This window comes from Aspergillus mulundensis (assembly GCF_003369625.1).
Source record: "Aspergillus mulundensis strain DSM 5745 chromosome Unknown scaffold_2, whole genome shotgun sequence".
NCBI classification, from domain to species: domain Eukaryota; kingdom Fungi; phylum Ascomycota; class Eurotiomycetes; order Eurotiales; family Aspergillaceae; genus Aspergillus; species Aspergillus mulundensis.
In genome coordinates, this window is record NW_020797890.1 from 1919728 (window position 1) to 1990000 (window position 70273).

At 38.3% G+C, this 70273-nt stretch overlaps 15 protein-coding genes across 15 annotated transcripts; 5 read left to right on the forward strand and 10 right to left on the reverse strand.

Annotated features, from left to right (window-relative positions):
* Nucleotides 1-6669: 6669 nt before the first annotated feature.
* On the reverse strand, nucleotides 6670-9639 carry DSM5745_03284 (PWI domain-containing protein; the record flags this gene model as incomplete). The annotated part of the gene is made up of 8 exons (XM_026745300.1): nucleotides 6670-6906; nucleotides 7026-7187; nucleotides 7223-7509; nucleotides 7804-7924; nucleotides 8038-9084; nucleotides 9137-9301; nucleotides 9369-9459; nucleotides 9536-9639. 8 exons carry the CDS (start codon nucleotides 9637-9639, stop codon nucleotides 6670-6672), a joined length of 2214 nt encoding a protein of 737 aa, XP_026606166.1.
* A 267-nt stretch (nucleotides 9640-9906) lies between these two features.
* On the reverse strand, nucleotides 9907-10280 carry DSM5745_03285 (uncharacterized protein; the record flags this gene model as incomplete). The annotated part of the gene is made up of 2 exons (XM_026745301.1): nucleotides 9907-10149; nucleotides 10233-10280. The coding sequence occupies 2 exons, from the start codon at nucleotides 10278-10280 to the stop codon at nucleotides 9907-9909; spliced, it is 291 nt and encodes a 96-aa protein (XP_026606167.1).
* Nucleotides 10281-10708: 428 nt separating this feature from the next.
* On the forward strand, nucleotides 10709-11525 carry DSM5745_03286 (fumarylacetoacetate hydrolase family protein; the record flags this gene model as incomplete). Its single annotated transcript, XM_026745302.1, has 3 exons — nucleotides 10709-10767; nucleotides 10825-11036; nucleotides 11098-11525. 3 exons carry the CDS (start codon nucleotides 10709-10711, stop codon nucleotides 11523-11525), a joined length of 699 nt encoding a protein of 232 aa, XP_026606168.1.
* A 159-nt stretch (nucleotides 11526-11684) lies between these two features.
* Nucleotides 11685-13234, reverse strand: DSM5745_03287 (uncharacterized protein; the record flags this gene model as incomplete). The annotated part of the gene is made up of 2 exons (XM_026745303.1): nucleotides 11685-12328; nucleotides 12394-13234. 2 exons carry the CDS (start codon nucleotides 13232-13234, stop codon nucleotides 11685-11687), a joined length of 1485 nt encoding a protein of 494 aa, XP_026606169.1.
* A 770-nt stretch (nucleotides 13235-14004) lies between these two features.
* On the reverse strand, nucleotides 14005-15517 carry tif1 (putative eukaryotic translation initiation factor 4; the record flags this gene model as incomplete). The annotated part of the gene is made up of 5 exons (XM_026745304.1): nucleotides 14005-14658; nucleotides 14708-15066; nucleotides 15123-15191; nucleotides 15256-15330; nucleotides 15478-15517. The coding sequence occupies 5 exons, from the start codon at nucleotides 15515-15517 to the stop codon at nucleotides 14005-14007; spliced, it is 1197 nt and encodes a 398-aa protein (XP_026606170.1).
* A 667-nt stretch (nucleotides 15518-16184) lies between these two features.
* Nucleotides 16185-17739, forward strand: DSM5745_03289 (putative F-box and JmjC domain protein; the record flags this gene model as incomplete). Its single annotated transcript, XM_026745305.1, has 2 exons — nucleotides 16185-16471; nucleotides 16545-17739. The coding sequence occupies 2 exons, from the start codon at nucleotides 16185-16187 to the stop codon at nucleotides 17737-17739; spliced, it is 1482 nt and encodes a 493-aa protein (XP_026606171.1).
* Nucleotides 17740-32181: 14442 nt separating this feature from the next.
* DSM5745_03290 (uncharacterized protein) lies at nucleotides 32182-32799 on the forward strand (the record flags this gene model as incomplete). Its single annotated transcript, XM_026745306.1, has 1 exon — nucleotides 32182-32799. The coding sequence occupies one exon, from the start codon at nucleotides 32182-32184 to the stop codon at nucleotides 32797-32799; it is 618 nt and encodes a 205-aa protein (XP_026606172.1).
* A 657-nt stretch (nucleotides 32800-33456) lies between these two features.
* ams1 (alpha-mannosidase) lies at nucleotides 33457-36954 on the reverse strand (the record flags this gene model as incomplete). Its single annotated transcript, XM_026745307.1, has 4 exons — nucleotides 33457-34114; nucleotides 34164-36138; nucleotides 36186-36694; nucleotides 36809-36954. The coding sequence occupies 4 exons, from the start codon at nucleotides 36952-36954 to the stop codon at nucleotides 33457-33459; spliced, it is 3288 nt and encodes a 1095-aa protein (XP_026606173.1).
* Nucleotides 36955-38024: 1070 nt separating this feature from the next.
* On the reverse strand, nucleotides 38025-38537 carry DSM5745_03292 (uncharacterized protein; the record flags this gene model as incomplete). Its single annotated transcript, XM_026745308.1, has 1 exon — nucleotides 38025-38537. The coding sequence occupies one exon, from the start codon at nucleotides 38535-38537 to the stop codon at nucleotides 38025-38027; it is 513 nt and encodes a 170-aa protein (XP_026606174.1).
* A 641-nt stretch (nucleotides 38538-39178) lies between these two features.
* DSM5745_03293 (uncharacterized protein) lies at nucleotides 39179-40879 on the forward strand (the record flags this gene model as incomplete). The annotated part of the gene is made up of 1 exon (XM_026745309.1): nucleotides 39179-40879. The coding sequence occupies one exon, from the start codon at nucleotides 39179-39181 to the stop codon at nucleotides 40877-40879; it is 1701 nt and encodes a 566-aa protein (XP_026606175.1).
* A 2103-nt stretch (nucleotides 40880-42982) lies between these two features.
* On the forward strand, nucleotides 42983-44494 carry DSM5745_03294 (uncharacterized protein; the record flags this gene model as incomplete). Its single annotated transcript, XM_026745310.1, has 1 exon — nucleotides 42983-44494. One exon carries the CDS (start codon nucleotides 42983-42985, stop codon nucleotides 44492-44494), a length of 1512 nt encoding a protein of 503 aa, XP_026606176.1.
* Nucleotides 44495-47015: 2521 nt separating this feature from the next.
* On the reverse strand, nucleotides 47016-48271 carry DSM5745_03295 (NUDIX hydrolase; the record flags this gene model as incomplete). Its single annotated transcript, XM_026745311.1, has 5 exons — nucleotides 47016-47317; nucleotides 47390-47806; nucleotides 47864-47890; nucleotides 48011-48167; nucleotides 48245-48271. 5 exons carry the CDS (start codon nucleotides 48269-48271, stop codon nucleotides 47016-47018), a joined length of 930 nt encoding a protein of 309 aa, XP_026606177.1.
* Nucleotides 48272-48873: 602 nt separating this feature from the next.
* On the reverse strand, nucleotides 48874-50628 carry DSM5745_03296 (MRS7 family protein; the record flags this gene model as incomplete). Its single annotated transcript, XM_026745312.1, has 3 exons — nucleotides 48874-49914; nucleotides 49960-50483; nucleotides 50562-50628. 3 exons carry the CDS (start codon nucleotides 50626-50628, stop codon nucleotides 48874-48876), a joined length of 1632 nt encoding a protein of 543 aa, XP_026606178.1.
* Nucleotides 50629-51386: 758 nt separating this feature from the next.
* DSM5745_03297 (uncharacterized protein) lies at nucleotides 51387-52367 on the reverse strand (the record flags this gene model as incomplete). The annotated part of the gene is made up of 1 exon (XM_026745313.1): nucleotides 51387-52367. The coding sequence occupies one exon, from the start codon at nucleotides 52365-52367 to the stop codon at nucleotides 51387-51389; it is 981 nt and encodes a 326-aa protein (XP_026606179.1).
* Nucleotides 52368-53277: 910 nt separating this feature from the next.
* DSM5745_03298 (glycerophosphocholine acyltransferase) lies at nucleotides 53278-54860 on the reverse strand (the record flags this gene model as incomplete). The annotated part of the gene is made up of 2 exons (XM_026745314.1): nucleotides 53278-54001; nucleotides 54052-54860. 2 exons carry the CDS (start codon nucleotides 54858-54860, stop codon nucleotides 53278-53280), a joined length of 1533 nt encoding a protein of 510 aa, XP_026606180.1.
* Nucleotides 54861-70273: the final 15413 nt, after the last annotated feature.

A 70273-nucleotide genomic window follows, 5' to 3' on the forward strand; every position in this document is an offset into this window, starting at 1 on the left:
TTTACTATTTACCTTGCGCAGGACTATAATAATACTTATATAATAAAAATTATTTTTATATTTATAGTAAATTTTACGCATAAAGTTAGGATTAATATAAACTTTTAAGTATCCTAGTTAAACTAAAGTAGTATTTAAAAATAAATATTTTATTAATATATTTAGGTTAAGATTTTTTATAATTACCTCCGCACTATTTTTTGGTAATTAAAAAAGGGTATTAGTAACTAAGTTAGTTTTTCCAGGCTAGTAATATATAAGTAAATTAAATTACTATAAATACTATAATATATAAATTAAGTAAAAATTTAAGCCTTTAGTAGCTTATAATTAAAGTAACATTTTTTTAAATATTTTAGTTATTATAAAGTAATTAAAATAAATAATTATAGGTAAGTAACACGAAGCAAACTTTATAAAATAATATATTTTTTTACTACCTAAACTAGGTATAAAATCTTAATTTTTATTAGCTAGTAATTAAACTCTACTAGCATTAAGCCTTAACTAAAAAATAAGACTAGCTTAATAATTAACCTTAGTAAAGGCTTAGTAAGGTTTATATATATAAATAAGTTTTTAATATAATATATTATTACTTTATATCCGTTTACAACAGCATTTAAATTAATATAAAAATATTTAAATAAATTATAATATATAAAAAATTTAAAATAAGTAAATTTAGCCTAAAGTTTTTAATAGGCTTTAATTTTTAAAAATATAGGGTTGGAGACTAAGGTCTTAACCACCTATTATTTTTAAAAATATTTTATAAAAAAAAAACCTTTTAAAAGTTATACTTTGCGCTCCTGCAAAGGCGTGATTATAAAGGTATATTAAAAAATATAATAGTATAAATACCTAGTTATACTAAAATATATTTTTAGTTAATAAAAAGTATTAAAAAATTAAAAACACTATATTACCACGATTTTTTTTTTATTTATTATAAGTTTTAAAGTGTTTACATGTTATCCAAGTAACTAAATACTTAAATAAATAAAAAAACTCTTTTTTAAGTCTAGACTAAGGTTCAGGTCTTGCAGTTACTAAAATACCTAGTATAGGTAAATTAAATATTTATTTAGTGTTTTTAATATAATAATAATATTATTTATATAGCACTAATAAAAATCCCTAAATTTAGTAAAAAAAAGGTTTATCTGCTGTTAAACAAAGGCAATAAAATTAACATATTTTATAATAGTAATATTAAAATATTCTTAACCTTAATAGCTTATAACTACTAAATAACAGCGGTAATCTAGCCGCACTAGCCACTAATAAAAACAGGCTTTTATATTAATAACTAAAATAAAATATTTTTTTTAAGTATATTTAGGATCTTAGTCTGCTCCGGTACGGGATATAAATTAAGTTTTAAAATAATATTTAAATATTTAATATTTATAACCACGCGGCCTTTATAAATAATTTTACTATTTTTTATTATATTTTTTTAAATTATAAAAATAGGATAGGTACTTAAAGTATGCTTTTTTACTTACTTTAGCTTGCTATTAGCATAAAGTTTATTAAATATTTTATTTACTAGGTTTTTATTTTTTTAACCCAGGTAATAAACCTTTGGTTTTAGTATTTATAATTTTTATTTTTTAACTAATAGTATACTTATTTACTAGTCCTTTAAAATAAATACCATGTTTTTATTTAAAAAGTTTTTTTAAATATAATAATTTTTTATAAGGCAGGAGATCCTTTTTATAACCTTTAAAATTTTATAAATAAAAATCCTGTTTTATAAAATAGTAGTTTAAAGGTTTTTAGGTATTTTTAAAAAAAATAAATATAAAGGTGGCTTAAAAGGTAGCAGCTTAGTAGGTAAGTAATTTTTTAAAAATTTATATAAAAACTAGGATTACTTACTTTTTTAAAAATTAATAACTTATATAATTAAAGTCTAGGTGGCGGGATTAAATCCTACTAAATAAATATTTTTATTATTAATTTATACTATTATAAAAAAGTCCGTGTTTAAAAAATAACCTAATCTTGTTTAATGGCTAATAATAATAATTTAAGAAAACTAGTTTTTAATCTTAATTTAAAAAAAAAAAAGTTAATTAACTAAGTAAATAGCGTGTAGCTTAGTTAGTTGCTTAGTTTAAAAAAAAAAATTTTATTAGGGGGAAGTGGCTTTTTTACTATTATTAATAAATAACCTTTATAATAAGGTTATAAAGTTATATAACTAGCAAAGTATATAAGTATTAAATATACTTTATTAGGTTTTGCCTAAATTTAAAAAAAAAAACTTTAAATTTTAATAAGCATGCACTTGCCTTTTTTAGGTTTAAAAATTAATTTTAAAACCTTTTAAACCTAGCGTGTTGTTACTAATAAGTAACTTAGTTAATAAGTTTTTAATAATATAAGTAATTATTAAGATTTTACTAAGTATTAACTAGCCGTTAACTTAGCCCAGTAGGTAGGTATTAAAAAATATAACTTTATTAGCTTAATATAATAAATTAATACCTAATACTAATATATACTTTGCTAGTTTTAAAAACAAGCCTAAATTTTATATAACCTGGTAATTAATTAGGGTTTTAGTGCATTTAGTATTTAGGTAAACCTTATTTATTTTTACCTTTAAGTTAATGCCTAACAAGACTATTAAGTATTACCATAATTAATATAAATAATCATGTGTATTAGGCTTAACTAATATTTTTAATTTTATAATAAGTAAAACTTTAGTATTTACTAGTAAAATAACCAAATAATTTTACCCCTTATATATTTTAAGATAGATAAATAAAGTATTTTAAGAGTTAAATTCTTTATTATATTTATAATATATAGCTATTACTATACTAGCTAGCATACGGAGACGTGCACCATAAGTTTCCGCGTGTGGCTGTTCCAGGTCACGTGACTTGTAGCCAATGACGAGCCACGCTCAAAACCACTGGATGACCTGATTGGCTACAAGTCACGTGACTTTTGTGTCACCTATGCGGAAACTTTTGGTGCACGTCTCCGTAGCATGGTTTTTATTAGTATTTAAAAAATTTAAGTTTTTTAAGTTTTCCAAGCTTTTTATTTTAATATATTTTTTTAGGTACTAATTCTTAAATAGCTTTTTAAAATAAGTTATTAATAAAAAAGGTGCTGCTATTAGGTTACTGTAGTAAGCAAATAATAAAGTTAGGGTTTTAGTATAAAAAGCATAAGCTACTATTATAAGTAGCGGTATTTTAATATAAAAAGCATAAAACCTAAAGTTTAAAACTTGGGTATAAAAAGCTCCTATATATAAATTAATATAATATACTTATAATTAAAAAAAAGGGGAAATAGCCTAAATAAAAAAAGTTTTATACTAATTTTAAGGCTATTTACTAGGTCCTTGCTACTAGCATTAATTATTATAGTTTTTTTAATTTTTATTTTTATTATTTTTATTTTTTGCTAAATACTCACGTCTAAATCCCTAAGTAACTTAGTTAAAAATAGGTATATTTTATAATTTTTATTAATAAGCAGGTGGCCGAGGTATTATTTATAGTAATAAAGGTAAAAATTAAAGTAATTAAAGTAGTTAAATATAGTTTAATTATACCTAGTATACTTATATATATAGCTAGGGTTATATTTTTTAAAAATACTAGTTAGCTTAATAAAAACTATAATAAGGTTTTTTGGGTTTTAGCCTATTTTTTTACTTATTATTTTAGGCTTTAATAATGTTTCTTTAAATACTAAATTTAAAGTTAAGGGTTTTTAAGAAATCTACCATAGTTATATAATATATTAATTTATTAATTTTTTAGTATAGCATGCTATTTAATTTACTTTATACTAGGGTTAGTTAATTAAATATATTATTAATATTTACTAATTTTACATTTCTTAAAAATTTTTATATAAATAAATAAGGGGTTTTCCCGGCTTAGATATTTATAAAGCTATAACTTATTTTTTAAAAATAAGTTATTACCTTAACTAGTTAAAGCTTAAATTATTTAATAAGCTTGGTAACCTATTTTTATTTTAAGGGGAAATTTTATAGCTCTTGTTTATTTACTTAAAATAACTTAGTAGTATATTATTTTAAAGTAGCGCCTTTTAAATAACTATAAATATTAATTTTAATAACCGCTTTTTTTTTTAAAAATTACTATATTAAGAATATAGTTTATAAAGATATATATATTTTTATAAAAGGTTTTTAACCCGCGCTTTTTTATTAATAAATTTTTATTATTAATTTTATTAGGCTAAAAGTAGCTAATATCCTTTATTTTTTAATAATATTTTTTTAGTATAGCTTTAGCGGGCTAAGGCTTTTTTTTTAAGGGACTAGTTTTAGTTTATTAGCTAGTAAAATAAATCCACCTTTTCCACGCCCGCGCCCCCTTTTTATATTTTTTTAGTTTTAGTAAAAAAAATTTAATAGTTTTAGTTCTAGATCCTGTCTTTAAGGCGCTTGTGGATATAGCCTTTTAAAATAGGGTTTTAGTTATTAAACTAGGCTTAAAACTTTATATATATTTTTAAGGTTTTATTTATATGTATTCTTTAGTTCCTGTGTCCTATTAATTTAATTATTTTTTTAGAAATTTTTAAAGTTCTTTTTTAAAGATTTTTTAAAGGCGGCTTGCTTATTATTAATAATTTTTAAATAGCTATTTAATTCCTGTTATAAAATTAATTTAAAGTCTTTATTTTATTAAAGACCGGGATTAAAAGGCTAATTTGCCTGTTAAAAACTAGGATTAAGAGGTTTGGGGTTAAAAGATTGCTAATTTACTTATTATAGGCCAGAGTTAAGAGGTTGCTAATTTGCCTATTATAGGCCGGAGTTAAAAGGTTACTAATTTACCTATTATAAGCTAAAGTTAAAAGGTTATTAAGAATCTAAATTTATTTATAAATTTATATTGCGGATTTAAGGACTAACATTAATATTAATATTAATATTAATTATATTATTCTTTTTTATAATTAGTAAGACAAGGGGATGCCTAGGTTTAGTAATTAGCTTTATAAAATACCTAGGTTTAGTAATTAGCTTTATAAAACGCCTAGGTTTAGTAATTAGCTTTATTACTATTTATTTTAAATAATATTATAGGTAATAGCTAGTAATTAGTTAAGTTTATTAGCTTGCTAGTTTATAAGCTATTAAAGTGTTTAGTTATTACTTAATAAGTTTAGTTAAAAATATAAATAAGCTAGTAGTTTATTAAGGGGCAAATAAGCTAGGCTAAAAAATAATAACTAAAAAAGTAAATAAACCTATAAATAGCCCGGAAAATAAAAAAATATCCACGGCAAAGGCAAAAATTAATATAAAATATTTATTAATATTAAAGTTAATTAGCTAGCTAGCTTTATTAGCAAGTGGTTATATAACTATTAAAATTTAATTATTAATTATAAAGGTTTATTCCTGCCTAGTTAGTTTTAAACTAAAGGCTAGTTTTAAACTAATAATATTATTAGTATATATTAGTAAGTTTACCTGTGTATAGCTTAAAGGTTACTTTAGCTTTAATAAAAATAAATTTATAAGCGCGGGGTATATAATTTTTTAAGCTTTTTATTTATTAACTTATGTATTTTCTATTTTTTAACCAAGAGATAGTAAATTTTTTATAACCTAGTAAAAAACTAACTAGTTAATATTCCATGCCGGGGGGTAAGCATACTAAGTAAAAAATAAAATAATTATATAATATATTATAAAGTTAATAAAAAATATTATCTCCTAATTAAACTCTCTCGTGAATTACTATTTAACCTGCTAAAAAACCTTTAACTAGTGGGCTAATATTACCAAGGCATTGTTTTATTTAGTTTAAGCCCCCTTTATATTATCTAGGATTATTAATTAAAAGGCCAAGAAAATAAATCTTTATTAAGGCGTTAAAAGTTAAAGAATTATTAAGAATTAAGGGAATAAATTATTAAGTCCGTTAGTTGGTTGTAAGGTAATAAGGTTCTTAAAAAAAAAGGCTATTGGCCAACTGCTAAATATAAATAAGTTCTAAAAGTTTAAAAGTTTAATAATCTTTTAATAAACAAGTAAAGAATAAAGTTATAAAAAGAATTAAGAAAGTAAATTTATTAAATTTATTAGTTAGTTAGAAGCGGGAAAGAGGTTTTTAAAAAGAAGAATAAAAAACAAATACTAGCTAATTAATATATAAATAATCTTTTAAAGCTTAGGAGTTTGGTTAATTATTTAGCTTAATAAAAGATAACTAAACAAATAAGTAAATAATAATATAAATAAATAGTAGTAAAGGTTTAAAAAAAGTGCTGCCAGGCCTCCCGGGCGCCAAGAATTGCTTAATTAGTGCCTTTTGGCCTAATCTTAATTAAAATGCCTAATTAAAATATTAAGTTATTTACTTAACTGGTTATGTCCTAGGACATGCTACTATTATTATTAGTAGGTAATTTAAAAAAGGATTTATTAATTTATTAATAATTCTCTGAAGGCTAACTACGTTCTTGATGAAGGAAAGGGGTCAGGGCGGTGCCCGACGGCAATATTGGATGCCGTCGGGGTGGCCGACCTTGACAACCTGTAAAACTCTTTATCCATCCCTAAAATATCTAGTTTAATATACTAAGCAATACAAGAGACTTCTACATACAGTAACTATTCATTCCTTTTAGTAGGGCTATCTATCTAGGAAGAGCGCGGAGACGGTCCGACGCTGGCCAGGCCTTTTGTTCTGATCTCCGTTTTGCTTTGCTTTGCTCGGCGGCTTGTGCCCTGTGACTGCCTCCGTGCTTGCCTGCCTCCATGAGGCCAGACTTGATAAAGTAATAATGTAGCACTGCACGGAGTAGTACTCCGTAAGGGCCCAATTTCCCAATTTTTGAGTGTGAACAGTGCACACTACTACCCTGGCCTAGGGTCTTCAAATCCCAAGTAAATGAACACCGAACTCAAAATAAACTTGGGTGCAGCACCCTGGTCCGAGTCGAAAGTCTTGACTCTGGGTTGATTAATTTATATTGCGAGCCCCTGAATAGACCCTGGTCGGCCGTTGTAAGGTCGAGCAACTACTCCGTACATATAGCCCTGGCGACGGCGTGCTCCAGCCTCCGTGGGCGGCACAAGCGCGGTCTAAACTCGCCCAGGCGGTCTCCGAACTGGGGAAGGAGTGCGTGGCTAACGGTCGCGGGGCCATGTTAGACTAGACCAGCGTAACGGCGAGGCTATCTACTGGACTATTGGTCTCTGGAATTGGGATGTGCGAACGACGGTGTCAAACTCAAAGGTAGAGCTCTCCCCAGTCCGTATGTTCTCCATGCTCATCTCCGCGCTCCAAAGCCCCGGGTCTAACGTTGCTCGCGCCGGGACTATTGATCTCCCTCGGACCTTGGGACTGGGTAGGGTTGGCGTCTGGAAGGCCGCAGCCGAAGGAGCCGAGAAAGGAGGATAGTACTCCTGGCGGTTGGGGACTGGTCTGGCCCTGGCCTCGTGGAGTTCGGAACCTGAAGTATACGATTTACGACCTGCGGAGTATGTACGGAGTACGGATGCGAGTACGGATGGTACATCGCTTGAACGGCGTGCTCCGTACATTATGGCATATTGACGAATAACTCCATTATGCCGGCCCCTGGCTGCGCTCCCCGAGTCGGACAGAGTATATGGTGCCAGAGGAGGATTCAGTAGGAAACGATATGAAATGGTTTCAAATAAATGGTTTTGGATTCGTGAAACCGTCCTGATGGGGACAGGATAGGACATTATGGATGTGTGTATATTTTAGATGCCTCAGCTCGCTGGAGACTCCGAGTTGCTACCTACCTTGTCGTTCGAAGTGGCTCCGTTTCGACGCATGGCCACAAGTCTCTCGCGGAGGATTCTCTCTCGTAGCTCGGTGCTGGAGATGCGTGCTGGAGCTCGTGGTCTATGGTTGGTGCGCTATGAACGGTGTTAGCATTGCTCACTAAACCGACTGACCATGTCGGATGACCATGTTTGGACAGGGGTACATGACTGGGATACCTTTCTATATATAAAAATCATTCACCCACCTCTTTAGCAGGACTCTTTAAGTTCTCAGTCTCGGGAGGCGGGGACTTTGACTTGCGGGGCGCAACATCGTCTTGATCAGCCATTCTCTGTCGTTTCCCAGTATGGACGGATACAGAAGAGGTGTTGCGCCGTCGTCGCGCGATGGGAGCATATCTCTGAATGGAGCGGCGTCGCTTTCTGTCTCCGCGGCTGCGGCTGCGGCTACGAGAGTCACGACGTCTCGGGCTAATACTCCTGCTGGAAGAACGCCCCCGGCTCCGGCTCCGGCTACGGCTGCGGCTGCGGCTCTCGCTTCGAGTCGAGTACCGGCGCCTACGGTCCCCGCCGCGATCTCTGCTGCGACTCAAACGGCGATCGTCACGGGTTCTGTGGCCCTTTGCAATATTAGCCGTCAATTCTCTCTTGTCATCTCGTGCATAAGGCGACGATCTGCGCCGGCCGGGCTTCCTGTCGCGGCTCCGCGATCGAGACCTGGATCTTGAGACAGACGGATCCCTTCGCCTGCGTCGGTCTCGGGGTGGGGGCGAGCGCGATGGGCTTGAAGAAACGGATCTTTGCTTTCGGTCTCTTCTGGGAGTACGTGAGCGTGAGGAATCACTGCGGGATTTGGATCTTGCTCGATCACCGTAATCAGGACTGCGTCTCCTCTGCCTCCGGCGGTTTCGGTCGGGTGAAACGGGATCACTAACTGATCGACGACGTCTGTTGCGGTCATGGCGGCGCCTGGGCGGCGGCGGCGATCGGGAAGATGACACAGATCGTGAGCGTGAGCGTGAGCGACTAGGTGACCTAGAAGGCCGACGGCCTCTGCGAGGACCGGAGGGGACGTACGAATCGAACTCTCGCCTCGGAGGCTGGTCCCGAAAGCGCTCACGCCTTGGTGGTGACCGACGTCGCTCAAAGTCCCGGCCAACAAATCCGCCTCTTCTTCCACCCCTGCCTCTGTCTGAGCGTTCTCTGCGTCTTATCTCCTCGATCTCCCGTTCCCGCGTGCGCTCCTGCTCCTTCTTCTTCCGAGCCTCTTCCGCTGCCTTTTCTGCTTCAATCTGCCGGATGAAAGTAAGCAAGAGACAGTATCGTTCGGTAAGGTAGGCACACCTTCTCTTGAATAAGCTCCAGCTTCTTCGCCTCTAGAAGCTCCTTGGCGACACCCTGAGGATTCTGCTGCGCGCTTAAGCACAACGACCATAGTTCCTTGCAAAATTTGGCAGTATCTTTGTCCAGGAATCCCGTAAGCTGGATTTGTAGCGATTTGATATCGGGCTAGATGAGGCGCAACTGTCAGCGGGTTTCATGAATTAGGACCGCGGAAAGTAGACTCGAGACATACAAACCGAGAACCTTCCAACAGGTTGAAACATAGCTCGATCACGACATCATCTTCATTTCCTAGAATTTCAGAGATCTTTCCCGCAATCCACCTGACGGAAAAGAGAGACTCGATTAGCAAACGGACATTTCTTCAGCGAAACCAGGCGAGGCTTCCGCGAGACTCACTTTTTCATGACCTCGATGTTCACCTTGGTCATATCCACCTTTTGGTTGAATTCTGGCGGGAATTTAGTCTGCCGTAACAGCTTCGCATCGACACGGGTCGCCATCTTGACGTATGAATTCTGAGAGGCGTGGTTGAGTTACGGAGGTGTAAATCGAGGGCGAGACACTGCAATGTGAAGAGTTGCGCTGCTGGTCCGTGCTGCTCGCTGCATCGGAGGCCGGAGCATGGTTCGACCGACGGGCCTCAATATGTCCTAATTAGGAAATAGAAGTTTGCGTCGTTAGAGGTCATTTAATTAATCATCAGAAGCTCGCTGTGAAGAAACATAATACACAGTAGCAGCTCTAGCTGCCAACTTGCTCACAGAAGATCAACTCGACGAGGTGGCTGCCAGTTCTCGCAGCACCCGGTTTACTTCCTCCCTTCCACGGCGCAGCTGATCATCTACTCTACCATCCTTGTGGATTGCCTTCATCTCATAGTGCAGCTCTACGAGCTCAGATGCAGCGCGGAGCTGGTCGTTCGTCGCCTCTGCCCGTATAGGGTTCGGCGTTGCCTCCGAAGGTGTTAGCCTTTCGTTCACAGTGACAAGGTTGAGCGCATCGTTATAGTCCTGTCGAGACAAGATCAGCGTTGCCCTTGGAACGAATATTTACTCAGGAAGTCGGCTTGGTGCACCCTGGGTGGTAAACATACACAAGCACGGAGGGATGTTAGATCAGACAAGATCTCTGCGACTTTCATGATGCTCGGAGTTCAGCTGCTTCTCCAACTCTATGGAGATTGGAGTCTCTGCGATAGATCCCCACAATACACTCGGATCTTTATCCGGCGTCTTTGCGCAACCGGGTCGATTGCTGTGATCGTTGAGATGAGGCCTGGAAGTCTTGAGAGTTTATGCAAATGCCAGAGAGTACATTTGACCTAGGATGCGATCATTTAATGGCCAAGGATCTTTATGAAGAGTCCATCGATGATAAGATAATGCACTGATGTGGTCATAGTGAGGATGGAGTGTTGGAGAAGGATAACTCCGAATGTCGCTCGGCTCTTCCGTGTTCCCCACAATCTTCGGCCAGCCTTCCGCTATATCGCCTTATATACGCGCTGGAATCTTCCCTCAAATATTCCAATTTAGTCACACCCCTCCTCTTACACACACATTCAGCATAATGGCAGCTTCAATAAGAAACAATTGCCGCAAGGTCATCTGCATCGGCCGCAACTATGCGTGCGCATAAGCCCTTCCAGTCCGCACCCTCGGCCCAAACTAACCCCGAGATCGCAGCGACCACATCACGGAGCTTAACAACACCAAGCCAAAGCAGCCCTTCTTCTTCCTGAAGCCGACCTCCTCGATCCTTTGCCCCGGCGAGGGCCCCGTTCTGCGCCCCAAGGGGACAAACCTACACTATGAGGTGGAGCTGGCTCTGGTAATGGGCAAGCGAGTCCGCGACCTCGACCCCAACGATGACAAGGGCGCGCTGGACGCTATCCACAGTCAGTCGCGCGCACCCCTTGTGATGATTACTGCGGCTAATTGGTTTTTGCTATGCACTAGGCTACCTCCTCGCCATCGACATGACCGCGCGCAACGTCCAAGACGAAGCAAAGAAGAAGGGCCTCCCCTGGACCATCGCGAAGGGTTTCGACACCTTCCTCCCCGTCTCGCAGGAAATCCTGAAGTCGCAGATCCCCGACCCGCACAATGCGTTCCTCCGGCTAAGCGTGAACAACCAGCAGCGCCAGGCTGATTCCTCGGGGCTGATGCTGTACCGCATCCCGCGGTTGCTGGCGGAGATCTCGCGCGTGATGACGCTGGAGAAGGGCGATCTGGTGCTGACGGGAACGCCGAAGGGTGTTGGGGAGGTGAAGAGCGGCGACGTGATGAAGGCGTCGATCGAGGTTGATGGGAAGGAGATCGAGGAGGGAAGGATTGAGGTTGAGGTGCAGGATCGCGAGGGCAGGTATGAATACCGGGAGACTTAGAGGCTGAGATGTACATATGTTTGTGAGTGATACAGTGCACATATATTGAATGAATAGATTTCTTGATCCAATATTGCTAGCTTCGCATCTGGATCAGCAAATGGGGTATGTATCGTTCGCGCTCTCTATCTACAATGCTTCTATGCGAGCCATTCAGAATCATGTCATGAGCTGCTCGTCTTCCTCGTCAACCGGAACAATAGGTATAGATCGTCTCGGCCTATTCTCCTTGCGAAAGCCAAACGGTCCACGACCCAAGCCCTCAGAGTCTCGTTTCACCGGAGTGCGCATCACATCCTCATCGACCTGTTCCTCATCCTTCTGGTCCTGCCCGAGTTTGGCGATTTCAGCCTCCATAAATGACAACACATTGCTCCATGAAACCCCAGCGCGACGGGTATGCTCCTTTAAGCGCTTCTTCAGACCCTCATCCTTCAACCCAGCCATGAAAGCGGGGATATAAGTCCCATCCGGTATCGTGAAACGGGGTCGTTTCCTAAGAGAAACCGCATATTGAAGGTACGCGCCCAGCGACCGACCATCCTGGATAAGCGATGCGAGTGTTTCCTGCACGTCAAGGACTTTTTTCGAAGGACTAGCAGTGACACCGCCTCGCTTGGGGGTACAAGATGCGTCAAGATCGGTCAGTGAGCCCCAGGTCGTTTCTGACGTAGTCCGGTCTAAGGCTTTGTCCCGAGTTGAGTGGCGCGATGCTGGGGTTGGCATTGAATCCGGGATGCGCATTTCTTGGTCACCGTCCTGGTCAGTTTGGGTTCGGACTAGCCGTGGTTTTGTGCTTGTTGCTGCTCGTTGTGAGTAGGGTTAGTAGATGCCTGTTCACCTGAGTACGACAAGATCAAAGTCTTACCTCTAGAATCTCTATCCGCAGCCAAGGTCTTCATAGACATCCAGTTCTGGGACTTAGCCGCCTGCTTCTCCAGCAGAGAAACCCCGTTTTCAAGCAGGCGGACCCGTCCCGTCAAGTCACCATTCTCACACTGAGTCCTTTCAAGTGTCTGCGCGAGACCCGTGAGATCCTGCTTCAATTGCGCTTTCTCCGTCTCCAAGACATCGCATTTCCCAGCAATTTCGCCAATCTGCACCTTCAGCTCCGCATTCTCAGTTCGAGTCTGGTCGAATTGCTGAAGGACATCCATGACTTTCGTGTTCAGCGGCACATTCGTCTGCTCGGAGAGGCCGAAGTTCTCATCAGCCCGAGTAATCTCTTGCTTCAGCGCAGCGTTCTCCTTCTCAAGCGCGCCGAGCCTCTGACGGGTTTCACCGATCCCAACTCTCAACGTCCCATTCTCGGCTTGTAGCGCATTGATCTTGTCGGACGTCTCAGTGACGGTAGCCGTCAATTCGCGATTTGCCTGTTCAAGTTTGCGAACCTGCTCGATGATTTCCTCGTAACGCTCGTCGTTGTCTTCCCCGCTATCTCTCCCGCTATGCGCCTCTAGGGCCCCGATCTTGGCGTCGGACTCGCGAATGTTTGTAATGAGTTGTTCCTTATCTAGCTTTTGTTGTTTCTCTAGCTGCTCGATGTGCTCAGCCTGAAGGTCAATGCTCTGTCTAAGGTGATCAATAGTGGCCATGGCCGAGGTGAGGAAGGAATTGAGTTCGTTCATTTTCTTGTTGAGTTGAATGTTTTCTTGGCGGAGTTGAGTGGCCCAGAGGAGAGAGGAAGGGGAATCAACGGCAGGATCCATGTTAAAGGTCAGAATCAGAGGTATTTTCGGGAATCAGTGACTGCAGGGAGACCTAGGTGGGGAAGGTCCCAGTGAATGCTGTGTTTGCAGTTGTGTTTGTTGAGGTGGGAAGTTGCGTCTCTGTAGGCATGGCTGAGCGGTTGGGTTAATCTAGTGACAGGTCGCGGGTGGAGGATTGGGTTGATATGCGGGGACGAGGAAGGGCAATCCTGCAAGCCCAGAAGCTCTTGTACGAGATCTACTTGGCCTGTCCTACAGATATAGTGAGGTGCCAGGTGCTAGAACTTAACCAAACGGAATGGCATTTACCTCTTGTCTATTGTGCTCCATACTTTAAGAAACCATCCCAGATCCATACACGTATCGGGTATTCATCCTCCCAATCACTCGGAGGACAAACACCTCCATGAGCAATACAATGTTTTTGCTCGCTTTCGGTCGAGCAGCATAGGAAAAGGGACGAAGGAAAAGAGGTTGAAAGAAATCCCAGAAGAGACAATCATGAATTACAGCATAAAAAATCGCACAAACATGTCGCATCTCCATAAGCATAGCAGAAACAAAGGAAACCATGAAACAGTAGTCGACTGTCGCCGCTACTGCTAACACATAAAATGCTGGAGACACAGAAAGCCACTTTTAAGGGATCCTCCTTTACCAAGAGAAGCTGCAACGATCAAAAACAAGTCTTTTTCCCACCGCAACTCGCCCTTGGAGCGGCAATCGTAACCCGCATCGAAGACATTAGGTGGCTCGGAAAATCAGGGAGTTTAGATGAGGTCAGCAACGTTCATGGGCATCTCCTCGATCTGGGTGCTGTAGAACTGCTCAATCTCGCGCATCATACGGACATCGTCGGCGGTGACGAAGTTGATGGCAACACCCTTACGACCGAAACGACCACCACGACCGATACGGTGAATGTAGTTCTCACGGTTGGCGGGGAGATCGTAGTTGATGACCAGGGAAACCTGCTGGACATCGATACCACGGGCCAGAAGGTCAGTGGCAATGAGGACACGGGAAGAGCCGGAGCGGAACTCCTTCATGATAACATCACGTTGGCCCTGCTCCATGTCACCGTGCATGGCGGAGACAGTGAAGTCACGAGCAGTGAGCTTGTCGGTGAGCCAGTCGACCTTGCGGCGGGTGTTACAGAAGATGACGGCCTGGGTGATGGTGACAGTCTCGTAGAGATCGGAGAGGGTGTCGAGCTTCCACTCCTCCTTCTCAACAGCAATGTAGAACTGCTTGATACCTTCGAGGGTAAGTTCCTGCTTCTTGACCAGGATACGGACTGGGTCACGCATGAACTTGGTGGTGACCTCGAGGACGTCCTGGGGCATGGTGGCGGAGAGCAGGACAACCTGGGTGGACTGGGGAAGGAGCTGGAAGATGTCGTAGATTTGCTCGGTGAAACCACGCTGCATAGGTCAGTATTTATCGCTCACGGCTAGGAGTCAGGCAACATACAGAAAGCATCTCATCGGCCTCGTCGAGGATGAACATCTTCATCTGGTCGGTCTTGAGGACACGACGCTGGATCATGTCGTGGATACGGCCGGGGGTACCGACAACGATCTGGGGGCCCTCACGGAGAGCGTTCATGTCGTCACGGACAGCGGTACCACCAATGCAGGCGTGGCACTGGATGTTCATGAAGTCACCAATGGCGATGACGACCTTCTGGATCTGCTGGGCCAATTCACGGGTAGGAGCGACAATCAGAGCCTGGCAAGCCTTGACGTTGGGGTCGAGCTTCTGCAGAGCGGAGATGGAGAAAGTAGCGGTCTTTCCAGTACCGGACTGGGCCTGAGCGATGACATCGTTGCCTGAAGCAAGTTATTAGCGCTGTGTTGAGCCACTTTGCGCTGATTTCTGGACTTACCCTTGACGATGGGCAGGATGGCACGCTGCTGGATAGCAGAGGGACGCTCGAAACCGTAGGCGTAGACACCTGGAAGCCGAAAACTGTCAGAAAATCTCCCCACTTTCTTATATTGGGGAACATCAGCACGTACCGCGAAGCAGCTCGGGCTTCAACTCCATGGAGTCGAAAGAGTCGGTGATCTCATCGTAGTTGGACTCGATCTGGCCTGAAGAGAGTTGTTAGCGTAAACCGCTGCCTTCACCGTTTAACCGCCGTGGGTAGTGCAAGAATTTTCTGTCCCGCTGCCCTTCCAGATCACGAAGAAAATCCTTGCCATAACACGAGACGAAACGGAGGGTGATGTAGAACATACTGTCGGGGATCTCCTCGAGACCCTTGTCGTTGGAAGCCATATTTGCGGTTGGTATAGGGGTGATCACAGCAACGGACTGTGATCGAACGAAGACGGTGGGGGTTTGGGAGTTGAAGGGTTTGTTCCTTAGCGACGAAGCGGCCCGGTGGGGTTTTGCTGTCGCTGAAAATCTCAGTCAAAAAGACTCGTCGGATGAGCGTTGATGACTAGAACCACAGGCCTCCGGAATAGAGACTGACAGGAACTAGTAGTAATGATAGATGTTGTAAAAGTTAAGACTTGAGAAGTGGGAGAAGAGAGAAAAAAAGTTGGAAGAAGTGGTGGATCTTCTGGTGGTGGGAAAAATCGATTATTCTGGATGGGGGAAAGCGAACTTTTCTCTGCTCGCAAATCTTACTGGCTGTGACGGCCAAGCGTCGGTCTTGTATGGCTAAATTACCCTTGCCGCCTGAACTTTCGTACGATTTTTCTGCCCAACAAGCCACAACCGCCTTCCCCTTTTAGTCATGCCCACCTTCTTTTCTACGCAGAATATAGAATTTCTGGAGAGTTGACTTTTGGGTTGTTTGAACTAGATTTGCTTGAGCCGCCCATTGGATGGCCGTTATTTCGCCTCTTGAGTCACCCTGTTCTTATCGTTGACTCATCGGGCAACATTTGCCGCTGAGACGCTTACAAACGGGCAAACATCCGACACTTGAAGCGAAATGCCAGACATAACCACCCTGGATAGTCATCGCGATACAGTCGACGAGTCAGCCGCACGTGATGCGATCCCAGGACACCCTTTAGGCGTTAAGCCCAGTGGCAATGCCCTCTTCGCCGCTGAGAACCTGCGAAGCGCGATTGGCACGCTCGGCTTGGTACCCGACGAGCTGATCCTGATACTATTGGAGTTCCTGGACTGCCGCAGCCTCCTGCAGTTGGGCCAGACATGCAAGGCATTCGCTGCCTTTACCAGGACAGAGGATCTATGGAAGACGCTCTTCATCCGGTAAGCATGGCTAGCTTTGAGTTCGGAGCTACATATTGCATGGCATTGAACTGTAATCGCTAAAGTTTGCTAGGTCTCCTCCTGCAATGTTTACTTGGAGAGGAACATGGCGTGCCACGTACCTGAACTTACCGCAGTCCAAAGTCGCTTCCCTAGACTGCTCGAGCCTGTTCTCAGACGCCCTACACCGCCCATTCTACTGCGCGCACATTTCGCTGGAGCCATTTGCATCCAACATTCCAGCTCGGAACCAAATCACCCGGCTACCAAACCTATCTGCGGAAGAATTCCAGGAGGAATGGTCTGATACTCCCTTTATCTTGACGGAGCCTGTGAAGGAATGGCCTGTATACCATCAATGGTCGGTCGAGACACTACTGCCAAAGCATGGAGAGACCCTCTTCCGAGCAGAGGCAGTCGACTGGCCTTTTCGGACATACGTGGATTACATGAAGAACAACTCGGACGAAAGCCCTCTATATCTCTTTGACAAGGAATTTGTCTCCAAGATGGGTCTTAAGGTCGGCCCGCCAAACGAGGAACCAGGGACGGCTTACTGGCCACCACCGTGCTTCGGCGAGGACTTCTTTTCGGTGTTGGGCAATGATAGACCGGACAGACAATGGCTTATTATCGGACCTAAACGTTCCGGAAGTACTTTCCACAAGGATCCCAATGCGACCAGCGCGTGGAACGCGGTCATCCGTGGCTCCAAGTACTGGATCATGTTCCCATCGTCATCAAAGCTCCCTCCCCCGCCCGGCGTCTACGTCTCGGAGGACCAAAGCGAAGTGACCTCTCCATTGAGTATCGCGGAGTGGCTGCTGGGTTTCCATGCCGAGGCTCGCCGTACACAAGGCTGCATTGAGGGAATCTGCGCGGAAGGAGAGATCCTCCATGTACCCTCTGGATGGTGGCATCTGGTTGTCAATCTGGAACCTGCCATCGCGCTTACGCAGAACTTCATTCCACGTGCACACTTGACTGCCGCTCTGGACTTCCTTTCCAACAAAGCAGACCAGGTCTCCGGGTTCCGGAAGGACGTGAGCAACCCATACGAACGTTTCGTGGCCAAAATGCAAGCATCCCACCCAGAATCACTCCAAAGTGCTCTAGATGAGCTAAAGAAGAAGGCCGAGGGCAGAAAGCGCAAATGGGACGAGATTGTCCACGGGAAACCGGACACAAATGATGCTAACACTGAGTCCGGGACCGGTGGATTCAGCTTCGGATTTGGTGGCGATGATAGTGACGCAGAAATTCCATGAACGAAGTCTTCGGATTATCAATGCAGTGCTATCTACGCTTGCGTCCGCGTACTTGCGTCCGCGTACAGAAATGTCGGAACCAGAAAGCATCCCATGCAGAGGTATCAATGACAAGCAACCGACTTCGTCGCAGACATGTTCTCCCCAAAGGCCAGATAACCGACGAACGCCCCAGCAGCGACGGCAAGCATAACGAAACCATTATAAGTCATAAACAGAAGCCTACACGGTTAAGCGGGCGGTCAAAGAGATGAGAGGTGACGCGAACTTACATGATGAAGAAGCTATAAAACACCTGCACGCCATAGAGCGCAGCCATGGTGATCTTTCCCCTCCGCTCGACAGCCCTCCTGTTATCACTACCTACAAGTAGCGGTGAGCTTGAGTTGGGGAGAAATGCTTCGTCATGAAATTCAGGTCCAGGTTCAGTGTGCGTGACAACTTCATCGGCGATCTCATTGCCTTCAAGACCGGTCAATGGCACTCCCACTCTGGAGACAGACACTGGGGCCAGAGATTCAATCCACCGACATATAAGACACATATAGAACATATAATACCCATAGTGGAATAGAAATATATAAGAAGGGTGAACTTACTACCAACCACAGCCGCAGAAAACGCGCTCAGTCGTCGCGCATGTGCTACTTCGTACCGCCGTGTAACTTGTCTAACACCCTCGTACCCTGCCGCCAAGAGCACAATGACAACCAGAGAACCGAGGAGAGAGAGAGGTCCTGTTACACGCCATGTCGAGAAGACAATGCAGAGGTTCTTGGTGGACCAGGTGAAGAGCATCTGCAGGTGCTGTCAGGATCGTGCTAGTAAACAGATGCACCTTTTCGGCGGCCGAACCCAATCGCCAAGAATCAGTTGGGCTTATGGATATATAAACTCACGTTCATGCTACACTGATCTCCTCCCATATCCATATCGCCGTGCCCGTGATGGCCGTGGTCCATATCCATATCCATATGGTGCATCTCCATCGTTACTGATAGTAGGGGGAGCCGCGGGTTGTCGATGAGCGTCGGAAACAGGTATCCGCGAAATAGGCTCAAGATCAAATATCAATAGGTTATGAATAGAGCCAGCGCCAGATGCAAATCAGTCAACGAAATCCAATTTGGTGAGACAGAATGAAAGAGCAAGGGAGATGAGCGAGTTGTGTACGGAGGACTAAATCGACAAACACGCAAAAACTCCGCTTTATGTAAATATTATATACCGCTTTGCTTACCGCTTTTTATCTACCCCTTAAAAAAAAATTTTACCTTTAGTATAGCTAGGTTATTATATAATTTTTAAAGCCTTTATAATAGGTCGGCCACCTATTAATCTTAATCCTTATTAAAAAGAAATTAAAGATTTTTTTATAACTAATTTTTATATTAATAATATTACTTTGTACCTAAAGCACAAGCACTATTTTAAAGTTAGTAAGTATATAATTTAAATATACCTTTATAACTAGGGTATTAAATAAAATATATTTTTAAGTAATATTATATTTTTAAATAATAACTTAGCCCTTTATACTTAAATTAAAGTTTTAATATATTAGGTTAGCCTTAGTAAAGTTAATATTTTTAAGGTTTTATATTTTAAAGGGTTTAAGATTTAGACTTATATACTAAAATATATTTATATAAAGCTTAAAATACTGTATTAAACCTAAAATTTAATTTTTAATAAAAAAAAAATAAATAAGGTTATAAAAACTTTTTATATAAAGCTTAAATCTAGTTAAATTAAAGGTTATAAATAAAGCATGCTAGTAAGTTATTTTTAAAGCAAGGGATTATTAATTAAAAGGTGCGGGTAATTTAAAATATATATTACTTTTATAACTTTTTTTTACCACTAACTTTATATAAAAATTAGCTTTTTTTAATATATAAAGAACTAGCACCTAAGGCTATATAAAAATACTTATATAACTTTTAGTATTACTAGGGTGCTTATATTATATCTAGGCTAAATTTTATTTAATTTATTAATAGCTATTTTAAGCTAGCTTTATATAGTATTAAGATTTATATAGTTATTAATACCTATTTTTAATATATTATTTAAATTTATATAGGTATTAGCTTTTATATAGCTGTAAGTATACTTAAGTAGTTCCTAAATATATTTAAAGTTACTTTAAGGTAGCCTTGCTTTATATAATTTAATTAAAAGGGGGAAATAGTTTTTTTAACTAAGGCCTAGTATAAGCTTTAGTAATTATATTATTTTAAAATTTTTATTAAAAATTATTATTTATATAAAACTAGTACTGCAAACCAGTAAATTAAGGCTTAGTAGGGGTAATTAACTAAAGGTTTACTTTTTTAATATTAAGTAAGTTTTTATATGGTAACTTTAATCTTATACTAATTATATTAATAGGCATACTTTTAAACCCTTATATAAAATAAGCACTTTTTTAAAAATATTTTAGCTAATTAAATTACTTTATACGTAATTTACATGCCTATTATTTTAATTTAGATTATATTTTTTATATAAACCTGGAATAACCACCCTATTTATAGGTAATAAAACTAGCTATACCTTATTACTAGCAAGCCTTTTATAAACTATTACTACCTAGTAGCTAGTATATAAAACTATGGTATTAAGTTTAATTTAAAGCTTTTTAAGTTATTATAAAAAAATATACAGGCCTGGGGTAAATATTATTTTAAATATAATTTAATTTTAACTAATTTTTATATACTAGATTTTAATAAGTATTTACTAGCTAAAACTTATACTTGGACTTGTACAAAGCTTTTAAAACTTAGCTTTAATTTTAAAAGCCCTTTAAAAAGTACTAGAAATAATAATAATTACTTATTTATTTTTTTTTATATAGTGTACCTTGCCCTTTAAACTAAGCTTAAAGCTTATATTAAAAATAAGCTTAAACCTAAGCTTAAGCTTTTAAAAAAGCCTATTAATATATTTAACTAGGATTTATAGTTTATTTTAAATAAAATAAAAAAGGTGGAGTATAATAAAAAACCTGGTAAAAATAATAATATACTTGCTTAACTTAGTTAACCTTATTTATAGGTTATTATATAAAAACGCAAAAACTTATTTTATTTTAATAAAAAAAACCTTTTTATACATAACCTTTTAAAATACTTTTATTAAAATTTTACCCTATAACTAGACGGCCTTATAATAATATATTAGGTTATAAATTATACCTTACTTATAATAAGCCTTTACCCCCTTTATAATTTTATATAAACCCTTAATATTATATAAACCCCTAGCCTTATACAGGGAACCCGGCTCCCCCTAGTAAAAAGGTTATTTTAATTAAAAATAATAATAATATACCTCCTGCCTTTTTTTAAAAAGCCCTTTAGGTCTTTGCCCTTGCTTTTTTATCACTAAAAAAAAATTTTTTTAAATACTTTTAGTATTTTAACTATATAAAAAAAGCGGAGGATTACTAACAAAAGTTTATTACTTATATAACTTAAATTTTAATACAAGAAACTTCTTGCAAGGTTAAATTTTACCTTTTTATATAAAAAAAAATTTATAAAATTTGGAAGCCTTTATCCTGTAATTTTATTAGTATATTAAATTAACCTTTTAAGGTTTAATCTTATTAATTTAATTAACTACTTTTTTTAAATATTTACTTTATATAAATCTATCCTTATATAGTTATTTTATATAAGAACTTTATTAAGGCCTACTTAATCCAGGAAATAAAAAAAAACATGTATAAACTTTAAAATAAAAATAACCTATGCCTTACTACTGTAATTTAATTCTAGCTATACCTAGTCTACCTTTAATAATTAAATAATAAAATATAAAAAATAATTATTATTTTTAATTAATACAAGGTTCCAGGCAAGAAGAATTATTTAATTTATATAATTATTATAAAAAATATTATTAAGTTTATACCAAAGCTAGATTAAATACCCCCTAGAAGGTTTGCTAAAAAAAAGATAGCTATATAAAAGCTAAAAATTAAGGTAAAATTAGTTATATAAAAACTAAAGGTTAAGGTAAAGCCTAAGCCTAAAAAAAAGGTAGTTATATAAAAGCTATAAATTAAGGTAAAATTAGCTTTTATACAAGGCCTTAAGATTAAAGGAAAACTAGCTTTTAAAAAGTATTTAATCTTTGTGAGGCGCTTTTGTATACTGCGCTGAGCTTAGGAGAACGTGAATTACCGCAATAGGAAAGCGTTGTATATTTATAGTAGGAACTAATTACTAATTCTTTAAGTTAAAGTTTTAAGTTAAACTTAGTGTTTTATATATTATATAACTAACTGCCGCCTTAGCACGCGGTTAAATTAACACCAAAGTTCCTTTATTAGGTGGCCTTAGGCCGCCGGATTATATTATTATAATATTATATAGTTATAATACTATAATAGTAATAATAGTGCTTTTTTTTTTTAAGTAATTGCACCCTTGCAATTTATAAATTTATATTTTTTTTTTATAAAAAGTAATTTAAATTATAAATTTTATTAAGCGCTATAAAATAAGTTATTTTTAGGTTTATAAAGTGTTATAATTCGCGTGTAATTTATGTTTAAAGTTAAGGGTAAAAAATTAATTTAATTATTTTATTTTATTACTAGATTTAAATATAATGTTGCTGCCTGCGGTGGCTAAGTGTAGTATTTTAGTTTTAATACTAAAGCGCCCTTGCAATCTTTCTCTCTTTTTTTTTTTTTAAATTTTTTTAACTTTTAAAGCAAGATAGCACCTATAAGTATACACCTTTTTTATTATATTTTTATTACTTTTTAATTATTTAATTATATTTTTAAAGTTAAAATACCCTATATTTACCCTTTTTTATGCTTTTTAAGCGCGGTGTTGTTTATTTTAATAATATTAGTTATATATTAGTATTATTAGGCCTGTATATTTTATTTTACTTTATACTTAATTTTTATAATAAGGCTTTAAGTTTTAAATAGCTAAATCTTCTTATTTTTACACTTTTTTTAATACTTTTAGCGGTTGTTTGTAATATATAGTTATTTTATTTTAGTTATTAATATATTACTATGTTAGCTTTTTATCCGCCTTTTTTTTATGCCTTACTACGTACTTGCCTTTTTAATTTAGTTAATAAGCTTCTTACATTTAATTTTCCTTATTTTTATATTTTTAAAATTATTTTTAGCAGTTAAATTAAACACAGCTTGCCTTTATTATAGTTTTTATTTTATTATATATTTTTAACCCTATTTTATTTTTTAAGGTCTCCTATGCTTGCTTTTTACTTTATATTTTTCTTACTTTAATACCTAATATAGTTTTATATCACGCTTTAAATACTATTATTAGTAGTTATTTAGCTTATTATAGTGTTTTATTTCGCATTTTTTTATTATAATAGTTAAGCCTTGGTTTTAGCCTTTACTTTTTATTTTACTTTTAATATATAGGGACTATATTTCCCTGCCCATGCTTTGCAGTATTAATTATTAATATACCTTTTAAAATTACTTACTTTTATCACGCTCGCGCTACCGCCCTTATTACTAACTTTATTATTATTATTTTTTTTATATTTTTAGTATAACTTTTAGCCCTAGCCCTAGCTTTTTTAATACCCGCCCTGGCCTTTTTTACTTTACTACCCCTTAATTTACTCCAGGCTTGCTATTTTTAGTACATGCTTTTTACTACCTAAAAAATTAGTTATTATTTTTATGCGTGAGTAATAACCTAGTATCTTAAATATACTAAGCCCGCGGGTAAAAAATATAATTACTATAAGAATAACTATAAAACCCTAGTAAAGTATATTATATTTAATATAACTATAATTTAATTAAAACTACTTTAGGTTCTAGGCCTATATAATATTATATATATTAATAATAATAATCCGCAGGAGAACATAAATATTATAATATTAAAAAAAGCTTATAACACCCTTTTTATAGCTATTTAGGCCACTATAATTATAGGTGTAGTTACCCTTTTTATTAGTTTAGTTATACTAATATTTAGTTTAAAATTTTTTTTAGCTAGTGCCCGTGTGGTCCGTAATAATATTATTACTTATAAGTTATAATTATACTTTACTAATATTATTTATACTAATACTACGTGTAGTTTTTATTTACACCTTTGGGCCTTTTACCACCGCTACTTTAGTAATTACCTTTATTTTTTATGCTAGCGCGGCTTTAGCTGCTAACTATATATTTATATATTTAATTTACTTTATATTATATTACTAACCTTATTATAAATCTATATTTATTTTAATTTAGTATTTATTGCGCTACAACGCTGTTTAAGGTTGTTATTTAGTTAGCTTTTATATTAAGGGTTGGTGTTAATACCTTGCTAGGCGTTATTTTTATGTTAGGTGTTTAAGGTTTTGCGCGCTGCGCCGCCTAGGCGCTTGTTTAAGTTTTGTTTTTTATTTTATTTTATTTTTTATTTTATTTTTTTTTTTGCTAAAGGCCCTGCGGGCGCTGCTAATTGGTAAAAATAAAATACTTTTTTTTTTTTTATAATTACTTATAGCTTATAGAGAGTAGACTTCTAAGTGCACCTTTTTTTTACTTTTTATAGTTTATTCTTATAAAATTACTTAAACTTATTAAGTGCTATAGTTTTAATAATATAAGCCTTTAGCTTTTATATATTATTTTTTGTGTTATTTTAACCCTGCTATTTTATAAGGTATTATACTTTACTTTTATATTTATAAATATTAAGAATTTTTTTAATAAAGTATTTTTTCTTGCTATTTACTAATATAAGGCCAATATTTAATGCTTAGAAAGGGTTACCTTGGTAGGGTTTTAAAAATATAATATAAAAAATATTATATAACTAGTGTATATTTAGTGGGAGTAGTAGCTTATATAACTACCTTTTTTATTTTATAATTATTAAAAATAGGCTAATAAGTATTTTACTTAATTTATGATTTAGTCTTGTGGACTTAATATTTTTTATATAAAGTATAATATGGTTATTAATTTTAAAACTTATTTTTTTACACTTTTTGTTATATTACACGGCTATTACCTTTTTTAATTTTTATAATTGCTTTTTTAGCTTTGCACGGATTTTTTTAAATTCTATAGTTTTTTAAAATTTAATATTTAACGCGTGCTTAGGTCCCTTAATATTAATATATATAGTGGCTTTTAGGTTTATAAGGGCCTTAGTAGGTGTGTAACCTATAAATTATTTATACATGTTATTATTTATAAATTATGCTATTTTAATCTAGCATGGTTAATTATTTTAGTGCTAGTTAATATAGGCGTGAAGATAGTGTTTAAGAACTTAGTTTTACCTTTTAGTTTAATTATTTATTTATAGGTAATATATAGTAAATAGTTTTTATTTTACGCCCAGGTAGTGGCTTAGCGTGGCCTAAAATATGCTAGTAAAAAAACTTTTGTAATTATTAACCATGTTTTTTAGTATGTTAATAAAGCAAAAAACATTGTTTATAAGGGTATTTATAAGTTATTTTATATTAATACTTTTTAAGCAAGGGATGTATTATATAAATTTAGTATATATTTTAATTACTACTAGAATAATATTATATATATACTTATTATACTTTGCGGGTGGTAGTCCAGTAATAAAATCTATGCTAATTTATTTTACAAGCGCTTTTAGTAAATTTAGTGGTTTTAAAAGTTTATATAGCTTGTGTTTATAAACCGCGATTTATTAGTATTTATTATATTTTTTAACATGCTTTTTAATATGTTTGGTTATATCTAGCTAATAATACCTTTATAAAATATTTATAATAGTAATATTAACACCTTAGTGTCCGCCTTGGGGTTTATTATAATTTACTTTTATAATTTTTTTATATAATGCTACTAACTTTGGCATATAAACTTAATTTTTAAAATATAATAAACTATTATTTACTATTTTTTAATACTTAAAATTCTTTGCGTGTTTTAAATTTGCAAGATTACTTTTTATTTTTTTAAACTTTTTATTATAGTCTTAGGCTACTTATAGTAGTTTTTTAATACTTAATTATAATTTATTTATATACTAGTTTTTATTAACTATAGCTGCTTGTATATTAATCCATAACTTAAATTTAGGGTATAATAGTATTTAATTATTTAATTACTTTTATAATTTGCAAAGAACTATTCTGCCTATAGCTTTTTTTTTTTTTTTTGGGAACATAGTTCATCCTTTTATTTAAAGTATTTACCAGGTTTCTTACCCCTAGATAGTGCTTAATAATAAAGTTAAAAGCTATAAGTTTTTTAGCTTATTATGCTTGTTTTTATGTTAGGTCCTTGGTTATTATAAACTATTATAAATTATTATAGTTTATAAGTACCTTAATAGGGAACTTATTGCCTTTAAGGTAGTATTTTTAAACTTGGAAGTATTTTATAATTACAAGCATTTTAAAGTTATAGGTTTTATAATAGGTTTTTACGTTTTTTAACTTATAAAACTAAAAAGTAATTAAATACCACTATGCGTTCTTTACTAACTAAAATAATATTTTAGTAATAGTATACCCTAAGGCGTTGGTTTGTAATTATATATGTAATTTTAGGTTAAAGTATTTTAATAAGGGCTACTTTATAAACCTAAAGCGTAATATATTAAATGCTTTTAATACTTTTTTTTTTAATAGGTATTTTATAACCATGTTAATTTTTATAAGGTTAAATAGCGCTGCCGTGACTTAGCTATAATTTTTAATAAATCTTTAATAAAAGCTGTAAAATCCTAAGAAAAACACTACTTTTTTTATATTTTTTGGTATTAGTTACTTTATAATAGTCTGGACCCTTTTTAGTTTTATTTTAATTTTATTAGTAGTTATAATAAAGCCCAAGAAGTTAATCTTTTTAATATAAAATAAGTATTTACTAACTTTTATATATAGCTTAAAATCACGTAGTCTCTTAAGAATTATTTGTATATATTATTTATATTTCTTCTTGTTTTTTAAAAAGATAACAATATTATTTAAGTAAGTAATATAAATTATATTAATTAGCCTAGCTAGGGCGTGGTTTATATAAAATTAAAATATTACTAGTATATTTACTAGTTTAAAAAGTATAACTTAGTATTTATAAAGCCTAAAGCGTGTTTTAAATATTATTTTTTATTTATTTTTTTTATAAATTTAAAGCTTGTGATATATATCGCGCAGATTAAGCTATATAAAAATCTTTTTTATTTTTAAATAGTTAAGGGTCGTGTTAAGTAATAGTAAGGGGTATATATTTTTAATTATAATAGTATTTAGGCCTTGGTAGTTAATATAAAAACATAGGCTGCTATTTTTTTTTAGCGTAAATAATACCAGAGCTCCCGCAGGGCTTTTTAATAAATATATTTAACTTTTTTTTAGGGCTTTTTTAATATATTTGCGTAGGACCTTAAGCTTTTTTAAAAATAATAAATAAATATACTTACTTGGAGGCTTAACACTAGGTTATAACTTAATTATATAATTATATAAGTAATAAAATGTAAGAATATTTGCCTTTGCTTTAGAAAATATATTTACGTATTTATAGTATTATTTAGGTAGTAAGATTTTTTTAACCTTTGCCTTATTAAGGTGTATTGTAACATGGTCTTTTTACTTAAAAATTTATATTAAAAGTACTTTAACTCCCGTAGTAATTTCTGCGGTATATTTTTATACTATTATTATATACTGCAAGTATTTAGGATTATACTTTACTTTTTAACTATATATTTAATTACTAGTACACTAGTTTAAAATAGGTATTACGGCTAAAAGCCACGGGAACCCTAAAATTATGTTATAATTATTAATATTAATAGCTTTAAAGTTTTATTAATAGTGTTGTATATTACGCGCAAAATCTCTGGCATAAACCATAAGTATATATTTCCTGTAAAATATTACCGTGTGGCTATTAATTACGCGTACTTTATAAGCTAATTTTTTATTTTATATAAAATAAAACTTTGCCCAGTACTAGTTTATAAAATTTACTTTTACTTTAAAGTTAATAAAAACTTTTATATATTATTATTTTTTATTTTTTTTTTTTATTTTTACCTAGATTACCTAGGCCCGCGGCGCACTTTTTTATTTTATATAAACTTTTAAAGCTTACACTGTGTAAAGTTTTAGGGTTTTATGTTTTTTATATTATTAGATTTACTTAGGGGTTACTATTATAAAAGCACCTTTTTTTCCTAACCTCTGCCTGGTAACTAGTAATATTATTTAAAGTGTTTAATATGGCTATAGTTTAGGTATTTGCCTGGGTATGGCTTTTTTATAAATAAGAAATTATTTAAATTATTAGGTTATTTTATACCAGTATTTGCTTTTACGCTTTTTTTTATAGTAAAAAGTGCCTTAACTTTGGTTGCTAATAGCCTTGTGCAAGTTTAGTTAAAAAAACTTTTTTTTTTTTTTATAATAGTTTTTTTTTGCTCGGGCATGTTATTTTTAATACTTGTTAAGTATAATATATAGTTATTATAGCGCTTTAGTTCTTAGTGTTTATAAATAAGGGACTTTTTTTATATATTTTTTAGGATTTTCTAGTACAGGTGTCCTTGGCGCTAATTATTATTATACTTATAAGGTAGGTATTTCTTAATTTAGTTTAGTAACTATATAAATTACCTAATAATTTGCCATGGTTACTATTTTATGTTGCCCTATTTAATAAGTAAATTATTAACAAGCACTATTTTATTATTAATTATTTTAACTAAAGTATTAAAAAATTCCTTCCAGGTAAACGCAGGTTTTACCTTATGGATATTAAACTATTTACATTAACGGTCTTTTGCTAAAAATTTAATAAATTAAGATATTTTGCAATTATTATTAGGGTAGTAGGTTAGAAAGGTTTTAAAGTGCGTTTTTATATTTAATTTTTAATTATTAAATTTCTTAATATTATTTACTTAGTATAGTTTTATAAATAGTAATTTTTTTAAAAAATCCTTTTTAGGGCGCGCAGCTGTTACTATAACTAGTTTTATAGTGGTTTTTTTAAAATTTATAAGGATGTTAAAGTTTATTTAACAGGGAACTATTAATTATTTAATAAATTAAATAAGGGTATTATATATTTATAGTAAGAACTAATTACTAATTTTTTAAGTTAAAGTTTTAAGTTAAACTTAGTATTTTATATATTACATAATTAACCGCCGCCTTGGCGCGCGGTTAGATTAGCACCAAAGTTCCTCCATCAGGTGGCCTCAGGCCGCCGGATTGCGTTATTACAACACTGCGCAGTTGCAACACCATAGCGGTGATAACAATCTCTTTTTTAAAAAAATACTAAAAAACAGGCTATTAAAAAAAAAGAAAAAACTAGCCTTTTTAATCTAGCCAAGCTTTTTATATAAAAAAAGCAGGAAAATAATAATATTACCTATTATATAAAAAGGTACTATTAAATTTAACCTAAGAATGTTAAGTGCTTTATAAAGTTTAAAATTTTTATTTAAAAAAAAGATTTATTTTATATAAAGGCCTTAACGCCTTATTAATTTTACTTACTTTATTATTTTTAATATACTGTATAAAGGCCTTAATACCTTGTTAATTTATTTTATATAAAGGCCTTAACACCTTATTAATTCCACTTGCTTTACTATTTTTAATATACTGTATAAAGGCCTTAATACCTTGTTAATTTTACTTACTTTACTATTCTTAATATCTTATATAAAGGCCTTAATGCCTTGTTAATTTTACTTATTATATAAATTAATAAAATTATTATTTATTTTAACTATTATTCTAGGATTTTACCTTTTATTCCTGTATAAAGGGTTAGATACCTACTTTAAAAAGTTAGGCTTGGGGTTTTTATATAAAGCTTATAGTATAAAATACTTAGTATTTAAGTTATTAATAAATTTATAACTTTAGGCTTAATTTTATTTTTATATAAAGGCAAGTTTAGGTTTATAATACTATTATTTAAGCCTTTATATAAAAGTAAAATTAAGCCTAAAGTTATAAGTGCGGCCTTTATATATATAAAATATATAAAAATAAGTACGGCTTTTATATAAAGGCAAGTGCGGCCTTATATAAAGGTAAGTATAGCTTAATAAAGCTTTAATAAGCTTATAAAATACTTAGTATTTAAGTTACTAATAAAATTTATAACTTTAGGCTTAATTTTAGCCTTAGTGCCCGGATAATAATATTATAAACTTAAACTTACCTTTATATAAAGGTAAAATTAAGCCTAAAGTTATAAATCTTACTAGTAAAGCTTTAATAAGCTTATAAAACACTTAATATTTAAGTTACTAGTAAAATTTATAACTTTAAGCTTAATTTTATTTTTATATAAAGGCTAGATAATAATACCATAAACCTAAACTTGCCTTTATATATAAACTTTAGGCCTTTATATAAAGATAAGTTTAGGTTTATAGTACTACTATTTAGGTACTAAAAGTTATTTTTTAAATTACTTACTTTTAAAAATAGTTAATATTATATAAAAATCTTTTTTTTTTTGCATACCTTGCCCTGCGGAATACTTAGTATTTAAGTTATTAATAAAATTTATAACTTTAGGCTTAATTTTAGCCTTTATATAAAGGCTGGGAGTTATTTAGCCTTTATATAAAGGCTAAAAGTTAAAAATAAAGTTACCTTTATATAAAGGCTAAAATTAAGCCTGGAGTTATAAATTATACTAGTAAATAAAAATAAAATTCTTAAAGTAAAGTGGCTGGTTTTATATAAAAATATTTAAGGTATTTAGTTAGGTGGTTATAACTAAGTAATATAATATACTAAAGCCTTATTATTATTTTTTTTTTTTTTTTTTTTTTTTTTTTTTTTTTTTTATTTTTTTTTTTTTTTTTTTTTTTTTTTTTTTTTTTTTTTTTTTTTAACTATTATTAATATAATGGCGTACATTTGGCCCTTTACCTTTTGTTTTTTATTTTAAAAAGGTATTAGCTAATTTTTTATACACTAGTAATAGCCCTTATAAGGCCTTTTTGTATAAAAATAGTTAAGTAAGGCTATTTTTAGTATACCATGTTATTAAAAATTAGTAAGTAACCTTTTTTTTTTTTTAATTACTTTAAAATACTTGCTAATAGCTTTGTATACTAGTAATAACTTTTAAAGGTCTTGTATAAGATTTTTAAGGCTATTTTAGTATATAATATTACTAGAAACTAGTATATAACCTTTTTTTTTTTAGCTTTTTGCCTCCGCCCTTTAAGCTTTGTAAAATACTAAATATTTTATATTTTATACTAGTTAAATACTAGCTAATAGCTTTATATACTAGTAATAGCTTTTAAAAGGTCTTATATAAAACCTTTAAGGCTATTTAGTATATAATAATTTTTAAATTTATTACTTATTTTAGTGTTAAGCCGGCTTGGCTAGAAATAGATTTAGGTATTATTTTTAAGTGTATTTTTTAATAAACTCCCGCGGGTTAGCCTTTAAAACTTTTTATTAAAAATTAAGAGTTAGCCTGGTTTTGCCATAACTATATATAAAAATAGTTAATAGCTTATCCAGGCAGGTTAATAATTATTATATATAATAATATAAGGCCTAATTAAATAATATTATACCGGGACTTATATATAAATACCCTTTTAATTATTTTTTAAGGGAAAAAAGTAAGTATCCTATACAGGTACTATTAACACCTGGGTGGTTTTTATTTTTTTATAAAATATATTTACCTTTTTAATATATTTAATAGGTATTATATTAATTATAAATAACTAGATAATACTCTTGCATGTATTATATAAAATAATTATTAAAGGGTAGGACCATAAACTACTCCTAGTTAATTTTAAGATTATTATTAAAAATAAGCTACCCGCGGACTTATATAAAAAGGGCTTATTATAAATAATATAAAAAATTTAATTAACTTAAACCTAGAAAAAAAAAAGGCAAAAAATTTAATTAACTTAAATTAAAAATTTTTTTTATTTTTATATAATTAATTAAGGAATACTATACTGCAGGTGTTTAGGTATTTAAGTATTTAAGTATTTTTATTTTACCTAAGTGTTAGCTTACACCTTTTTATAATACTTAAAATAAGTAACTATATAGTAAAACTAAGTAAGTTATAATATATTTAATTTTTTACTAGTAAAATACTAAGTAAATATATAGTATTATACTACAAGTGGAGTTTTTGCGCATTTGTTAATTTAGTCCTCCGTAGTTGTGGCTGACGATGAGGTGATTGCAAACAAGTCAAACAACCGCTGATAAGGTCGGCGCCGATCACCAACTCCGATCCTGGCCTTGCACTGGATTTCTTTCACGTCACAAAGCACCCAATTGACACACATTTCGCACATATCATCCAATTCATTCCCGCAAACGGACATTCTACGATTTTTACGAGCCATAAAACGCGAAATCTCTGTTGACGGAGCGCCCAACGAAAAGATGGCCGACGCCGCAACCGCAACACCCTCCGCCCCCGTCGCAAGCACACCAGCAAATAGCGGGCCAGCAGGGACAGGGTCCGGAGCAGGAGACAGCACGCCGCAAAACACCACACAAGTCCCAAACCAAAACCAAATTAACACCGCAGCCCCATCAACACCAAGCGCCGCAAACTCCGCCGCCGTAACCTCCAACGCGAACAACACCAGCACCAACACCACCACGAACAACGAAAACCAGCCCCCAGCAGGCGCAGACAACCGCGCAAACCGCGGCCTCCCCTACTACGAGAAACTCCGCCGCGAGCTGCGCGACACCCTCCAGAAGAAGAGACTCATGGACAAGAGCATGGCGCAGCTCGAAGACCAGATCTTCCGCTTCGAGCAATCGTACCTCGAGGAAACGACGGCGGGGAATATTATCAAGGGCTTTGACACGTATATCAAGGGCTCAGGCGGGGGGTCGAGTCTCAGCGCGAGCGGGATTTCGCTCTCCACGGGCGCGGGCACGGCGAGTAGACGGAAGAGTGCGGTTACGGATAACGATCGCGTGTTTTCGAGGAGTTCGGCGAGTTTTATGCGGGTATGTTTTCCACTAACTGCTGAATCGCCCACATAGATGGGTGAGAATGCGAGTATAAACTAACTGCTTCGTGTTGGCAGGATTCACCAACACCCTCGACACAAACAACGCCCTCGCATGCGCCAACCCCGAATTCAACCTACAACGGGTCATCTGGGAAGCCAGGGAATGGAGACACATCGTCTACGGCTGGCAGTGTAAAGGGTGGCTCATCGTCGTCGTCGTCGAAGAATAAGAAAAAGGCTGCGAATAGGGGCGATGATGACGACGATGACAAGCCGACGACGAAGAGGTTTAAGATGACGTACGCGACGAGGGAGTAGACTTCACCACTTTGTTGTATATCATAGTGTGCATGGATTGCTTTCTGTCTCGGTTCTGCGAAAATGGGTGTTTTGTTTGGAGTTACATGGGAACGTACAGGTATGCATTTTGCTGGGGATCTTTGGCGCTGGAGACGGGGTTGTTTACCGTTGTTGCATTTTCCTTTGAGTGCTTGGCTTGAGGCCGGGGGCGGAATTTGATGCCTTTTTTAGATATCGTCTGTTGACCTAGATGTCCGAGGCTAAACAATCATAGACTCAGGAGCCAGAACCTATTTCAAGCGCCACAATAATGATAACTAACCATATAGCCAGTATATGACATCCTGGACACATCAGAAATACCAGTATGGACCAACTTCTGACAGACCTATAACTGCAACCTAAACGTCGCAACCTCAAAAGCCCTCAACTCAATATTAACCTTTTTCCAACCCTCGCCATCGTCCACAAGACCCATCTCGTCCCCATCATCTTCAAGAACATTAGTCTTCCAGACCTTCTTCACCGGGAAGGCAGTTCTAATTGTGCCCCGACTCTTCCCGCCAAGACTTTCATATATGCGCAGGATGATACTCTGCCCGGCCCGTTTCGCACTGGGAAGAGCGATGTCAGGATCACTGACGATATCCTCATCGTCTTCGCCGCGCTTGACGGCATCCAGGATCAGCGATGGAGAGCCAGTGAGCTCGATGTTACGGAGGAGCGCGGTGACTGCGGAGACGCTTTGTTCGTCGGGCAGCGCTAGAGAGGAGTCAAGGATGAGCGGGTGGTTGAATTCGTAGCCGGCGCGGACTGTTCGGAAGTCTAGAGGGCCGGTATGGGGGAGGATAGCGTAGCGGATTGTATGGCGGCCCATGTCGGCGTGGGCGTCTGGGGCCTTGGGGGCTCGGAGAAGGGAAAGACGCATTAGGTTGCCGCAGGTTGCGAAGCCGTATTTGGAGTCGTTGAGGATGGATACGCCGTAGCCGTTCTCGGAGAGGTCGGCCCATTTGTGCGTGCAGACTTCGAACTTGGCCATGTCCCAGCTGTGGGATGTTAGTATGTGTATGGGCGGGAAGAGTGGAAGGGTGTTACCTTGTGTTGTAGTGCGTTGGGCGTCTTATAATTCCATACTGAGTTTCGTAGGAGGCTTCAGTGTTTGTGATGTCGACGGGGAACTCGACTTTGAGGAACTTCATGGTTTCCTGCCATTCGACTTCGCTTTCGAATTCGACATAAGACTGCCTCTTCTCCTCTGCGGCAGCAAGGCTTATGGTCGTCTTAACCCAACTGTTCTCGCTGATCTTTGTGTCGGTGACGACGCTGACGCGGTAGGGGTCGTTCTCTGCAACGGTGGTTTTACTAGACTGCAATTCCTTCCTAGATTCAAGGTGGAAGACTTCGACGTCCCATGCCTGCCAATAGAGCGGCTTGTCATCAAAGACCACCAACTGGCCAGCCTTGCCGCCGGCAGCAATGACTTCGCGGTCTGCCTCAACATCATACAGAGAGGTGATGAGGCCGTCTTGCACATCGACCCTCAGTTTGCCGTTGTCAAGACGGAAGAAGCCCGGCTTGATCTCATTCACGCTGACCTTAGCAGCCTTGATTGCACACTTGGAGTGAGACACGACGCCAGGACCGCCGCTCACTAGAGCATGCTTGGAGCCCTGGGAGGCTACTGCTGGAGGAAGCCTGACTACCTCGGACCTCTCCCAAGGTAGGGTATTGATCGCAACTGGAATGGTGCCAGTCTTACTAAGTCCGAGCGCCTCAAGAGCTGCCTCCCTTGCTTTCAGACCAGTCTCGAATACTTGAGCGTAAAGTTCGTCCGAATCGTCATAGCACATCTCAATACAACTACCTGGCAGGCAGTCATGAAATTGACAAAGAAGGACTCCCTCCCACATCTCATCAATATCCTTCTTCGGGTACTCGTATCCAGATTGGGTCACGGACGCAATCGTAGCCAGGAACTCTAGTTCGCGGAGCAAGAATTCGGCTCGACGGTTGTTGCGCTTGTTGTTCGCCTGCGTCGTGTATGTGCCACGGTGCAGCTCAAAATAGAGCTCCCCATACCACGTTGGGAACTTAGTGCCGTCTGCGGCCTTCTTCTCAAGACTTGCAAAGAAATCGTCAACCGATCCACCCATCGCCGCCCGCGGAAGCAGACCTTTCTTGTCACTCAGGCCACGGCAGCGACGAAGCTTCTCTAAATGTTCAAACGTAGGCCCACCACCACCGTCGCCCTTACCAAAGACAAGAAGTGAGGTATTATCATTGTCAAGAGATTTGTGCTGGGATATACTGCGCTTCAGGTCACCAAAGTGAGCTTCCGCCGTGTATGTCTCTGATGGCGGCATATGGCACATCACTTGGGTCCCGTCAAGCGCAACCCATTGAAAGGTTGTATGCGGAAAGTTGTTGATATTATTCCAGCTGAGCTTCTGCGTGAAGAACCGGCTCATGCCAGCTAGCCGACATAGCTGTGGAATCTGCGTGGAATAGCCAAAGGTGTCCGGGAGCCAGAAAGTCGTGCATCGTTCACCAAAGTTGCTCTCGAAGAACCTTTGCCCGTAGATAAATTGCCTCACCAGCGACTCTCCGCTAGGCATGTTGGTATCGTGCTCAACCCAGCTACCACCGATTGGTTGAAAGTGGCCTTTCTTTACCCATCCTTTGACGCGGTCAAATACAGAGGGGTAGTACTGCTTAAGCCACTTGAATTGCTGAGCCTGCGAACAAGCAAAACGGTGCTCAGGGTAGCGGTCCATGAGATCGCACTGGTTGGACCATGACCTTGCGACTTTACGCTTGGTTTCTGCCCACGGCCAAAGCCAGCAGGTATCGATATGACAGTGCCCTATGCCGTAAACTAGAGGCTGCGTGCCGCTATCATACACTTCGGCGGAATCGACCTTGTCACCAAGATACTTTTGCGCAATTCGTCGACCTTCTTTGATGGCTTCCAGGCTCCCATTGCCAGCAATGAACGCATCAATAATGGAATTAGCCACCACATTGGCCTCGTGGGATTCCCAGCCCTCAGCGGGAAACTCCCTGGCGGCATCTGTTTGCTATGAGAGACATACCCACCTCATTTGGGAGCTGACATACCTGAGATAATCCAAAAATCATAGAACAACGCCCGCGCCTCCAAGTTCACTGCAGTAATCCGCGCAGTGTTCAGGGTATAGTACATATCCGGTCTCGGTGGTTGGATTGAGTCACCGCCAGGGGCATTTCCAAACATCTTATTGCACGCCATCTCAATGTAAAAGACATGCTCGTTCCCGTCGCGCCAGGCGTCAGGGATAATCCACTCGATTCGCTCTCCACCACCGGTGAGACCCTGCAACGGGTGGCCATCTTCGGTCCAGACCAAGCCTTCGTTATTCGCATCCCAGTGGAACTCAAGGCGCTCCTTGTCGCGCATATCTTCGGGTATAGTCAAGCGGATGCGGAACCAATGCGTGGACCAGCTGGGGCCGAAGGAGGCCCCGATGTGTGTGGGCTGGAACTCATTGGAGGTGGCTTCCTCGAAGGTAGGACGTTTCAGATCAGGAACCGAGTATACGGAGAGCTTAACGTGGTCCTCGTCGGAGTTTGTAGCCTCGAATAACTTCCTGTTGGCAGTGGTATTGGCGTTAGTGGAGCCGATCTAGGTCATGCGGGGAAGCTTGCGCCTCGAGCACAAGCTGGGATGCATCACATGTGCAGGTTGGGCTTGAAGAACGTACCCTAGCAAGTTCTGGTTTTGGTACTGACCGCTGGAGGTGAACTGGTTTAGACGGTCGGTGTAGATGCTCCGTATGCGTTGTCCGACAGGGCCATCGGGCGCGCGTGGCAGGGTGCTGGGAGCTTGTCGGAGAACGTCTCCACCCATGATTGCGGGCTCGAACTAAGATGCAATGGAAATGGGAGCAACGGGACCGGAATATGATTGATTCAAAGAGAGTGGCCAAGAGAGAGAAGGCTGACAGATGAAGAGAGGAGAAGAGAGGAGAGGGGAATGCAAGTGGATGGTGCAGGGATCCAGGAACGGGCTGGCAGGGCAGGTGACGTTGTTCGTTGCGTGCGGAGAAACCGGGGGCGGGAATCTGAGCGATCAAGCCCTGTTCGGAGTACATTTATCCTTGTAATACAACGCATCACACTTCAGAAATGGATTAATTTGCAACAATTAGCTTTGAAAGTGCCCTGAACCCGTACCATATTGGTTGATCATCTTGAATCAAAAAACCTAACACGCATCGAGCTTGAGATCGGAGACAAGCAAATATATATCTAGTAACCCTCACCCGCCATCCGAGCAATACGCTCAGCAGCGCGCTACCGCCCAGGAAAGCTTCTTGCCTTACTCCAGACCTATTTGAGATCAGCTAGTCGAATCGCGAGGGATGTGATGGATATGTGCTTACATAGCTGCTTCGTAGTAGCTGTTGACAGTGATGCACCCAGACGTCAATCTTACCGGTATTAGCCAGGGACATGAATCGACGTGGTCTTGCTGCTCAGCAGGAGCGGTTTCTAGGATAATTGGACCACAGACTGTGACATTGGGTGGATAGCAGCTCAGAGGTAGGCCCGCCTCAGGCAGATCACCGGATAGGAGTGGGACATGGTCCCATTGCATCTGCATGTTGATAGGTCTTTGATGCCATAAGCTTTGAGGAAAGTCCGCGCAGCCTCCATCTTGGGAGATCTGAGCGAACTTGCATACAGATGTTGGGAAGGATGTCTTTGAATGACACTGGAAATATATGACCGGACATCATACTACACAACGCAGTTATAGTCCTGTGTCATATCCGAAAGAAACAACAGAAAGCATCACTCACGCTGGGTACTCCCAGAACATCTGTTCCCAAGGCTGGCGGAAGGCATTCGGATTCAGCAAGCTAAACTGCCCGGTTGTATTCCGCGCAGCATTGACAGAAGGTCGCTGCATGCTATTCACCACAGTGACAGCCGGATCAACCCTGTCTCCTCGTAGAGCGCCAAGTATTCCTCCGGCGTCCATGGCATGAGGACATTCTGCACAATCTGAAGCATCTTATCATAACCCTTCAAACCATAATCGGTGATGAAAGCGTCAAATGAAGGGTATGTCTTATACATAACTTCCATCAAGCTCGCGGTGCCCATTAGATGAAAGATGATGGGCTTTGCATCGGCGCTTTTGTGTCTCGCAGCGTCGGATAGACGTCGTAGTTGCGGTTCCATCGGCGGATTTGCAAATGAGCCCCAGTATAGCTGGATATCGGGTTGGCTCCCGAGGAGGGCGGAGGCCGAGGCAATTTGGCTATTCGATAGACCACTCGAGCTGTCGGTTAGATAGAGTACCGTATCCTTGCGGCCCGAGGTTGACGGCATGTTAGGCTTGTGCTCAGGTTCAAATAGCCAGAAGGACACGAAGGAGGCGACCAGCGCAGTCGATAAGGCGGAAAGAGCAATTCGAAGAAGCATGAAGGAGATCTGCGCGTGAGAACAAGCGACTCTGAGAGATGCCGGGGTCTCGTGCTGTATCCCACTCAGTTTTATAGCAATGGACAGAGATTGGCCTCAACTATAACGGGTCGATTAATACTCAACTGTGGATAAGGTGCACAGACTGCATGACATCGCGCCCTGGCTTCTTGGGACAGAATCAATTAGTGCTGGCAAACACTCCATGGCCTTTGAGTCTTGTCTTGAGGCTGAGAACCGCATGGCTAGCTGCACTGGATATTGCGAGAGAGTAAATAGCTGTTAAATGTGAAGGTTAAGGAAGAAAGCAGGTAGCGGCTGAGGGAGAAAATAAGAGCTCTAGGTGTCTGTAAGCATGCACCAGACATTGGTATCTGGGGCATCCGATTGATCTTCCCAAGAAGACTGGGCGGGAGTCTCGAGGATCTAAAATGAGGTGCTCAGGACAAATGAATATGTCCAACAAATATAGCGCAGTGTGCTGTAGAGGTGGCAGGTCGAGTCCAAGACGCTCCGGGTAGGCGCCTACCCTGCCAGTATCGTGCCCCCCCGCTACTCCCCGTTATTTTCTAAGATGCCTCCCAGCACAGAGAGCCTTTGAAACTCTCTCTAACCTTTGAAGCCGAACCTCAACCATCAGGATGGACTTTCAACACCCACTTGAGAAAGACTTTGTGCCTTCGCCATTGTCATTTGATCGGGTGATGGAAGGCAGGCGAATTGCCGCAGAGGACAGTCGCCTGCTGAGGCTCCCGGTGGAGCTATTGCTTTCTATCGTTAGTTATATTGAATCGGACAAGAACACTCTCGCCTCTCTCGCGCTCGTCAATTCAGACTGCCGTCAGCTCGCACGTTCTTGCCAGTTCCGAACCGTCGTTTTTGATTACAGTCAAAAGTCGAACGCCCTTCTTGATAAACTTTTGGTTGAGACTCTGGAACGCCGTGATTCGAAAGGCGGCCGTATGAAGCGGCCATCCCTAGGGGCATGCATCCGCTGCATAAGGGCGAAGCTGAAGTTTGACTTGCAGACTCAGGCAACAAGACCTGAAAAGCGTGCCGATAACTATCCTGCTCCTGAGGAGGAACTTCGTTCGATCATGGCGAATTGGATTGAAGCAATTGGAGACTATCACACCAGAAGCAAAAGCTCTTTTGATTCTACGTTGGCCCAACTAGTCCCTCTATTACCTCGCCTCGAAATCTTGGATTTGCCGAATCTAGTTGCAATCGACAGCACATTCCTGAATCTGGTGGCGAACTCAAGAGTCAAGCATCTGCGGCATGTAAGGCTACATGGATATATCGGCTCGGACATCACCATGATCCGAATGGAGGAGGGCGCTTCCTGGCCACTTGAGAGTCTCGATATCGACATCAGATTGAGATTCATGGATCATGAAGCGCATGATTTATACTCCTTTGGCTTCTGGGATAGCCTATTCCGAGCATGCTCATCCACGCTGCAAAGCCTAACGCTCAACCAAGAAATACTGGTGGTAAAAGACCTGCAAAAAGGCAAATTAGGCAAGCCGATAACCTTCACCGCAGAATTTCCCCGTTTGAAGTTTCTTCGTATCGGGGCTGGCATCATTATCTGCCCATCTACTCTACAAAGGCTTTTGCAGAGTGAACATCTTTCTACTTTGTTCATTGATCCAGACCGGCACTTGACAGCAGAGTGTCTGGAGCAGATTGACCAGCTAAAGTCACTTCAAACGCTTGTTTGGTACGGTGATAGTCCTCCTATCGCTCGGCCAGCCACTGTACATTTTTTGAAAGTCAGTCCTCAGCTGCGAGCTTTCGTTACTTACATGGATTTCTCTGCACCCTTCCAGCACGAGGTACTTTCTGCCCTTGGAACATGTTCAAGTCTCAAGGTGCTTTCATTGCAATGGAGGGGTACTTCAATCGACAACTTGTCACTTGACGCTCTATCTTACCTCACGAGCCTGGAAGAACTACATATAAGTTCTGGTCAACGGTACGGATGGAGGCATGAATGGTTTGTTGACCACGAAGTCATACAAAAACGCCTATGTACCTTGCACAGACTGAGAAAACTCATCTTCACCCGTGACTCCTACCAAACCGACAACGGCCTGGAGCAAGCGCACCGTCGGCGTATGGCTCATCACGCGTCAAGGTACTCTCTTCTCTTCAAGCACCTGGAATGGCTTCATATCGGTCAGCTATCATTTACCTTCGCCCCGGGCGATGATGGAAGGGTGCAGGAGTCAAGTGCCGAAAGAGACCCATGGTTCTCAGCGCAGAGACATCTGCTCGGGCGCTATACGGGTAGCTTTATAGCTCATAAGATACCTAATCTTCCATTTGGCCTCTAGTCCTTGTCAGGGTTATAGATGTGCAGGTATGTGAAGACAAGCAGCTGGGGTTTTGGCTCTACATCAAGCGGGTCCCGGTCGTGTCGCTTCGAGCTTGAAGTCATCCACCTCGTTCTTTAATGTCGTACGGAGTACAAGGTTAGACTTGGCAACACAGATATATTCTTAGAATACCAACGGTTTGTCTCATTTAACGTGCTCTGCCAATGCCCCTCTGTCAATATTTACCCACTCTAACGATCAAGCGAATCACTTCGCGAGGTAGAAGCCAATCTCACTGTTCCACCACAGACAGCCTCACGAACTGCATACTGTATTGAGTTACCCAGGGATCCATGCACGGTCTCCAACCTTGAAGCCCGAGCCCAAGCAGGTCACGGATGGCACTGGCCGCTGGCCACTGGCCACATTCAAGCCCACACAATCCGATAGGCCTAGCAGAACAAAGAGCCGATACTATTGAAATAAAATAGGACGCCAGCCGCTCTTTCTTGCCCAGGTTATCGATCCTTTACCTCCTGAATCAGTCAAAGTCAAACGAACAGTCGGAGTCGCGATTCCCGGCGGAGCCAAAGGATTCATGAGGCAGCCAGGAGCGAGCCGGAGCTGAACGGATTTGCTTCTTTTTTGAGTTGTTTGCCGACTGGGTGGGTGATAAGCAATGCACGAAACAGACAGCAAGTCGGCTGGGTTGCAATTCTTTCCTATAACTGCAAGTGCTCGTGCTAGCGCGGACTGTATGTACGCAGTGCGAAGGCTCGAGCTCTGGATCCGATGAACTGGACTGGCTCAGGTCGGGTACCTACCAAACAGGCGGATCTAGCACCGACACAAGCACAGGGCTAAGCAAGGCAAGGCAAGGAACAGATGTAGTCTACATGCGGACATGTACATTCGCAGGATCAAGTCGGCAGGCTTTGCAGCATCGTCAACAAACACGGGAGAAGAAGACGCTGCGTAATTGCATCATATAAATGTCAAGAGCGAGATGGAAACCGGTTCTGAGATGGAGATCCTGGATTGACACATATGAGATCCATTGACTTAATCTTAATTGTGGAGCCTTTGACTCGGTGAGCGAGCCGAGAGCCAGAGTCGGACTAGACTAGAGTGAAGATCATGAGCGGACGTTGTTTGTCATTCAGATTAATAGATTGTTTGCGGAGACGATCGCTTTGCCTTACGCTAGTCCGTCTAGTCCTGCACTATGGCACTTGCTTTTCCCCCCTGAAGTTCTGAACGGATGCCCAGTGCTGCGCTTGGGCTTTGCCTGACTCAAAATCAAGACCACGGGGATTCCAGCCTGGGTCACCTTCTCATCGTGCGGCGTGCCTGGCGGCCCTGGCCTGACCCGAGAATAATCGATCGAGGCGTCAGGAAACATGGCACGTAGGGAGAAAAGCGTGGCAGACAAAGAATGCCGCGTCCATGTGGATCAGGACAAAGATGGCGGTTGGATGGGAGAAGGGCGACGTGTGACCGATCAGATTCGGTCAGCTCTAATTCTCAAGCGAACGCTTTCTTTGTCTGCGTTCCGATTTAGTTCTCCACGGCTTTTGCCGGCTGGGTACCCATTTGACTGGCTGGCGAACTTTGACTTACAGTAGTCTGGTCAAGGACTCAAGGCTCGTATCCCGGCTAGTCTAGGATTCTAGGATTCCAGAAAGGCGTGCTGACAGGCCAGCAGCGATCCGGCCGGATGGCAATGGAGAGCGCAGCCTGAGCGAGGAGGATGAGACTCCCTTGCATCGTGTTACCTCACGCTTCCTTCCCCATCGCTCAACCATCTGTTTTTATTAATATTCCTGCTTTGATTCTGCTGTCCGCGTCCTTTAAGGCTTTGACTCGCCCTTCCACGGTTTCAACTCTTTGTAGCGAGGAATAGCTCGCCTTGCCAGAAAAAACAAATATAACTGCAGGTGCAGGTGCCTCGTTCCGACTCCCATTTTTGGTCCTCAGCCTCCGCTGTCACACAGCTGCGCCAGCATACCAACCCAAGCGACCTGACGGATTGGCTTATCTGTGCTCGACCGTCTCCTCCCCAACTTATCTTCTCCTCCTCCCTTCCTCCTCCTATCTAGAGGGGGATCAAGAGACCTCACGATGCTGTCCCCCTCGACCTGCTCGCTCTCGAGGCCAGCCCCTCCCGTCCAGCCCTCGCAGTCTCTCGAAGGCATGGAGAAGGTCATCCCCCCTGGCCTCCCCGTCCCTTACGCCCACACCGTCTCCCGCCTGCACCTGGACAAGCCTCTGCCCGACCTCCCCGAGAACCCGCCAACACCGTTCATCGGCTCAACCGCCTGGAGCGACGACAGCAGCACCGTCAACAGCTTCGACGACGACCACAGCGTGTCCAGGCCAAGGACCGCCGAGAGTTACCCCGTCTTCGTCCGGTCAGGCTCGGCCGATCTGCCCGATTTCGTCGATCCCTCCGTCCCCGTCTCCGTCTCCCCGCTGGACCGCACCGCGTCTCCATCCGCAGACCCATATCACCATGAGATCCACCAGAAGACTGTCCCCAGACTTACTTTCTTGAACACTGAGGAAACACCGCCGGGGTATACTGGTCCTACGCCGCAGCCGCATTGGAATCCAACTCCCCAAGCTGGCCCGAATCACTACTTCCGCGAGAAGAAGTGGGATTTCTTCCCTGAACTCGCTCCGTCGGGTTTACCCCAGAATCACAACTCACCCCGCACTTGCACAAACGCCCCGCGCCCACGCAAGAAGGACAGTGGACGCTCACGATGGATTGCTCTACCGTCGGAAACCGGAGCAGCGATAGCTAACGACGTCCGCAACTCCTTCCGCTACATCCAGCGCCGTCTCTCGCGCCACTCCCTCGAAAAGGAAAAGTCCAAGGAAAACCAGCGGCCCACAACGGCCCCGAACCCAGTCGTATACCCCCGCAGTCCGTACCCAGTCGACCCATCGCCTCGAAGCCAAACAGCCCCGTTACCCGACGCCGACCGCGACAGCTTCACACCGTACAGCCATACCAGCGCAGACCCGCTGTGTGTCGGCCACTGCGAGAAGCAAGCGGTGTCCAACACAGACATCTCCCTCACCAGCACCCCAACCGGCTCCACGATCTCCGACCAGTCACTTATCGCACTGGAAAGAGAAAGCCACCTCGAAATGCCCGTGCCCCCGAACAAGCAACCCGCCGTCCCAACCTCCCTCTATCAACGCTACGGCGCCGCTATCTGGGATAAATCGGGCAAGGAGAAGAAACGGCTCAGCTACCCTCGCCAGACCCCACGCGTGCGGTTCCCAAAATACCGGAACAGTGGACGTCGGGAATCGTCAATCAGGGATAACGCTGCCTTGTCTGTGTCACCCCTCAACCCCAAGCCCTCGGCCTCCTCGCCAGCCCTAGTTTCAGGGTCAGGGTCCGGCCTACATCAGGGAACCCGGCACGCGGTGAAAGTCCTACAAGACGGAACCAGCCACGTGCTCGTCGCGATTGACGGGGCGAGAAAGAAGATCATCCACTCGGGATCCGGCAACGCATCCGAAGCGAAGCTGGATAAGAAGCGGACGGAGCTGAAGTCCCAGATCCGGCTGATTGGGCCGGTCAATCCGTATTCTCACGGAAGCGATCCTTGGATCTGATTCATTACGTCAGTCTCTCTTTGTCGAACACTTCTTTTTGTTTCACATTCTTCCTCCTCCATCGTTGACTCAGATCACTCGACTCCTGCTTTTTGCTTGTGTTTTATTCAGCGTCATCGTCATCGTCATCGTCCCCATCCGCCGGATATCCTCCATTGATACCTATTTGCTTTGAATTGGGTTTACTCGCTTTTTTTTTTTTATATAGCTAGCCTGGTGTCATGGTGTTAATAGGCGGCATGTCTTGGGATTTACAACTTGCATTTGTCCATACTTAGCTTAGCCATCTAGTTTCACTACTACTACTGTTCTAAAATGATCATCGACCGTTTGCGACATCCCATCCACTTTCCATGGTTGAACAGCAGTCTGTTTTAAAATATCTCCTAGACACAACCAACGGTTTCGAGAGACACTACCGTTGCAGAGACCATTTCAAAACCCAGCCAGTCGAATCAAGCTCACGGATGTGAGTCCATGTCTCATGATTATCCGAACCCCAGGTAAGACACTGACTGATCCACGCTGGCAGAAACTGAGTTTAACTGACACCGACAGCCCCGGCCAGTACCTAAATCCCGAATGTCAAAAACGCCACTTACACATGCACCAAAAGTTAAAACAGCGAGTCTTGCAATGTCTGCCAAGCCATAAGCTTCTGATCACGATCACGGTCATCATTACGATCGGCAGCTGAAGAAGTGTCTCATAATCTCCGACTGAGACAAAACGAACTCTGCCATCCGTCCGAGACACCCTTCATCCTCGTGTAACCACCCTAAATGCTGCGCTGCTACCGTCCATCAGCGTTCGTCAGCGCCAGCGGCAGCGGCACTTCTGCAGACTCACGCTCACGTACGGAGTAGCTCCATCGCAGTTGCAGTCCAGGGACGACGGCATATGTTGATCCCACCCACGCATTCACCTCCTAGGGCAGCAATGCACGCAAATTCTTGACAAGGCTTGCCCCGACCACAGCGACCGAGCTCAAACCAGTCACCAGACGCAATGCAATAAAAATAAAAATCCACTACTTCCATTCCAGCGAGAAATTACCCGGGATACCCCTATCCCGCGTAGCCATACACGTTGCAGCAGCAGCAGCACAGGCTACCCGCTACCGGTCCACAAGCATACGGCTACGATGGAAGTGTAAGTGTAAGTGCAACACTCAACTGAAGAAAAGGAAAGGAGCTTGGGCCTCATGGCGGCCTGCAAGTGCATCGACAGCTCAATCTAATACGATGTATGCTACTGCTACCGGCGCACTGGGCAAGTTCACGACGGTGCAGGTGCATTTGGTTCTAGCAAACTTGCAGCTCGGAACCTTAACCAGGAACTGCAGCGCAACGGGCGAAACAGAGCGGAGCTGACGACCTGCTGTGTAGCGCCCAGCAATCCCAGCCCAGCCCAGCCCTCTCAGCCCAGCTGGAGGCCTTAAGGCTTAAGGACGAATGGCCTCTCATATCCACGGATGAATTCCCGTTCATTGTCCTGACCGGGTTAGGCCGGCTGCGTAAGCGTATCGACTCTATCGAGTGAAGCCCGAGACCAGTAGGAAAACAGGGAATTGGCGGCGCACGCTGCCCAGTCGCCGACTCGCCGTACACAGGAGGCTTTGTGTAACGCGGGCTCGGGGTCCAGCAAGGGCTAAGGCTAAGGCCAGGCTATGTATGCGTCTCGGGTGCGTGCATTATCCGTCTGCGGCATTTGCCTTGTCAGCCATACACGTCCTCATCCACCTGGGTCATAAGGTTACGGACTAACCAGCCAGCCAACCAGCGGGGTCTTCGGGATCTGGGAGTTGCGAGCTGGGCTATGGCTGCGGGCTGCTCACGGCGGTGCTACGGGTCGCTGCGAACTGCAGGTCCGCACTGCGCTGCTGCATCGAGCAGAGCACAGTCCAACTCAACTGCAAGAGAAGAGATGGGAATGGGTTAGCGGGTGCTGTGCTAAGGTAAGGTTCTTACAGCTGCAACGTGCGTGGCCCAGCTGGAGGGCGCTTAGGTGCAGAACTGCCTAGCTGCTGCTTAACCTTGGACTTTGTAAAGGTACGGAGGTCATAGGGCTAGCCTCGGCTGGGGTCTCCAATCAACCGCCATTTGTACCTGGGTTAAGGTGGACGAGATCTAAGATACTGGAAGTCTTCAGCAAGGAACGCCTTGTTGGCGGTCCAGGGGTCAAGCCCTAATTCATTAGACGTGCTTCAGTCAAATCGGTAACGTAGATACCCACCTTAGAAGTCCGTCCTCTAGTTCTTCCTGCGATAGCAACGCTCATCTACTCCATAGTCGAAGCGGAGTCAAGTGGAGTGCCGCTTGCTTCCTGGAAAGCTCACCCCCCGCAAAGCCTAGACCGAACAAGACTATGCAGAATGCATTCTACCATAGCTATGCCACGCTGGTACCCGCTCTCCTTGCTAATGCAGTCCAGTTCTATACGGTAGTATATACAGCCACCCAATCCACTCTAAACACGCGGCATCCCGCGAGATCCGTCATCCGTCTAGTCCAGCAGTAAATCAAATCTTCGGCCCTAACTTACCCCTCCTCCTCAACCTCGCGATCAACTCCTCATCGCCCGAATGCGTATTATGCTCGAACTCCGGCTGAGCGTTGTACGCGATTCGGGCGGCATCGACGAGGATCCGTGCCGTCATGCCGAAGACTCTGTACCGGGTGACAGACTTTGAGTCCTCTTGGTGTTGTCGGTGCTGCCTCTCCTCTTGCTGCTTTAGTTTCTGAACGGCTTCTTCCTGCGCCTCGTGGTGCGGACGCGGTTTCACGACCCGCTCTGGATTGACGGGGACGAAGAATTGGTGCACTTGTCGCCGTATGTTAGCATTCTTGCCTTTCGTATGAAGAAAGGGGAGGCAGCGGGGGACAGATAACGTACTCCTCCATTGCGTCCCCTTGAACTCATTCCAAACGCCCCGATACCACCCCTCATCCCCCTTCTCCGCCCCTTCCACGTGCAGTCCCGGTCTCCCCCTCCCATCACCAACCGGCTTCAGGGACAGAAAATCCCTAAACGGCGCCGTAAAAACAGCCGCAACCTCTCTCGCATCAAGTCTTGGAATAAGCGTGATCTCCGGATCCGCGTTTTCAGCCGTCTTCTCGTCGAATGTATGTAAAAGCGCTACACAAGGACGAACAACAAGTTCCGTCCTTGCCAGCGAGCACGGGATCTCGCAGAGGTGTTCTACGCTGAAGGGGTGTGGAAGGGGCTGGTCTAGACTCGGCAGCCCGATTTCCTCGTGCGCCTCGCGCCGCGCGGTTTGGAGGGGTGTTTCGGATAGAGAGTCGGATTTTCCTGGCGATTCCATGTTTAGTATGCAGGTTACAAGCATTATTATCGTGCGCGGCTCACCACCGGGTAAAGCAGCCTGTCCTGCATCTGTATTGAGAGTAAGCGTCAAGTCGGATCAAGCTAGCCCTAACCTATGCTGGGTAGCAGGAGCTGCTTCCAGTACAAGAGGCAGTGGCACAGTCTAGCTGAAGTGAAGGGAAGACATACAAGAGCTAAGCGTGCTCGCCCTAATCGTCAACACAACCCTCAGATCGCCGTTCGCATCCGCATACAGCAGAAGCAGGACTGCTGCGCGGCGCGACAGCGGGACGAGGTCGTAGCTGGTCGGTGGGGGGTTAAACGCTCTTAGGCGGTTGATTGCTTCCTGTGCATGTTAGAATCATGCGAATCAAGGCACGAATAACCTGATTAGGCGTGTAGCCGTTGAACAGGCGGACTTACCTGCGAAGCGGCATTCAGACGGGGCATATCTCTCCGTGATGTTGTTGTTGAGCTTGACCGAGGGCTGGATGGATGACGATATCGGGGTGTGGAGAACGAAGATGAACGGAGTATGGGGTTGGGGCTGGGCCTGGCGCTGGAAGGGCGATGGGTGCGTAGGGCGCGGAGAAACGGCGCTCCTCGCATGCTTTTACGACGAAGATTCTAAAAAGGACCGAGTGCCTGGTTTAATAATTGCTGGAAGGAGATGATTGGGTGCGGAGGGGATGGAGAGTGCTGGGTGGGAGGTTGGGCCGAGGTTGCGGAGTTGGCTGAGGCTGTGGAACCGAACAGGCGGATTTACAACCGTCGAGTATGACGGACATTCTCATATCGTCCATAGATATGAATGAAATGGATAGAAGAATATACAGTCCATATATTGTTCAGGTACATATCCAGTAGCAGTAAATCCGCCATTTATCGTCCAACGATGACGCTCCAACCGCCATCTTTCAGATGTCAAATCAATAACCCTCGCTCCTCCCATCTATAAAACATAAGGAAATAAAGAGTAGACAGTGGTGGGTGCAAAACAAGTCTATCGTACAACATAACACAAACAAGAAGGTAATAGAAGAAGAGCTAACCTATTTGTTTTCCTTCTTCTCGTTCTGCACTGCCGGCTCGGAAGCCTTTTCGGCCTTCTCGCCCTCCTCCATAGCCTCGGACGCCTCGCCAGACTGACTGGTCTCGTACTTGTTCTCCTCGTCAATGTCCTCGGTGTCCTTGGGTGCGGCCACACCCTTCTCCTCGTTCTCGCTGTTCTGCTGGTTCTCCTCGTCGATGAGCTCTTGCTGCTCCTTGATGACCTCTAGACGCTGCTTGTTGGTAGCAGCGCCCTCGGCGTTGTGAACCTCGAGCTCGATCTCGTGGAAGAGTTCCTCAGGAATACTGGACAGAACCGCCTGGAGGGACTCGATCTGAGAAGACATCTCCGCCTCCTTACCGCCCTGTGCGTAAACATAGGCGTTGCTGAGGACTAGCAGTGTCGAGGGAACGCCCTGCTTCAGTCGGAGATCAAGCCACTGACCAATATCCTCGCGCAGGCGGGCGGGCGAGACACCGTGGGTGCGGATACCTCGGGAGGCACAGGCCATCTGCAACTCAGGCACGGAAAGAGACTCAACACCTTCGTAAAAGATGGCACGGTCGTCGCGCTTGATCTGGCGCATGCGGTGACGGATGTTGTACCGGAGCATGGCGTCGGTGCCGAATGTGTTGAGGTTCATGTACTTGCAGATACCAACCAGCTGGGGTCGGGACAAGTTGTCGAGAGTAAGATCATCCTTGAAGATCTTGCACACCTTGATGACATCTTCAGCCGAGGGCGTCTCGCCGGTGGTCCTGATCTTCTTGAAAAACTCGGCAAACTCCTCGTTCTTTACACTCGCCGCCGTCACAGGAAGACCAGACTCCTTCAGAGTGTTCTTCAAAAAGGTAGAGACCTCCTTTCGGGTAGAGCTCAGGCTCAGAGCCTTCTTCTCCCGGGCGGACTTGCCCTCGTATGTGCTGGGTAGGAGGTTGGGGAACAGCTTGAGAGCGATGGGCAGCAGAAGTTCCGCGAATGGGATGATGACAAACATGGAGAACGGAATCAACCGGCCAAGGTCCGTCACAGTTCGTTTAAGCTAAAACGTCAGCATGTCAACTCAAACCAGGCAGTAGAAACCAACCTGTCTGTGCTCCCTCCGGCTAAGCTCATAACCACCGGCCATTTTCAGTGCCAGCCGGGAGCTAATGCGAACCTCGGTCGCAAGGAGCTTTGTGCCATCCCAGTAATGCTGAACCTCCTTCTTGATCTTCTGCCCGATCGTCAACTTCTTCGCCTCCTTCTTCGGCTCCTCGCCACCCTTCTTGTCCTTCTCCTCCGCAGCGCTCTTTACCAGATCGCTCTGCTTGCTTGTACTCTGAACATTCTGCGACTGGACGGAGAGCGCTCCCTTGGGGTTTGTCTCTTGGTTCGCCTTCGCACTGGCGGACTGCGCCTGGTCGACGGGGATGGGCTTCTTGGCCTGCTCCGCGTTGAAACCAGGGGGCGGCAGGTTCGACGGCCCGGATGTGTTTGTTGATTGTTCTGTGGAGTACCCGCGCTTCGGAACGAGAATGGCAAGGGCTGTTACTTGAGAGGGGAAGTTTCGGCTGTTATAGCGGAGGCCAGCTGCGGCCGCTCCTAGAGCTCCGACATAGCGCTGTCGGGCTGCCAAAGCAAGATACGTATCAGCAACCTAGAAGCGCACAATAATATGCATAGAGAGTCGCTCAAAGATAAACTCACCGATGGAGTTGGGCCTCAGCACGGGGTTGGTGCGCACAAGGCGAGCGGACCTCATACTGGCAGACATGGCGGATGCTTGGATGCTCAGATGAGCGAGCTGGAACAATAAATAGACACAACAACTCTAGCGGCAAGTCCTAGAGCACTCGAACGAATTGCTGGTATGGGCGAGATCGATGAATGGAGATGCGATGAATGACAGGCAATGATGTGTCCGCCAGCTCATTTGCAAGAAAGTCCGCAAGCAGCGGAGGCGCTGGCCACGTGACCCGGAGTTACGTGTATTCTCCGATCGGGCCAGGCCTTTTCCACGGGCACTTCTCCTTGCACTCCGGCCCAATCTCGGGATTTGCAACTGGCCGTGTGCCTCACTAAACCAACTTATTGGCCATCGCTCGCAAAGGCTGGCCATTTATCTTCCAGGTGCATTCCATTCTGTCCCTCGGCTATCCCCAAATCTACATGGCGGTGCGAATTGCGTCTTTCGGCCTCGGATAGCCTCCCGAGGCTCCCAGCCGAATCTGAAATCCCTCTCAATGTTGTACATAGCACCAGCAGGTGAAAGTGCTTGACCCTCAACAAAAAGCCTTCACCTTTAGATCCCTGCTTTGCGCGATTTGGGGACCTTATGGAAATGACCTACGTGGCGTCATTTGAATATACCCCGCTACTCTGCTCTGGCTTGAAATATAATCTACGCTTGAACCCCATGCACGTAAGTGGACTTCCATATCTTCATTTCAACTCATTAATTACTATACAAACAACATGCCATATTCACAAACAAGTATCAGAACATGTACCCAAAGCAGACAAGCAAAAATCTCAGTTCAACCCCTTCAACTCAAACAACGCCTTCTCCTCCAACCCCCCAGCAAGATTCCTGACAGTCCACTCCCACAAATCCTCCTGCTTCTCCTTACTATAACTCTCCTTACTCGACTTGATCTCTTCCGTCCCCTCATAGTAAAGCCCACTCTTCTTCGCAACCTCCGCATCCCCGGCTACCCAAGCAAGACTCTGCCCGGACTCCTCCGCAGAATGGATGTTCGGCATCACCAACAACCGAAGCAAGGGTAGAACACGGGGAAGAACATACGTCCAGACGAACTTCATCAGCCCGCCCGCGTCACGCGCGAGACCAGTGCCAGGGACCATGCCGGGGTCGAAGGCTGCGATGGTCCAATTCTTGTAATCCGTGCCGCCCCTGTTACGGAGATCAGCGAGGCGGCGCTCGAGCGCGTATGTCCAGAGGATGTTAGCGAGCTTGCTGGTCGTGTAGCGCTGACGGCCGGGGAGATTGAGAGACTCGCCCGTTGGACGAGCGAGCTGTTCGGCGGAGGTATACTCGGCATCGGGCATGCCCGTTTTCTGCTCCGGGTCGTGGGTCCCGCTCGCGGTGACGACAATGCGGGCCGTTTGGGCGAGATGCGGAGTAAGGAGGGAGAACAGCAGTGCATGGCCGAGATGGTTGATGGCGAAGGTCTTCTCATAGCCGTCCTCCGTGTAGCTCACTTCGTTGGGGAACTGGAGGCCTGCGTTGAAGAGCAGGTGCGTGATGGGGGAATTGTTGTCCTCGGCCCATTTCTTGACGAAGAGGCGCACTTGCGATAAGCTGGCGAGGTCGAGGCGCTGGTATCGTACGTTATTTTGGCCGGTAATGCGGTTGATTGTGCCGGCTGCGTCGTTAGGGTCGCTGCGGGAGACGATGGTGATGTGGTGGTTCGGGTATTGGCGTGCCAGAGCGACGGTGCAGTGGAAGCCTAGGCCGGCGGTGCCGCCTGTGATGAGGATGGAAGAGGACATGGTGAGTGATGGTTGTTGATGATAATAATCATTTCGAAAGAGGGAGTGTGTTGAATATATACTACAATGGTAGATCTATGCGGCCATGGCAGAACGAACGCGAGCGGACGAGTAGGAAGCGAGAGCGAAAAGGCCCAAGACAAGGAGCAAGCCCCAAGCAGCAGCTGTTCCTGTCATAGTCGGGCTTGACTAATTATCCCCAGCCTATATCCCCGTCTGGGCATTCTTACAGTACTAAGTCTATTTCGATCTCTCGGTAGGCGGAGGTAAGGTTATCATGGCTGATATCAGCCATATATATTTGCATCTAGTAGTATGTACTCCATCTACCACGGAGTAGACGAGCGGAGATATGGTTAAACTAACGCCAAGCAGAATGCCTAGAAACAAATGGGCACTAGATCCTGAGACTCCCACATTTAGCGTACTAACCCGGGCTAACTATAGCAACAGCCAACAATGTATGCAGTTATATCATCAGTCTAATTGTCTGTATTCGAACGAGGAGAAAAATAATAAGCAATGTAAGCGAATGGGTCATTGTCAAAGCATGTCTTCATAAATAAATCGCAAATCAAACGAGCGAAATTAGCAAAGGCTATAACGAAGGAACGACCGGATAAAGAAGTTGGGTATCATGGTGACCATCTAAATGCGACAAGAATTTCATGTAATACTCCAGGATAGAAAACGGGGGCATTAGGGTAGTGGTGTTGCTGAAAAGACTGCAGTATCTCGAATGGTTGGCAGACTGCTCATCCGTCATAGTGGAGCTCAAATGGATGATTGCTTGCATCATTCATAAGAATCACCATCGCCCTTGTACCTCAGCGACAGACATGCATGCCATATATTGTAGGCATTGCGATGTCTAGCGGTGGCACGTGGTCGTTGGTAAGTGGCCGATTGTTCATTTCCGTGTGCCGCCCTCGATGGCAGTCGAAACCCCAGTGGAATCCAGAAGGGGAATCTTCTCAATGTTGGCGTTGTCGTGGCTGCCCTTGGCAGACGTATAGTCGGACTGTTTCCCGTCTGGATGAGCGGCGGCGGCAGCCATTCCAGGAGTTATCGGAGCCATCGCTCCCTCTGGACTAGACTGCCATTGAGCAACTTCTTTCTTCAACTGCTCGAGCTCCTTCTGGAAGCGCTTGCCGAACACGTCAATATAGTACGTGGCTCCGTTGTGTATGCTCAAGATGAAAAGGCCGGTAATGAATATTCCACTGGCCCACCGGGACCAGAGCCAGATTGGACATGGGATCATGGTCAGCAGGGCGTAGAGATATTGGATCATCATGAATGCGGGGGCTTGGAGTGACTCCGGGAGGCTGAGGACAAGTCGACCGATCCAAGCCTTGGCGTACGATTTGCGGAGCCAGGTAAAGCTTGTTGGGCGGCCGGCTGCGATCTTATCTGCACGGCGGACGGTGATAAATAAGTGGTAGGACATTTGCCAGATCATGTACGGAACAGTCGCCCAGATCATCATTGAGAATAGTCCGAAATGCTCAGGAGAGCCAGGCTCGCTCGTTTTGATATCGTATATGGCCGGAAACCTTTCCTTCAACACGTCCAAGGACGTAAGGTGGACAAGGCAATGAAGGGTCACCGGAGGCATAATGTGGATGAAGAGACTGACAAAGTTAGTTGATCGAAGTTTAGACTAGGAATGTTTGAAATATACCTGACGACTTTGTCCATGCTATGGAAGACCATGGAGTTTCGCCACATGGCAATTGCAACTGCATTGTTACCAAAGGTCAAGCAGAAAGTGCTGATGAAGAGCCTCTTAGACTGCGGGAACGCCCAGATGGAGAGCATGCAAAGCACGTTGACAAAGTAACAGAGATCCGCCAGGAAATAGTGATAGCCTATCGCGTGGTATCTGTAGAATCGGATCGGCATAAAGTAGGCGAGCTGTGCGCTGAACCAGATGTAGAAGTACTCAGGAAATGATCCAAGCAGGTATCCACTGATGAAGATGTTGAGTACACCCGCTATAAACGAGATCTTCTCACGGAGGGTGACCGCAGCAGCTGCGTTCCATCGCTGCGACAGGCGCTCTACTCCGGTCTTCATCCGACGACGGTATTTCTCCAGCTGCTCATCGGCGGTGGGTACTCTCCGCTTCCATTCGCCCACGACCCGGTCTCTGGCATTCTTCGAGGTTGATCGTAGCTTTTCCTGCTGCTTCTTGACCTTCTCTCTTTGCGAGTTGAGCGAGCGTTGCAGCCTCTCGAGCCTCTGCGACAGAGACAGATTGTCTAGGAGGTCGAAAACAGTGAGCTGGTCGAGCGGTGGAAACGTTTCCCAGTCATCTTGGTAGGAGAAGGAGTTGCGCGACAGGCGAGGTCTGGTAGATGGGGAGCCCGGAGGGGAGAAGTAGTCTGATTCAGAGTCCAATATATCTTCCAAAGCCGCAGGGTGTAGCTCGGGCGTTTCTCCGCCCTTTGCGTCCGACGTTCTTCGCTGATGGACTCCGCCTTCGTCCATGATGAGTTTCTGTTGAAACGAGAATATCGTAGGGCCGTGGCGGCTGTCGTGCGGGTATGACCGACTGAGGAAACGGGAGAGAGTTAGCAAGCCCATACTTCACGCTGGTACAAATTCCGCTGTGAAATGTAGACAGGTTACTCGCAGGCAAAGCGGTGGCGGTGAAAGAAGGTGACAGGCAATATGAAAGAAAGAACGAAGAGATCAAGACATGAAAGCTTTATCGAGAAAGCGGGGTTTATAGCCTTACCTCTGCTTCCGGCACCAGGTTATCTTCACGACCGACTCGCTGGGTCGTACCTAGACGAAGTTTGGATGGGTTGGGGTAGAGACACAAATGCACCAGTGACCGTCAACGTCCAACGCGCATGACCGTGGACCAGTGCTTGAGGGATAAACAATCAGACGGACTAGAAGCGAGCACGGGGCGCTGAAGGAGGGAAGACGAGCAAAGAGGCGAAGACGAGGATAGGAACTGGAAGCCAACAGGAATGACGATATTCCGCGTGTGCGTCGTCATTAGTCCCTGGTTGGCCAAAGCTCCGGCTGGAGTCTGGCCACGGGATCGCCGTCATGGGCGGGGCCGGTGATCCAGTCGACACCTGAGCATTAAGGCATTAAGGGTCTCCTCCCCAGGAACTGCAACTCTAAATGTCCATGTTCTGCGCTTCCAAGGTTTGAAGCAAGATAATATGAGCTGCGAAAGTATGTTCCTGACCAACCTTTTGAACAATGTTTCTCGAGACTCTTACTGGTGACTAGAACTGAACGACCGAACTATTCCCGAGGTCAGACAATAAGTTGCCACAAAAAATCATTATGCAGTGACCACTTTAAAAGGAACGCAGGACCTTGGACTCCTAGCTACTGAGTCAGGCGGTAGCGTAATCATCAGACAGAGTAGCATATCCCCTAACTATCCGGCTGATGTGCCGAATGTTCTATTCGCATCGCGCTTGGTGTACAACTATCGGCCTCCAAGTTGAACTCGCGCATTACTGGCTGTAGTCTGCTCGTACCTTCCATGGTTATAAAAGTGGGATATAGGCCTATAAGCCCAGACATGGATCTTGGAATCGGGGGCCTTTTCGCAAACGTATCCAGGAAACACAGTGCTGTTGCCTTCACTGATACTAATGCAGCGCCGACTTGTACAATCGTACAACAAGTATAGCATGGGTTTGCGAGGCTGAGTAACATCAGCAGTGCGTCACACCTCTACCGAGACGGCCATCAGCAAGCCAGAGATTGAGTGTTGACACTATTCATGCGCTTGAATCTCTAGGGACAGACATCAGGTATCAATCCCAAGACTCGGTCACGGACTGTCGTTCCCTCAGACCTAGACAAAAAGAAACTGAGAATTACTACCTACATGGTGTCCGAAGCTATAGCTCCAGGTAACAATAACAGGATATTGTTCAAGAATGCTTGCTGCTAAAAGATGATAGCTGACCATGAATCATACTGTAAAACCTGCTAAGGGTTTCAGTGGTAGACGGAACTCACCATCTGACACCATGAAGGGAGCACAGAACGAAATAAGGCAAGGATGGCATATGGGAAATGAGCACAGAAACGTACGGAGTAGGTGGATATTAAAATAATACTATTCTTTCTGTGGGCAGACTAGGGTATGGTTCCTGGATAGGTACACATATGGTACCCATTTAAGGTTGTCAGTATGCACTCCCTCAAAGCCCTTGAACCAAGTATCATTTATGCCGCCCTTGAATAGATTATCTTCGCCACTAGGGTTTACTTAGTATCAATGCTCGCTAAGGCACCATCGATGAGCTTATCCAAGCCCTACGGATTTAGCAGCGGGAAACGAAATGCTCATACCTTGAAAGAACACTAATCAATGCACTGAGCCATTACTATTACATACCATACAGATAATCGCAAGGCAGATCAAAGGACTGACTTTCTCATACAATATAGTAAGACACGCCGCATAGATAGTTAGGGCTCTATCTATCTAAGTAGAGCAAGTTACATCAGCAGAGCTTTTCGAGAGCACAATTCTCGCCCTCCACGCTGTTACATCTAAGTCTCAAGAGCAGTTTACATACTATGGCTTTCAGAATGCGCTCGAATACTTTACTTTCCCGCTCTTACGCTGGTTCTAAGTACCGCCGGCTGTGCGCGTATTCCGTACCAAAACCCGCAGAGAAAAGTTGTCTGGAGTTAGTGACAACCAAGGGAAGCGCTACCCCGAGACAGCTGGCACAGTCAGGGGCTAAGAGCTGGGATACGAGTATACCAGAATGGATACCGTATCCGGTCTTCCCCAACATCAGTGGTGCTTTGTCGCTACCGAGTTCTCAAATTGGGATACCCTGGGTTCTCTTGTTCAGAGTTAAGTCCCTAATAATGTCAAGATGCTTCAAGACAGAGAAAGTTGCGGGATTATTGGTGCATTCGGTTTCGACCCCTGATACGTCAAGAAAGCGCTTGGGGAAAGCAAGTCCGAGCATCGCACTGTCCTCGTATGCAGACGCGGTACCTCAGCTGTGACATAGGTGGCAATTTCTTGAGACGGCAAGATAGGCCTGGCCACGCTGGCTCTTCTTTTGCCTCAGCAGGAAGTCAATAGCCTATAGGGTACCTGTTTCTGCACCTTGGCAACTGCCCCGGGCCGGAACGCCCGCTTCACAATGCTGGGGGATAAGTTGAGTGATGTGTCAACCGCAGTGAACGTCTCGGGGATGGAGGTCAGGAACACTCGGGACTCAGGAGTCAGAACCTTGCTTCCCTCTCAAACCTTACTGTACATACTCTGTAGACGAAGGTACCGCCAAGATCCGGAATTTGGAATCGAATCCGCTCGTAGGGCTTGTGCTCTTTGCCGCACCGTCTAGTCCCTACCTAGACTAGAATCCAGCAGGCGACGATCCATCCGTATCGGAGAGCAACCCACCGACGAGTTTTGAGCACTAAGCAGAAAGCCAAAGCCCCTTGCTTTGGCATTGCTATGGTGGCAACGAGCCTTCGCGGCGGTTGGTAGGCTTGATGGTGATCAAGCAGTTCAAACTGCATTCTGGGCTTGATGCTTCGCGGATAGCGGCGTGCCGCGTGCTCGCGTCGATGCTGACTGCTGCGTCAGCCGGATGCTGTACGGGGTTCCCGGTTGACGCCGTCAGCCTCTGTGGAGGAGCCACCTCCTGGAATCCCCTCAAAATCTCGAGGTAAAAGCCAATCGCCAGTGGGGACAATCCTGCCGGGATGGAAATATGATTGATCATTTCGCGTGGCATAGCCTTCCCGGTGAGCCGGTCACATTTGCGCCCGCCAATGCATCGACGGGCTCAATTGGGACTCGACTCACTCGAATCTTGAGAGTCGAGCATATCCCGTCGTCAATCGCTAGGCTTGTCCTGCAGATATTGAAGTTAGTTTAACTATGCTGTGTAACGACACCCATAATACCTATCGTGTTACAAGATAAGTCGAGTCGAGTTCCTGCTGAGTGTGCTCAGGTACCCTGAACCATGATCTGGCGAGTGTCTACATACGCACTGCCAAAAATATCCTGGACCATAAAGTGGAGAACAGAGTCTTGTCTTGACTTCTTGAGGCGAGAAATTAAGACTGGAGATTTGGTGTCTTCGCGGGGTCCTTCTCTACGGAGTAGAGTCGTGTTTTATGAGGCCTTTTGAATACCGTGCAAAGGAAAGCTGTCAATCGTACAGATACTAGAGAATTAAATAAGAAACGTAATAATATTTAAAAGCTGGAGCTAACTAGGGTTTATATAAATAATTTAAGCTTTTAAAAATAATAAAAATTTTAAATACTTTTACTAACACTTTGTGATATTTAAAAAACTGTAAATATTATAGTTATATAAGTAAGTAATTTAGTAGTAAGTATTATAATATTTTAATTAAAACTACCTAAGGTACCTAAGCGCTATTAAAATACTATAATACTTTTTTATTAAATTAAGTAATTGTTATTATTAGCTAACACGCCCTTTTAACACCTACTTACTTTTAAATTAATTAAAAATAAGGCTAGAGATATTTACTAAACCTAGTATTTTAATAAATTTTTAATATTATTATTTAATAAGTGCCTTTATAAAACTATTTATAATTATTTAGTTAATAAAAATTTATTTAATTTAAAAATTTTTATGCTAAACTTCCTACCTAAGCTATAAATTATAAATATTAATATAATAAAGCTTTAAGTAAAGTTATATATTAATATTAATAAAAATATTAATTATTTATTTATTATTATATTAAATTAAAAGCTAGTATTAAAAATTAAATTATATTAAATTAAAAACCTAGTACTATTAGTAAGTTATTTTAAAGGCCTTAAATAAAGTAAGTAATTTTATTTTAATTATTAAAGTTATAATTAAGTGCTGCTTTATAACTTTTTATTTAATTAAATTTTTATATAGCTTATAAATATAGCCTATATTAAAAAATTAATTAAAGTAATTTATAAATATTATATTAAAATATAATTTATAAATTTTATATTTTTTTAATAAAAACCTTATTTCTAAAGCTATTTAAACTAAAGTATTTAAAAATAAAAAAGTATATATTATAAAAATAAAAAATAAGTTAATTTACTACATGTTAATAATAATTTATAAAATTAATAAAATATTTTAATAAGTAGCTTATTATATAAAAAATATTTAAATAAATAAGGGTACTAATATATTTAATAAATTTAATTTTTAACCTTATTTTTTTAATATTTTTAAAGGTAACTATATTAAAGTTTAAATAAAACTTGCTAGGTAATAAAAGCAGGGTAAAAAATAATTAAATTATAATATTTAAGTAAAATTAATTTATAATAGCTTTAATATAAAAATCCTAAAAAAATTAAAGCTTGCGCTAAGGCCTATCCTAAAAAATTTAAATTTTTAAAAATTATTTAGCTTTACTAAAATACTAAAGCTTATACTTTATTAAGAATTTTTTTTAAAAGTAGTTATTATAAAGTAGCCTTGCTTGGTAAAAAGGTTTATAAAAATAAGATTATTTATATATACTAAAAAAATTATTAATTTATTAATAAAAAGGTATTTTTTTAGGTATTATAATAAAGCTAAATTTATATAAAATAGTAGTTAAATTAAATTATTAAAGGCAGGGAAACTTTTTAAGGCTATAAATAATTTTAAAAGCTTTTAAAAGCTTTTTTTTTTACTTATAGCTATTTAAAAATTAAAGGTATATAGGTTTATTAAGTCCTATATTAAAAAAAGTATTAATAATATTATATTACCTTATATTTATATTAAAAAAGGTAATAAGTGCTATAATAACTTAAAAAAAATAAGTAAAAATTATAATTACTTAATTATTTTTATAATTAATTAGTTTAAAATTTTTATATATATAAATTTAAGCTTTAGCCTTAAAAAAGTAGCTATTTATATTAAACTTATATATAAATACCTATAATAAGGGGATTAGCTTATTTAAACCTACTTTTTATTTATTAACTACCTCCCATGCTCCCATTTTTTAAGTTTATTTAATTTAAAATTAATAGCTTTAAAAAATATATTTTTTAATAAATAGTTTTTAAAATTCTTTTAGTGCTTAAAAAAAGGCGGTAATTTATTTTAATAAAAGTATTTTTTTAGGGTTTTAATAAAAAGCGGAAAAGGCAAATTATATATAATTATAAAAAATAAAATTAAAAATAATTATAGTAATAATATAGCTTACATAGCTTATTAAAGTATTTAAATAAAACTTAAAGTTTTTTTAATTACTTTAAAATACTAGTTTTTATTTAATTAACTATTTAAAAAAAATAATAGGTTTAATTCTTGGTTTTTTACCTTTTTTTATATTTTTAATAATAAAATAAATAAAAGTTTAAAAGCGGGCTTGCTTTACTTTTTATAATAATTATTAATTAACTAGGTTTAAAAATAAATTTTTTTAAGTTTAAAAATATATAACTTATTATAAAGGCTATAATAGCTTATTAAAAAAACTAGCTAATATTAATTTTTATATAAAAACTTTATAATATTAAGGTTTTAAAGTAAGGTCTAGAGTAAAAAAAGGTAAAAAGCCTTTTAATAAATTAAAGGCCTTAATTTTATTAAAATTAGGCCTAGGTATAACCTTATACCTAAATTTTTTTTTATTTTTATTTTTTTTTAATATTTTTATTTTTAAATATCTTTATTACCCTTGGCTTGCTTATTATTAAAACACCCTTATTTTTTTAAAAAAAATTTAGTAAAGTTTAAATTTAAGTTTATATTTTTAGTAATATAGCGGCAAGAGGGCGGTTTAAAAACCTTAACTAATAATTTAAAAAAATTAATTTAAATATTAATAATAAGAAATGGTTTTTATAAATTATAAAGCCAGGATTTATTAAAAATAATATTTTTATAAGCTTTAACACGCTAATCTTAAAAAAATTAAATTTACTAAATATTTAAGGCTTAATAACCTATAAAATATTTAAGTAAGGCCCTTAGCTTTATTTTATAAAAATTTTTTTTTAAAATCTTCTTACCCAGGAGTGTGAGGCGCTTTTGTATACTACGCTGAGATTAGGAGAACGTGAATTACCGCAATAGGAAAGTGTTGTGTATTTATAATAAGAACTAATTGCTAATTCTTTAAGTTAGAGTTTTAAGTTAAACTTAATATTTTATATATTATATAACTAACTACCGCCTTGGCGCGTGGTTAAATTAATACTAAAGTTTTTTTATTAGGCGGCCTTAGGCCGCTAGATTATATTATTATAATATTATATAATTATAATATTATAATAATAATAATAATATTTTTTTTTTTAAGTAATCGCGCCCTTGTAATCTATAAATTTATATTTTTTTTTTATAAAAAGTAATTTAAATTATAGATTTTATTAAGCACTATAAAATAAGCTATTTTTAGGTTTATAAAGTATTATAGTTTGCGTGTAATTTATATTTAAAGTTAAAAATAAAAAATTAATTTAATTACCTTACTTTATTACTAGATTTAAATATAGTATTACTGCCTGTAGTAGCTAGGCATAGTATCTTAGTTTTAATATTAAAGTGCCCTTATAATCTTTTTTTTTTTTTTTTTTTTATATTTTTTTAATATTTAAAGCAAGATAGCTCCTGTAAGTATACACCTTTTTTATTATATTTTTATTATTTTTTAATTATTTAATTATATTTTTAAAGTTAAAATATCTTATATTTATTCTTTCCCATGCTTTTTAAGCGCGGTATTATTTATTTTAGTAATATTAGCTATATATTAGTATTATTAAGTTTATATATTTTATTTTACTTTATACTTAGTTATTATAATATAGCTTTAAGCTTTAAATAGCTAAATCTTCTTATTTTTATACTTTTTTTAATACTTTTAGCAGTTATTTATAATATATAATTATTTTATTTTAGCTATTAATATATTATTATATTAGCCTTTTATTTACCTTTTTTTTGTGCCTTACTGCGTATTTACCTTTTTAATTTAGTTAATAAGCTTCTTGTATTTAATTCTTCTTATTTTTATATTTTTAAAACTATTTTTAATAGTTAAATTAAATATAATTTACCTTTATTATAGCCTTTATTATACCACGTGTTTTTAACCCTATTTTATTTTTTAAGGTTTTTTACGCTTGCTTTTTGCTTTATGTTTTTTTTATTTTAATACTTAATATAGTTTTATATTATACTTTAAATGCTGTTATTAGTGGTTATCTAGCTTGTTATAGTATTTTATTTTATATTTTTTTATTATAGTAGTTAAGCCTTGGTTTTAGCCTTTACTTTTTATTTTACTTTTAATATATAAAAATTATGTTTTCCTGCCCATGCTTTATAGTATTAATTATTAATATATTTTTTAAAATAACTTATTTTTATTATGCTCGCGCTGCTGCCCTTATTACTAATTTTATTATTATTATTTTTTTTATATTTTTAATATAACTTTTAGCCCTAGCCCTGGCTTTTTTAATACTTACCCTGGCCCTTTTTACTTTATTACCTTTTAATTTACTTTAGGCTTGCTGTTTTTAATGCATGCTTTTTACCACCTAAAAAATTAGTTATTATTCTTATGTGTGGGTAGTAACCTAGTATTTTAAATATACTAAGCCCGCGGGTAAAAGGTATAATTACTATAAAAATAATTATAAAACCCTAGTAAAATATATTATATTTAATATAACTATAATTTAGCTAAAACTGCTTTAGGTTTTAGGCCTATATAATATTATATATATTAATAATAATAATTTATAAAAAAATATAAATATTATAATATTAAAAAAAGCTTATAATACCTTTTTTATAGCTATCCAGGCTATTATAACTATAGGCGTAGTTACTTTTTTTATTAGTTTAATTATATTAATATTTAATTTAGAATTTTTTTTAGCTAGTGCCCGTGTGGTTTATAATAATATTATTATTTATAAGTTATAATTATACTTTACTAATATAGTTTGTATTAATATTATATATAGTTTTTATTTATATCTTTAGGCTATTTACCACTACTGCCTTGGCAGCTACTTTTACCTTTTATACTAGCATGGCTTTAGCTATTAATTATATATTTATATATTTAATTTATCCTATATTATATTACTAACTTTATTATAAACCTATATTTTTTTTAGTTTGGCGTTTATTATACTACGGTGTTATTTAAGGTTGTTATTTAGTTAGCTTTTATATTAGGGGTTGGTATTAGTGCCCTGCTAGGTGTTATTTTTATATTAGGTATTTAGGGTTTTACACGCCGCGCCGCCTAGGCACTTATTTAAGTTTTATTTTTTATTTTATTTTATTTTTTATTTTATTTTATTTTTTTTTTTGTTAAAGGCCCTGCGGGCGCTGCTAATTAGTAAAAATAAAATATACTTTTTTTTTTTATAATTACTTATAGCTTATAAAAAGTAGACTTTTAAGTATGCCTTTTTTTTACCCTTTATAGTTTATTTTTATAGGATTACTTAAACTTATTAAGTATTATAGTTTTAGTAATATAAGCTTTTAGCTTTTATATATTATTTTTTATGTTATTTTAACCCTATTACTTTATAAAATATTATACTTTATTTTTATATTTATAAATATTAAGAATTTTTTTAATAAAGTATTCTTTCTTGCTATTTACTAGTATAGGACTAATATTTAATGCTTAAAATAGGTTATTTTAGTAGGGTTTTAAAAATATAATATAAAAAATATTATATAACTAGTATATATTTAGTGGGAGTAGTAGCTTATATAACTACCTTTTTTATTTTATAATTATTAAAAATGGGCTAATAAATATTTTACTTAACTTATAATTTAGCCTCGCGAACTTAATATTTTTTATATATAATATAATATAGTTATTAATTTTAAAGCTTATTTTTTTATACTTTTTATTATACTACATGGCTATTACCTTTTTTAATTTTTATAATTACTTTTTTAGCTTTATATAAATCTTTTTAAATTTTATAGCCCTTTAAAGTTTAATATTTAATATATGCTTTAGTCCCTTAATATTAATATATATAATAGCTTTTAAGTTTATAAGGGCCTTAGTAAGTATATAATTTATAAATTATTTATACGTGTTATTATTTATAAATTATATTATTTTAATCTAGTATAGCTAATTATTTTAATGCTAGTTAATATAAGCGCGAAAATAGTACTTAAAAACTTGGTTTTACCTTTTAGTCTAGCTGTTTATTTACAGGTAATATATAATAAATAGTTTTTATTTTATATCTAGGTAGTGGCTTAGCGTGGCCTAAAATATACTAGTAAAAAAACTTTTATAATTACTAACCATGTTTTTTAGTATATTAATAAAGCAAAAAATATTATTTATAAGGGTATTTATAAGTTATTTTATATTAATACTTTTTAAGCAAGGGATGTATTATATAAATTTAATATATATTTTAATTATTACTAGGATAGTATTATACACGCGCTTATTATACTTTATAGGTAGTAATTTAATAATAAAATTTATGTTAATTTATTTTATAGGTACTTTTAATAAATTTAGTGATTTTAAAAGTTTATATAGCTTGTGTTTATAAACCATAATTTATTAGTATTTATTATATTTTTTAACATGCTTTTTAATATATTTAGTTATGTCCGGCTAATAATACCTTTATAAAATATTTATAATAATAATATTAACACCTTGGTGTCCGCCTTGGGGTTTATTATAATTTACTTTTATAATTTTTTTATATAATACCACTAACTTTGGCATATAGGCTTGGCCTTTAAAATATAATAAGCTATTATTTATTACTTTTTAATACTTAAAATTTTTTACATATTTTAAATTTATAAAATTACCCTTTATTTTCTTAGACTTTTTATTATAGTTTTAGGCTACTTATAGTAGCTTTTTAATACTTAGTTATAATTTATTTATATACTAGTTTTTATTAACCATAACTACTTATATATTAATTTATAACTTAAATTTAGGGTGTAATAGCATTTAATTACTTAATTATTTTTATAATTTATAAAAAACTATTTTACTTATAGCTTTTTTTTTTTTTTTTTAAGAATATAGTCTGCTTTTTTACTTGGAGTATTTACTAGGTTTTTTACACTTAAATAATACTTAATAATAAAGTTAAAAGCTATAAGTTTTTTAGCTTATTACGCTTGCCTTTGCATTAGGTTTTTAATTATTATAAATTATTATAAATTATTATAATTTATAAGTACCTTAATAAAAAACTTGTTATCTTTAAGATAATGTTTTTAAACTTAAAAGTATTTTATAATTATAAATATCTTAAAGTTATAGGTTTTATAACAGGTTTCTGTATTTTTTAACTTATAAAACTAAAAGGTAATTAAATATTATTATATGTTTTTTACTAGTTAAAATAGTACTTTAGTAATAGTATATCCTAAGGTATTAGTTTATAATTATATATATAATTTTAGGTTAAAGTATCTTAATAGGGGCCACTTTGTAAACCTAAGGCATAATATATTAAATATTTTTAATACTTTTTTTTTTAATAAGTATTTTATAACCATGTTAATTTTTATAAGGTTAAATAACACTGCCATAACTTAGCTATAATTTTTAATAAATTTTTAGTAAAAACTATAAAATTTTAAGAAAAATGCTACTTTTTTTATATTTTTTAATATTAGCCACTTTGTGATGGTCTAAACCCTTTTTAATTTTATTTTAATTTTATTAATAGTTATAATAAAGCCCAAGAAGTTAATTTTTTTAATATAAAATAAGTATTTACTAACTTTTATATATAGCTTAAAATTACATAGTTTTTTAAGAATTATTTATATATATTATTTATATTTCTTTTTATTTTTTAAGAAAATAATAATATTATTTAAGTAAGTAATATAAATTATATTAATTAGCCTAGCTAGGGCGCGGTTTATATAAAATTAAAATATTACTAGTATATTTATTAATTTAAAAGGCATAACTTAGTATTTATAAAGCCTAAAGCGTGTTTTAAACGCTATTTTTTACTTATTTTTTTTATAAATTTAAAATTTATAGTATATATCGCGTAAATTAAGCTGTATAAAAATTTTTTTTATTTTTAAATAGTTAAAAGTCGCGTTAAGTAATGGTAAAGGGTATGTATTTTTAATTATAATAGCATTTAGGCCTTAGTAGTTAATATAAAAATATAGGCYACTATTTTTTTTTAGTATAAATAGCACTAGAGCTCCCGCAGGGCTTTTTAATAAATATATTTAACTTTTTTTAAGGCTTTTTTAATATATTCGCGTAGGACCTTAAGCTTTTTTAAAAATAATAAGTAAATATACTTACTTAAAGGCTTAACACTAGGTTATAACTTAATTATATAATTATATAAGTAATAAAATATAAAAATATTTACCTTTACTTTAAAAAATATATTTATATATTTATAGTATTATTTAAATAGCAGGATTTTTTTAACCTTTACTTTATTAAGGTGTATTATAACATGGTTTCCTTACTTAAAAATTTATACTAAAAATACTTTAATTTTTATAGTAATTTTTATAATATATTCTTATGCTATTATTATATACTACAAGTATTTAAAATTATATTTTATTTTTTAATTATATATTTAATTACTAGTACACTAGTTTAAAATAAGTATTGCGGCTAAAAGCCACGGGAACCCTAAAATTATATTATAACTATTAATATTAATAGCTTTAAAGTTTTACTAATAATAGCATATATTATACTTAAAGTCTTTAGCATAAACCATAAGTATATATCTCTTGTAAAATATTATTATATAGTTATTAATTATATATACTTTATAAGCTAATCCCTTATTTTACATAAGATAAGACTTTGCCTAGCGCTAGTTTATAAAATTTACTTTTATTTTAAAGTTAATAAAAACTCTTATATATTATTATTTTTTATTTTTTTTTTTATTTTTACCTAGATTACCTAGGCCCGTGGTATACTTTTTTATTTTATATAAATTTTTAAAGCTTGCACCACGCAGAGCTTTAAGGTTTTATATTTTTTATATTATTAAATTTACTTAAGGGTTATTATTATAAAGGCACTTTTTTTTTTAACCTTCGCCTAGTAACTAATAATATTATTTAAAGTATTTAATATAGTTATAATTTAGGTATTTGCCTGGGTATAGTTTTTTTATAAATAAGTAATTACTTAAATTACTAGGTTATTTTATGCTAGTGTTTATTTTTACACCTTTTTTTAAAATAGATAGTGCTTTAACTTTTGTTATTAATAACCTAGCGTGTGTTTAGTTTAGGAATTTTTGTTTTTTTTTATAATAGTCTTTTTTTATCTAGGTATGTTATTTTTAATGCTAGTTAAATATAATATATAGTTTTTATAATATTTTAGTTTTTAGTATTTATAAATAAGGAATTTTTTTTATATATTTTTTAGGATTTTTTAATATAGGTACCTTTTGCGCTAGTTGTTCTTGTATTTATAAAATAGGTATTTTTTAATTTAATTTAGTAATTATGTAAATTACCTAATAGTTTACCATAATTACTATTTTATATTACCCTATTTAATAAGCAAATTATTAACAAGTATAATTTTATTATTAATTATTTTAATTAGTATATTAAGGAATTTTTTCCAGGTAAATATAGGTTTTACCTTATGGATATTAAACTATTTATATTAATAATTTTTTACTAGAAATTTAATAAATTAAGATATTTTATAATTATTATTAGGATAGTAGGTTAGAAAGGTTTTAAAGTATGTTTTTATATTTAATTTTTAATTATTAAATTTTTTAATATTATTTACTTAGTATAGTTTTATAGATAGCAGTTTTTTTAAAAAAAATTTTTTAAGGCGTGTAGCTACTATTATAATTAGTTTTATAATAGTTTTTTTAAGGTTTGCAAGGGTGTTAAAGTTTATTTAATAAAAAATTATTAGTTACTTAATAAATTAAATAGGGGTATTATATATTTATTAATTAGCTTTAGCTATTATAATTTACTAGCGTGCCTTTTTAATTTAAGCATAAATTTATTAATATTTTTTTTTTTTTTATGGCGCTCTTGTTCCTGTAATTTTTTTTTTTTWTTAAAATTATATTTAGTATTGCTTATAGTTTCTTGGTAGTTTTTTTATTACTTTTATTTTTATGCCCTTAAGTAAGTGCTTTGTGTTTTAATATCCCTTATATAATTTAATTTTTATTAATAAGGGTGCCCTTAGGTTCCTTTAATTAAAAGTTTATAAATTTTTTTTAGGCATGTTAGTTAATTATTAAGTTAATATTTATAATTATTTTTTTAAAGTATTATTTACTAGCCCCTAGGATTAAGTTTACTACTTAGCTATTATATAAAATAAGTTTTTTTTTAAAAAAAAAAGTAATTAAAACTATAAGGCGCTTTTATATACTATACTAAAATTAAAAAAATATAAATTATTATAATAAAAAAGTATTATATATTTATAATAAAAATTAATTACTAATTTTTTAAGTTAAAGTTTTAAGTTAAACTTAGTATTTTATATATTACATAACTAACCGCCGCCTTGGCGCGCGGTTAGATTAGCGCCAAAGTTCCTCTGTCAGGTGGCCTCAGGCCGCCGGATTGCGTCATTGCAACACTGCGCAGTTGCAACACCATAGTGGTAATAACAGTAAGAAATACCTAATAATTTAAATATTTAAAATATAAGGTTTTTTGTTAATAAGTTTTTTTATAAAGTTATTTAATTAATAGCTTTAATAAAAATTTAATTATTAATATAGGCTGCTGCTTTTATAACCTAAAATTATATATTAAGTAAAATATTCTTATATAAAGCTATTATTTTAACTTTTTAAATTAAAATGCCTTTAAAGCGCTTGGCCATACTATTTTAAAATAAGAAGTATAAAATAGACTAGTTTTAAAAAATACCTTTAAAAATAATAAAGTTAGGAATATTATTACTAAAAATAGATTTATTATTATTAAATAGGAACTTTAAAGTAACTTTATAATAATTTTATATAAATTATATAAATTATTTAATAATATTTTTATAATTACTTTTAAGCTAGTAAGTGTAGGCCTAGTATATTTTAAAAAATTTATTATAAAAATAAGTTACTTATTAATTTTTATTTATTACTAGCTTTATAAAAATAAAATTAATATAAATATAAATAAATAGTTTAGTAATTAGTTTTTTAAGCTATTTAAATATTTATTAAAAAGCCTAATTAATTTAGCAAGTATTATAGTATTTAGGTAATTAAAAATTAAAAATATTAACTTTTTATATTATTATAAAAAAATACTTAAGTACTTTATTATTAATATATTTTAGGTGCTAGTAAAAAGCTTTAAAAATCCCTTAAAGCTATACTTTTTAAGTTAAAATTTTAATTTTTTATTAAGTTAGAGTGTTAGCCTCTTTTAGCTTTAAAATTTTTTTTTAATTTTATTATTTAAAGGCCTAAGAAATAATTTTTAAGGTAAAAAACTAGTTTATTATTTTTAAGTATAAGGGTGTTAAAATTTTAAATATATTTAGCTTTTTAAAAAGGCCTTGCTACTATAATATTAAAATAAAATTTAAAAATATATATAACTTTATATAATATAAATAGTATAATTTTTTTATTAAATACTTTTAAATAAATAAAAATTAATTTATAACCTTATATAATTATAATTATATTTTTAGCTTAAATATTATTACTTTAAAAGTAATTTAAAAAGGTAAAATAACTAAAATTATTATAAATATAAATAAAGGCACTGGTATTAAAAATAAAAATATTTTAAAGTTTTAAATTACTTAAAATATTAAATACTAGGGCTACTTTATAATATTTTTTAAAAATTATAAATTATATATTTTTTTAGCTATTTTACTAAGCTTTCTAGTTTT